The 71,305-nt window shown below is 50.7% G+C and overlaps 1 protein-coding gene across 1 annotated transcript; it reads right to left on the bottom strand.

Moving 5' to 3' along the window:
* Positions 1–19,694: 19,694 nt before the first annotated feature.
* On the bottom strand, positions 19,695–64,446 carry Arfgap3 (ARF GTPase activating protein 3). Its single transcript, XM_027954617.2, has 16 exons — positions 64,286–64,446; positions 59,457–59,575; positions 51,386–51,458; positions 48,440–48,571; positions 47,351–47,434; positions 44,538–44,625; positions 38,895–38,954; positions 37,044–37,090; positions 36,335–36,474; positions 33,029–33,157; positions 32,276–32,398; positions 27,916–28,047; positions 26,687–26,810; positions 25,675–25,765; positions 22,114–22,235; positions 19,695–20,718 (listed from the first exon to the last, which is right to left on the bottom strand). Exons 1-16 carry the CDS (start codon positions 64,352–64,354, stop codon positions 20,701–20,703), a joined length of 1,551 nt encoding a protein of 516 aa, XP_027810418.1. The 5' UTR covers positions 64,355–64,446; the 3' UTR covers positions 19,695–20,700.
* Between the last annotated feature and the right edge of the window lie 6,859 nt (positions 64,447–71,305).

The raw sequence follows: 71,305 nt of genomic DNA, 5'->3' as shown, positions 1-71,305 counted from the left end.
AAAATCAAAAGAAGAAGAGCGAAAACCAAGGAAACACTAGTGTGGAGCATGGTGTCAGGAAGAGCTATTTGAAATTAAGTTTTCTAAGGACTAAAAGATATTGGGGAAGGATTGTGGTATTGATGAACCTTAGATTTCAGTAAGATTCCGTAGTAAAATTTTATAGATAACTGATAGTAAGATTCATAGATTACCATTGAAATCATAGAGAACCTTATAGAGTTGTCCCTCTTAATCCTTGGAGATTGATTCTAGGGCCACTGAAGTTACCCAGATCCAAAGCACTCAAGTTCCTTATAGAAAAGGTATAGTATTTGCATAGAACCTTTGCACATTCTCCTGTGTACTTTTTCAAACCCAGGACCTTTGCACATGCTGGGCTAGGGCTCTACCACTGAAGTGCATTCCAGCCCTCTCTCATATACTTTAAATCATTTCTAGACTACTCACGATACTTAACACCCTGTGGATTCTGTATATTATTGAGCATAGCAGTGCATGCTGGTAATCCCAGGTACTCTGGAGTCTGAGGCAGGAGGATTGCAAGTTGGAGACCAGCCTCAGCAACTCTAACTCAGAATAAAAATAAAAAGGGTCCAGGACCAAGCAAAACAACAACAACAACAACAAAAAACAGTGCTTATAGCTGTCCCACCATGTGGAATGAGGAGGGGCAAATTCTACCTGAAGGGAAGGGTTTCCAGACAGGACTGCCCTGGAGGGCTGCAGGTGCTGCCTACCCTGGAATAGGGGAGGGAGGAGACCTGCCCTTGGACTCTCCCTGCCCCCGTCCCTGGGCAGACTGGGCAGGGCTGTGGGAGGGACGCTTGGCCTGCCCCTCCTTCCCTGAGCTCAGGACTCTGCCTCCAGCCTCAGCGGGTTGCCAGTCTGGGACAGTGGGCTCTGGGTGCCAGCGGCCAGGTTCAATGGTCCCCACGATTGGCAGCCAAACCCAGCGTGGCTGCGGAGTGCGCTGGTTCTCAGGTGTCCCCCGCTCAGGGCAGCTGGGCTGCTTCTGTGCTCCTGCGTGCCATGCCCTTCGCGGTGCTCCTGAGGCATGATGGGACGGCACAGAGATCAGGGGCTGCCCCAGCACCCACCGCGATCGCGGGTCCCTGTGGATTTGGCCTCCCTGGGATCCTGGCAGCACTGACGGGGAGCCCTGGGGGCACTGTCCCTTCTGCCTGCTGGTGTCCAGCTCCTGGTCTCTTCGGGGAGATGAGTGGGTCCCCAGTGCAGCTTGTCTTCCTGGGGCTGACTCTCCAGGTGCCTGATGGTCTCTGTCAGGGGTGGACATGGGCCAGCCAGGCCTATGGAGGGTGTAGGCCCACGGCTGATGGCCAAGGCCTCAGCCTGGTGCCCAGAGAGCCTACCCGTGGCCACCAGGCACCGTGACCCTCCTGCTCTTCTGTCAGCGGCGCTCGGCTCCGGCCATTTGTCTACACTCGGGGACGGGCCCCTTCCAGAGCCATTGTGCCCGTGCAGCGCACACCAGAGTCTCCAGGAAGTGAGACCTAGAAGGTGGCCTGCAGCGGGCACGGTGACCAGGTGGCTTTGCCCTCGCTGCTGCCTCCTGAGGTGGCCGTCTCCATTTGCAGAGGAGGAACGGAGTCCCCAGGCTCTTCCCGGGAGGAGAGGACTGTGCAAGGCGTGGGGGACGGGGTGGGGCTTTGGGGCCAGGACCCCAGCGCTCTGCGTGGAGGACAGGGGCCAGGAGGTCCTTAACCCCGGGTTGGTGCAGTGGGACCCAGACCCCGAGAGGGGCCACACCTAAGGTCAGGACACTCCCAGGCTTGGCTCCTCCCACTGAGTCCAGCCCCAGGGTCCCCAAACAAAGGGCAAGAGGCCAGCGAGGTGGAGAGAGTTCCTCCCTGCCCAGCCCAGCCGCTGACCGGCTAACTGAGCGGGGAGCTGGCCAGTCTGTGGGAGACCTGGCACTGGGCCGGCCCTCAGCAGGGCCATCGCTGTGTCCATGTCCAGCGGGAGTCAGCTGCCCCTCTGTCTCTCTCCCCAGTCCAAGCGGCCTGCAGGCGTGACTTGAAGTAAAAGAAAACCATCAGAGAGAAACACGGGGTCCCCTCCTGGAGTTCAAAACGGTTTTCTAGGAAAGTCCGACGAGGACAGGGCTGTCAGTTTGGGGAACTGAAAGGACTTTGTCCCTTGAATCACAGAAACATGCCCCAGGATCTGCGGCCCCCGGGCAGCTCGAGGGCAGGCTCCCTGGCTGAATCTGTCCCGTGGCCCTGGGGAGTGGCCGGAGGGACAGAGGCCCAGCAGGCTTCTCACCACCACCCTGTGTCCTCCCCATGCCCCCACCTCCCTGGCCCATCCCCATCAGCCTGCTCCTTGGACGTCAGCGAGTCCCTGGTGACCTGGTCAGATGCCTTCCAGGGAACCCTTGAGAAAGGGTCCCCAGGCTGGCTCTGGACAATGGAAGGGACCGTGGTAAGGGAGCCTGGAGGGCAGCCATGCCCGTCAACAGCAGAGACGGCGCTGGTCAGGCCCCGCTGACCTCAGAGAGGCAGACAGAGGGTCTGGATGGTGAGACGCCTGGTTTAGCATCTTTTAGCTGCTCATGCTCCGTACGACTGTGGGCCATCCAGACCCCAGTTTCCTCCTCTGTGAGCTGGAAAAGGTTGTCCTCCTGGTCTCAGGCTTGGGGCCACATGATGGTTACCGGGGGCCTCTCCCAGGAAGGTTCTCCTGGACCTTTGCCTCAGCTCTGAGGGTCTGTGGTTCCAGAGCCTGTGGCCTTCCCCCCAGGACACGGGGCAGCTGTCCATGTCTGCTCAGCTTCAGCCTTAATCGAATTATCTGGGCATCTGGCTCCAGTTCCGGCAGGTTCCCCTACTGTTCCACCCTCCCCCAAGGGACAAGGCAGATTAAATCCCCACTGCATGCCCGTGACGCATAGCTGGCTTCATCTCGTCCGACATGGGATCTTTCTTTTTCTTCCTTCCTTTCTTTCTTTCTTTCCTGAGTTGTCAATGGACCTACTTTTTTGTGTGGTGCTGAGAATCGAACCCAGTGCCTCACACATGCTGAGCCACAACCCTAGGCCGCCCCCCACCCCATGGGATTTTTCTAAGGGAGAGCAGAAGAGACGGACCCTGCCGTTTCCGATGTCCCTGTGGAATTCCAGGAAGACTCAGTCTACCCACTGTCCTGCAGGTCACCTGCTCCCGGGAGCCCGGGAATTTCCACGATCCTGAAATACATTGCCTGAAGCAGCCTTTGCTTCTTTGGGTGAGTCTGACTCTTCCTCTGGATTCTGAGCTACCATCCTCTGACCCATAGCAGTGAGGGACCATGTCAAGAGTCCAAAGCCCTTCCCTGGATGCAGGGGTGCTCTGAGAGCTGTAAAATTGTCAAGATTGTCACCGCCACCATCACCACCATCACCATCAACACATCACCACCATCACCACCACCACCAAACCAACACACCACCAACACCATCATCACCACCACCACCATCAACACATCACCACCATCACCACCAACAACACATCACCATCAACACATCACCACCATCACCACCAACAACACATCACCACATCACCACCATCACCAAACCAACACACCATCACCACCATCATCACCACCACCACCATCAACACATCACCACCACCACCACCACCACCATCACCACCATCAACACATCACCACCACCACCACCACCACCATCACCACCATCAACACATCACCACCACCACCACCACCACCATCATCACCATCACCATCACCACCACCACCACCACCACCATCACCACCATCACCACCATCAACACATCACCACCACTACTATAACCATCACCACCACCACTGCCACCTTCACCACCACTATCACCAGCGCCACTGCCACCACCACCATTGTGTTAGTCACCTTTCTGTCACCCTGACAAGATTCCTGGGAATAACAAAGGAGGCCAGGTCTATCTGGGCTCGTGGTCTCAGAGGTTTCAGCCTATTGTCAGCTGGCTCCACTGTTCTGGGGCCTGTGTGAGGAGAGGGCCTTGGTGGAGGGTGTGGCGGAGCAGAGCTGCTTGACTCATGGTGGCCAGGAAGGGGAGAGAGACAGAGGAAGGAAGGAAGAGAGGGAGAGAGGGCTGGGGAGGGAGAGAGGACCCACCCTTCCATGCCCGCCCCAGCCACTCACTTCCTCCAACAAGGGCCACCTCTGAAGTCTCTACCACCTCCCAACAGTGCCATCAGGTTCTGGATCCATCAACGCATTAACCCATAATGAGATCAGAGCCCTCACTCCCAAAGCCTGCCTCTGAGCATTCCTGCACTGGGGACCAAGCCTTCAACATATGAATTCTGGGGGACATTTCAGATCCAAATCAACAACCATCCACACCACCACCATCACCATTACTGTCACCATCACCACCACCACCATCATCACTACCACCACCACTACCACTACTACCACCATCATCACCACCACCACCACCATCATCACCACCATCACCATCACCACTACCACTACCACCACCACCATCACTACCACCACCACCATCATCACCATCACCATCACCATTACTGTCACCACCACCATCACCACCATCATCACTACCACTACCACCACCACCACCATCACCACCACCACTACCACTACTACCACCATCATCACCACCACCACCATCATCACCATCACCACCACCACCACTACCACTACCACCATCACTACCACCACCACCATCATCACCATCACCATCACCATTACTGTCACCACCACCATCACCACCATCATCACTACCACTACTACCACCATCATCACCACCGTCACCACCATCATCACCACCACCACCACCACCATCACCATCACCACTACCACTACCACCACCACCATCACCACTACCACTACCACCACCACCATCACCACCATCATCACTACCACTACTACCACCATCATCACCACCGTCACCACCATCATCACCACCATCACCACCATCACCACCACCACCACCACCATCATCACCATCATCACCACTACCACCACCACCACCATCATCACCACTACCACTACCACCACCACCATCACCACTACCACTACCACCACCACCATCACCACTACCACCACCACCACCATCATCACCACTACCACCACCACCACCATCATCACCATCATCATCCTTCAAAACAACTTTGTGGAAAGCCAGGTGTGGTGGTGCACACCTGTAATACCAGCTGCCCCAGAGCCTGAGGCAGACGATAACAAGCTTGAGGACCCTGTCTCCAGATAAAAAAAAATTACAAGGGTTGGGGAAGTGGCTCAGTGGTAAAGCACCCCCGGGTTCACTCCCCAGTGCTAAAGCAAAAAGCAAAAACCTTGAGGGTCCATCCGGTAAGGGTGTGGCCCAATGGGACTCCCATCAGCTGCTGGTAAGAGTGAAAATGGTCACATCTTTGGAAATCTTAGTGTGGTCTGCTAAAGACACACAGCCTCTGACCCAGTAGCTCCTTTGGGAATATAGAGCAGAAAACATACAAGCACCTCCTACCCAGGATCAGAGCAGCCACACTCATAATAACCCCCACCCAGATCCAACCTAAAGCTGGGAAATTGTGGTGCCTTCACACCACGGAATACTATACAACACTGAGCACGAGTTACTATAACGACACACCCGGCACGGATGGCAGCCATGAAGGTGACGTTGGGTGAGAAAGGCAGACGTGAAAGAGAGGCGGCCCGCTGCAGGCACTCCTGAGAGGACATCATAATGACCCCTGGGGACACGTTTCTGGCACTTGTAAGATGGCAGTTTGATTTGTGGAAATTCATCACACTCTGTGTATTTTTGAGGTTAGGAAATCTTTTAATGCAAAAACTTGCTTTAAAAAGGTGACAGTAGCAAGCTCAGTGGTAGAGCCCCTGCCGGCATGTGAGGCCCTGGTTAAACCCCAGAGTCCCAGAAACAAATACAACATTTTTTTTAAATATTCTTTACTTGTCGTTGGACACCATACCTTTATTTTACTTATTTTTATGTGGTGCTGAGGATCGAAGCCAGGGCCTCTCACATGCCCCTGAGCCCAGCCCCAGCCCACAGGAGCATCTGAATGACTACAGAGAAGGTGACAGTGATTACTTACAAGCCCACACCAAAATCTGCCCCTGGAAGCAAGCTCGTGTGGTCAGGCTCCCAGAGGCACCTGCCCGGCTCTACCAGGCCCGTGCAGCCAGAGCCCCTGCTGCCTGTCTTCGCCCCTGTTGGGGCAGTGAACCCCAACGCCACTCCTAGGCCATTGGGCTGGCCTGGGTCTGCGATGGTCAGTCTGATATGTCCCCCAGGCTGGGCCAGTGTCCCCAGGGATTTCCTCAGCCACTGAGCCAGGTGCCGCTGTGCCGGGATTGTGTAGAGGTGGTTCAGGTCAAGGACCCGGTGACTTATCCACAGCAGATTCTCCTGGTGGCGTGGGGGGCTGGAGCCCATCATTTGAGAGACCTGAGAGCCAGCCCCAGATTTCCACAGGGGGAACCCTCGCCGTGGACGGCTGCCCCACTCCCGCCCTCAGAGCTGCAGGCCTGGAGGATTGGGGGCCGCTACCAGGTTCCCCGTGTTGAGATCCTAACCCCCAAGGTGGTGGTGTCAGTGGGGAGGCCATTGAGAGGTGACGCGGTTGTGAACGGGGACAGCTCCGTGAATGGGATTAGAGCCTTCATACAAGCGGCCCAGAGAGGTGTCTGTCCCCTCTACCATGTAAGGACAGAGCAAGAGCTTGGCATCTGTGGTCCAGAAAAGCCCTCGCCAGACCCCAACCCCGCCGGTGCCTCGGTGGTAGACTCCCAGCCTCCAATGTGCCGCTGGGCGTGAGCTGACAGCCCGGGTTCTGTTTCAGCAGCCGGACGGGGGACATGGGCTTCGGAGGGTTCAGGGCAAGTCTGGGCTCAGCGCTGGTGACGTTTCGGCAGAAGGCTGTGTGGGCTGCGGCCCCAGGAGCCATGTCAGCAGCATGTCACCCTCCTGACCCGGTGTCTCTGGGAAGCGGAGCCCCAGGCCTGTCTTTCTGGTGGCCTTGGCTTTGTGGAATTTCTTGTTAAGTTCTGCCCTGGAAGTTAGATACAGTGAGGAAGGCCTTTGACCATGACTTGGCCTGGCAAATAGCACCAGGTGACAGTGCTGCTGGCGGAAACAGACGCCCTGGGCTGCTGTCCTGGTCCCCAGCGGCTGCCTCATCCTACCTGAGGCCTTGTCTTCCCACCGGGAACTCTGGCCCAGGACGGTGTCGGCCAGCAGGGCGGCACCTGCCCAGCGTGTGCCAGGAGGCCGGTCCCACCCCCAGCACCACGGGTTCCATGAACATGGAAACGGACTGCCCGGCCATTTCCAAGGGCCTCGCTGGATGTTCCAGGGCGGGCTTTGTTTTTATTGTAATAAAGCACTGGGGACTCCAGCTGCAGTCTTGCAGAAGTTCCCACGGCTTGCCGGCTTGCCCCTGCATGAACGCCCTGATGCCTGGTTATAAAACAGTCTCATGTAAACAAAATACTTGCTGTTTAAATATGGAAGTTAATCCCCATTGTGAGGCCTGAGGAGGGCGGAGCGGAATTGACTGGAATGAAGAAATGTGGCCTGTGGGAGGTGATCAGGGTCAGATGAGGCCACCAGAGTGGGGGGGCGGGCAAGGCTGGGGACGCAGCTCGGTCGGCAGAGCGCTTGCCTTGCCTGCACAAAGCCCTGGGTTCGAGCCTCAGCCCCACCGAGGGCAGTCCCATTGCCGGATCCCCGTGGCTTTAGAAGTGGTCCCTGTGTGCTCCCTGAGCGTGCTCCCTGCCTCTCGCCGCACGATGTTGCTGTCTATCTTACCGTGACCGTGACCGTCTGTGGTGTTGAGCTGTGAGCGCACAGAATGCACTGAGACCCAAACCCCCGCAGCTCAGGAGGCTGGGGCAGGAGGATCAGGAGTTCAAAGTCAGCCTCAGCAATTTAGCAAGGCCCTAAGCAACTCAGTGAGATCCTGTCTCTAAATAAACTGTTAGAAAGGGGTGGGTGTGGCTCCGTAGTTAGGCACCACTGCGTTCAATCCCTGCTGCTCCCCACCCCCTGCCAAAAAAAAAAAAAAAAAAGTCAGAAATCGGAGTCATGGCTTTTCCTGAAATAAACAGTATCAGGAAAAAAATCACATCCTTGATTTCAAAGTTTCCTCATCCAGGTGAGACCTGCACACACGTCCGCCCTGGGGAAACGGACGCAGGGGTACAAGATGACAGGTACAGACAGTGCTGAGTATGTGGGGACGCAGACACACAGGTGACGGTGGAGCCAGACAGAGACTGGCAACGAGTGTAGACCATGACCCAGTCGGATCTGGGTCTGGGAAGAGAGGGTGGAGACCCTGAGGCCCCAGAGCCCCTCCCTCCTCCCCCCACAAGGCTGTTGGAGAAGCACAGGGCACCCCTGGACGGCTCCCTTCTCACCTTTTGGCCCATCTGTGTTCTGGTCCCTGGTCACCTACGCCAGATAAGGGCGGGGGGAGGGCAGGAGAACCAAGAAAACCTAGAATGTAGGGAGGGACAGGACACCCACTTCCCGGCCCTGGGACCCCTCCTGTGTGGAGAAGGTGTCTCTGTCCTGTCCTTTTGTTCCCTATAACTTAATTCTATTTACCTTTATGCGGTGCTGAGGATGCAACCCAGGGCCCCGCACGTGCTGGGCCAGCTCTGCCGCGGAGCCCAGCCCAGCCCTGTTCCAGCCTTTAGTAAAACGTGTTTCTCCGCTTGCTCTGCGTTTCTTGGGTGTTCAGTCCTCACATCTGGGGACATGGAACTTGTGGTCACTGGTAACAACAGGTACATAGACACACAGCTAGGCGACAGATGGTAGGTAGGTAGGTAGACGATAGACAGACAGACAGACAGCGGGTTGTGGGAACTGGCTGTCTGGATCATGGAGGTCAAGAAACCCCACGGTCTTCTATTTACAAGCTGAAGAACCAGGAAATCGGTGTGGAGCGCTCAAAGGTCTGAGGACTAGAAATTCTGATGTCCGGGAGGAGTGAGAAACTCTCCACCTGGGCGTCCACCTGGGCCTCCGCAGGCTGGGCGATGCCCGCCACAGGGTTGGGAGGGATCCTCTTTACCCAGCTACTGACTCAAACACGAATTGCTTTTGAAATACCCTCAGAACTTTTCCCAGAAATAGTGGTGTTTTTTGGTCTGTTTTTGCGGCACTGGAGATGGAACCCCAGGACCTACTGAGTTCCATCCCCTGCTCTTTCTATGTTGTGTTTTGAGGCAGGGTCTTGCTAGGTCTTTGAGATTAGTCTTGCACTTGCCACCCCGCACCTCACCCTCCCTGGCAGCCTGTCTCTGGGTCACCCATCACCCATTTGTGAGAGCAGGGACCTCATCCTCCAATTAACTCCAAATCTACTAGCATATGAATTTAGGGGGTAAGTTTCCAACACATGAAATGTTCTGGGGGTTGAACCCAGGGGTGCTTTTCCACTGCACCACCTCCCCAGTTTGTCCCAGTGCGTTTTACTTTTTGAGACAGGTCTTGCAAGTGGCTGAGGCTGGCCTCCAACTTGTGATCCTCCTGCCTCTGCCTCCCCGGCTGCTGAGATCCCAGGTGTGCACCACCGTGCCCAGCCACACTCCTTGAGTGAGAGCTCCTTATCACTTCAGCCCTTGTTAGCAACAATGCATCACAGTCTCCCTTGGAAGCTGGGGCTACACAGAGCCTAGAAAGTCAGTTCCTTCCTCCTCCTCCCTCCTTGTGCCTGCCTGCTCCCGTTGCTGGGTCGGGAGTTTCAGGCCTGAGCATTTGCTGGCCTGGAGGACGTGGAGGCATCTGTGAGTTTCCTCTCTTCTCCTGCCCCTGTGCCTGTGTTTGCAACATCTTCCTGGGTTGTAGAATCCATGGCTCACTGTCCCTGGTGAATCACTCTGACCCCCGTCTCCTCCTCGCTCTGAGTTTGAGGCTATAACGCAACACCGAAATAACAAAGACAGTCAAATGTGGGCCTGGAAGCTCTCCAGGGCACATCACATGCAAATGTCTCTGCTGAGCCTCGGAGGATGCAGTGACCCTTAGGAACATGGAGGAGCGGGGTGCTGGGCCACTGCAATCCCAGTGACTCAGGAGGCTGAGGCAGGAGGATTGCGTGTTCAAGGCCAGCCTCAGTAACTCAGCGAGACGCTGTCTCAAAATAAAAAATAAAAAGGGCTGGAGGATGTGGCTCTGTGGTAAAGAAAAAAAAAAAAGAAGAAGAAAAGGGAGATTTCTATGAATTGTCACTGTCGATCTTACGTTGCATGTTTGTGAAATGTAGGTAACAAAAAGGGACCTTTCTCTGTCCTTGTTCTCCATCAACGCAGGCTTCCCAGAGAACCCTTTGGTGGACAAAGGACAACCCAGGCCCAATTGGAGAAAGAGTCCCCTGGGGTGGGGGACTTCAAGACCTGATCTGTGACGGTGTGAACCCGCAAAAGACCAGGGCTCTGTGCAGGGGTGAGCCTGCTGCAGCTCCCAGAGACCTGGGACCCCAGAGACCTGGATCTGGGTGCCCAGGTCCCCGCTCACGAGGAAGGAGCAGGAGCGCGGAGCCGGGCGAGGCGGGGCTGGGGCCGGACTCTGGGGTGTGTGAGGCCGCTCACCCTGCCCTTCTCCTTTCGTTTCTGGGAGCAGCCCTCTCGTGGGGGTACGAGGGCCTTTGTGCAGCCTCTGCGGTCACCGCCCCCATCTGGAGGCACCTCCGCCTTCTCTGTTCCCAGAGCAGAAGGAACCCTTGAAAGTCTCGGTGAGTAATTTCACGCGGAGGAGCTTCCTCTTCTCTCCACGCCCCGCCCGCCCCACCAGGGACCAGCTTGTCCTCCCTTCCACCCTCCCCCATTGTAACCCCTTGTTTTTCTGAAAACAGGTCCCTGAGGGTCTCTGCTCACCCCACACCCACCCCGGGGGACTCTGGGCGGCCCCTCAGCTGGCTTGTGCAGGGCTCCTAGGGCCCTGGACCTGCTCTGGCCTGTGGCCTCCATACCCAGGGTCAGAACCTTTTGCTACCCCTGGCTGGGAAGGCTTGAGGCTGGGCCACGGGACACCCAGGTCTTCAGAGGGACCCCGACTGGGCTCCGTTGGGGTCAATGCAGTCCCCGTTGCCTTTGACCCCAGGGCCTTCTCCGAGGCTCGCTTCCGGTGGGGGAGGCTGCCCAGGAGATCCAGCCCTGCCACCGCGGCACATGCCCACGTTGTCTCCCCCCACTGCCGGGGCCTGGTCTCCCCAACTGCGTCTCCCAGAGCCGGGCCGGGAGGTCCAGGCAGGTGGCTCCTGGGGTCAGCACACTGAGTTGTCCCTGAGAGAGGTTCAGGTGTGCACTCTGAACCCCTGGCTCAGCTGTCTGATGGTCTGAGGGTGGGGACCAGTCTCTGGGCCTGACCCTTCCTGCCCGGAGTCCCCAGGAGCCACCTGTCATACCCTGAAAGGGATTTTTTTTTATTTCTGGAGCTGGGGATGGGCCCCCGGGGTGCTCTACCAGGGGGCTATGTCCCCAGCCCTTTTTGTTCTTTGAGACTGGGTCTCACCAAGTTTCTGAGGGTCTAACTGAGTTGCCAGGGTTGGCCTCAAACTTGAAACCCACCGGCCTGAGCCTCCGAGCCGGCCGCGTCACCAGGCTGCTGACCTGTGGCTTGGTGTCCACGGACAGCCCCTCCCTCCTGCCTCCTTTTCCTTCATCAGCGAGGGAAGGTAAGGACTGGGCGGCCTGGGGGGCTCCCCATTTTCCTGGGGACGTCTCTCTGAACTGTCCCCACCTCCTGCCAGGCCAGAGTCTGAACACTGCCACCCGCCCGGGTCATGCTGGGGCTCCCTGCAGGACCTTCTCTGGCCTGAGAGACACCCACGAGTCCCAGGAGCTCTGACGCTGGCCCCTTGGGGGGCTGCTGGGCATCGGGAGCGCTGGGTGTTGGACCCCAGACCTCGCTGCGCCTGTCATTTGTGCACCAGAGCTGTGGCCTGAGGCCCCATTCTGAACCGCCCCGGGGATCCCTCTGGGGCTGGAGCCAGGGGAAGGGCACCGAGTCCCCAGGAGCCACTTTCTTTGCTTCCACTTTGGCCACCAGGGTGGCCCTAAGACACCTCCCAGTTGACCGTGGCTCCATTGGACGTCCAAAGCCGCTTGATGACATCCTGCAGCAGTTTGGGTGGCCCGTCTGTCCCAGACCCTCTCCCAGCCCCGCACATGCTGGAGCGCGCCCCATCCCTGGGAGTATGCTGTGCGCGGTGAAGTCCCCTCTCTGGTGGCTCCTCTTTCCTGCGCCTGTGCATGGAGGGCGCCCTGCATCCAGGGCCAACTCTGAGGCCAGCTGGCAGCCTCAGGACTGCGGGGAGCCCTGGGGGACTTCCAGGGCCCTTGAGGCTCCAGGCTGCTCGCTCAGGGGGTGGCTGCTGGTGATTTCTGTCTCCAGGAGAGGAAGTGCCCTCAGCCAGCTGGTCATGGCGGAGGCCAGCCCGAGGCCCAGCTCAGGCTCCCCCGCCCTGGCTGGGTGGGGCGGTTCTGGGGACACCTCAGGGCAGGCCTGAGTCACGGGCCTAAGTTGTCCCGATGACTCCTAAGACAGCTTCCTGGGTGACCTCAGCCCTGATCCTGCAGGAGGCTTCTATGCCTGCTGGGCGCCATGACACGCCACTGCCCCGGGTCTGTGTGGAGTCCTGAAGCTCAGATGTCACAGCAGCGTGGGTGTCCTTCGAGAGCTCCACGTGGGTGTGACGGGCATTCCTACTGTGGCCGCCTTTCACCCTGACCCCTCGTCTTCACGTTGCGGCTGGGCGCAGGACGTGTGGCGTGGCGTGGGGAGATCCCGCACAGGGAAGCTGGGAGGGTGTGCTTGGCTGGGTGGACTGGAATCCGTTCCTGCCCTTGGAGGTCACTGCTGGGCACCAGGTGCCACCACCTGGGCACATTTTAGGGAAATGGAGCGAGGTCCTCCAGGCTGGCCCTGGGGACGTGTGCGTGGCGGGGCAGGAGGACAGACGAGTTAGCGGGGACACCTCAGGGCCGGGCGGGAGCTGGGCGCACAGGCCCTTCAGCCAGCGGTGCCAGGAAACGCTGGACAGCAGTCTCCTCTGCCAAGGGACCAAACTACAAACTGTCAACCAGATGATCAGAGTAGAGGAAAGGCCAAGGAGGACGGCCTAGCGGGTCCACGGGCAGGTCTCTAATAGAATGTGGCGCTAACTCGTTGGATTTTATTATGCTGATGCTGTTTCCTGGCTATTTATTTATTTAATTTGGGACCAAGGATTGAACTTGGGGCCCTTAACCACTGAGCCACATCCCTAACCCTTTTTATTTTGAGTTGCTGAGGCTGGACTCAAATTTACGATCCTCATGCCTCAGCCTCCCAAGCCCCAGGGATTACAGGAATGCCCACCACGCCTGGCCTGACCTTTTATTTTGCATATTGTTATTATTCTGTGCACAAGGAGGCTTCAATCCAGGCCCCATCTGGGCCACCCCTGCACCACATCTGGGCCAGTTTGTTACATTGTGTCATTGTTGTGACTCTTTTGCCCTGCCGTTCTTTTTTTGTGGCACCCAGGACTGAATCTGGGGGTACTTTACCACTGAGCCACTCCCCCAGTCCTTTTTATATTTTTATTTTTAAATTTTGAGACAGGATCTTGCTAAGTTGCTGAGGCTGGGCTCCAACTTGTGATCCTCTTGCCTCAGCCTCCTGGTTGCTGGGATTTCAGGAGTGTGCCACCGTGCCCCGCTCAACATTCGTTTTGAAACCTGATTTCACACAGTGTTTCATTTTTTTTTTTCCCATAAAGAGGCCCCCAGAATGCTGTGCCTGGTCCCCGCTGTGCTCTGAGGTGGCCATGCTGGCCATGTTCAGGTGGGATGTCCCCCACCCTCGGGGTCATGCCCGTCCTCTTTCCATCTGTTAAAGGCCACAGAAGGGTTTGCTTTGTCTCAGTGCCGTGGGGCGTGTTTAGTGGGTGGGGGAGCTGGGAACCAGGCGTGGTGAGCCTCGCCCTCCGTGCCCTGCCAGGCTGCAGGACTCATTTTCCACCTGTCAGAGACGCTGACTCAGAAGCACCGTGCATTCCAGTTGCCTGCCTGTGGGTGTCTTCCTGTGTCTCAGTTTCCTCACTTATGAAACCTGGGTGGCACGGGGCAAGGTGGGGCACACCTGCAATCCCTGTGGCTCAGGAGGCCGAGGCCGGAGGATTGCAAGTTAGAGGCCAGCCTCAGCAACTCAGCGAGGCCCTAAGCAACTTAGCGAGACCCCATCTCAAAACAGAAAATAAAAAGGACTGGGGATGTGGCTCAGTGGTTAAGGGCCCCGGGTTCAATCCCTAGCACCATAAACAAACAAACAAACAAACAAACAAAACCCTTGATGGTGAAGTAGGGTGTCAGATGGGCGCCTCGCCACTAGCAGATTGCCTTCCTGCTGGCCCTGAGCAAAGGGGAGGTCAGGGGTCGGTGTGTCCTCTGTGTCCAGTCACCTCCTCACTCATCTTCCCTCTGGAGGCACCTGTCCCTCTGACCCGTCCCTGCAGCCCGGGGGCTTCTGTGGTCACTGGCGGAGGACCCCACGTTCCTCACTGGACTTTCAGGCCCCTACGACCTGCCCTCCAGGCCCTGCCGCCCAGGGCTCTGCTGGGAGAGGCCAGGAAAAGCCTGGAGGCCTGGCTGCCTCCACCTGGACGGGCTGTTTCCTCTCTAAGAGAGGAGGGGAGGCTGGGCAGGGCCACCCCCAAACACACTGCCCCAACCGTGGACCTGAGCAGCTCCCCTGAGGGCTCTGGCGGAGGACCACTGACTCCCCAAGACCGGCCGAGGAGCAGGGGAGGTGGGGGGCCCTGGCTGCTTCTGGGTCCGTCAGGACAGAGTCCAGGGGTGGCACTGGGACTGTCTGACAGGCGCATGCTCCTTAACCGCCAGGGACCTCAGTTCGTCTACAGGATGTGACTCGCCCTGGCTCCTCGGGATGACTGCAGGCCGCAGCCTCTGCCCTGAGCTCCCGCGGACCTCCCTGGGTGTCTCCAGCACCTGAGGCCCTGCACCCCACCCCGCATCGCCTGGAGGCACCTGAGCTCCCCGCTCCCCCCTCAGCCAAGCCCTCAACTCAGGCCGCACGGCCCCTGTCCAGCCTGCTCTCGGCCCAGGGCACTGAACCCTCCGCCCCTGACTGTCACAGTCCAGTGGGAGAAGCGGGGCGGGTGGGGTTCGGAGGTGGAGAGGTGGCGGCTGGACCTTGCAGAAGCCCATTCGAGGGCAGCTGTCCCCACAGGAACACAGATTGGGCTCGCATGGCCAGGAAGTGATGGCCCTTGCCCCGCGGGCTGTGCGTGGCGTCTGAACCTGCCGTGGGGGCAGGCCTGAGGGTCCCGCTGCTCTCTAGCACCCTCGCCTGCCCTGAGCACACAGGCAGGGCGCAGCCGACCCCAGGAGGACAGGGTGGCCCTGGGGTGGGTGTGCCTGGGGCAGGGCAGGGGGGCCCAGAGCCAGGAGCCAGCCCCAGGTCCAGGACGCAGGCAGGTCCTGGTCAGGCTGGACGCTCGCTCCCTGGTCAGCACACAGCCTGCGTGACCTGGGCCGCCTCAGTGGGGGGCATGGACCAGGCAGAGGGGGCAGAGGAGAGACGTCCGTCCAGCGTCTGTCGGGCCCTCTGTGGGAGCGCCTGTCTCATGGGCTGGGAACTAGGAACAGGGAGCCGATGGGCAGTGGAGCCCACGGGCTGCGCGAGTCCCTCAGGACGCCTGGCCGCAGTGGGAGGAGAGCCACCCTCTGTGGGCAGCCCCAGCGCCATGGTCCTCCGTGTCTGCCCCTGGGTCATGGTCACTCCAGCCGCCGGGGCAGCTCAAGCCGAGCCAGGGTGCCCAAGCCCGTCTGGCCCTGCTGCCATGTGCGAGGCTGTCCCTCCTCCACTCACCAGAGCCACCTGTTCCTCATGCTGCTGGACGTCCACGGGCATCAGGGTGGGCAGGGACAGGGTGCCGACAAACTCAGAAGCGTAGGCTGGGAAGGGGTGACTGAAAGGGGCCTGAGACCCGAGGGAGGGAGTCTGTCCCCAGGCTGCTACTGTGAACCCTGGGTTCCAGCCCAGGGTCACTGCCTCCACCCTCCCGGCTTCAGAGCTGTCTCCTGTCACCTGGTGTCACCTTCTGCAGGGGTGGGAAGGACCTGGTTCCTCATTCCAGTGCTCACTGAGGGCCTGTGATGGGCCAGGCACACCTCCAGGCACAGGTGACATCAGTGAACAAGAGACCAACAGCCCCGTCCCCAGGGTGTGGCGCGGGGGACTGAGACACAGCGGGCCTGAGCCTCTGCAGGACAGGGAGGGGCCCTCAGGCCTACCCTGAGCTCCTCCAGCACAGTTTGAGCCCAAGGCCGAGGCGGGGACTCCACGTTGTGTGCACAAGCAAACAGCCGCCATCTGCCTGGCGGCTCAGGCCCAAGCCGGTGAGTAAGTTAATCAGCAAATCAAAGGACCACCTGGAGCTGCGGGCACTGATGGGCAGCCAGGAGGGAAAACCCGGCCCTGAGCCTGGGGAACACCAGACCAGCAAATGGTGCAACCCCTCGCTGGAGCCCATGGCAGGGTACCCTGACCCTGTCACCTGGTCACTCGTCATGAGCCTTGCCCAGGAAGATCACCACAGCAACCAACCCCCGAACCTCTGTCCTTGGACTTGCTCAAGGTGAGGTGCCTGCGGCCTGTGATGACCGCACATGGCCAAGTCGTCCCCGAGTGGTACTGGGAACCCCGCCGTCTGGAGCTTGGCCCAGAACGAGCTCCGAGCTCCGCTGGCTGTCTTATCTGAGTGCCCACAGGTCTGCCTGGCCAGCCTCCTCACCCCCCTGCCCTGCCTTAACCCTTCCTAGCCTTTGTCCCTGTGTGTGTAAAATCGTGGGAAGTGTGATGTGGTGTGAGTCGAGGGTCAGATACTAGAAATTAAGATGGAATAAAGAGCCTGTGGTTCCCGGCTCACGGCTGCCAGGTGACCCTCGGGGATCCAGGGAACGGCCACTGCTGAAGGGGACAGCCTGTGAATTGACTGCTCTCCAGTGAATGCTGATCTACCTTAATGACAGCTGGGAAGCGGGAAAGGGGCAGGAGAGTTCCCAGGACTGGAGGCCTCAGGACAGGGCCCTGGAGAGTTCTAGAACTAATATGACTTGAGCCCTGAAACCAGAGAGTTGATGGGGGGGAGATGGCAGGGGTCAGCAAGGAGACCAGCTGGGCACCAGCACGGTGACCTAGGCGCCTCAGCCGGACTCTGGGTGACTAAGGGGACCTCCCAGCAGACGGCTACAATTGTGGGAGGCACGTGTCAGCAGGTCTGCAACCTGAGTATCAGGCTCCTAGCTAAAGGATGGGGTGGCTCTTGGCCAGGGGTGGTCAGTCTGTCGTGTCTGAGGGTGAGTGGGGGGCAGGGTGTGGCGCGGCGGTCCTGGGGCTGGAGCTTCACCCCTCTGGCTTTGCTGGGGTAGTGATGGGGGTCACTGTGTCCCTAGGAGCTGAGGCCTGGCCTCCTGGAGCTGTAGAGGGGCAGCTCCTCTGTCCTGAACACTGCCTTCCGTGGCACCGGAGCTCACAGGTGGCACCGGAGCTCACAGGTGGCACCTAGCTCTCTATTTACATCTGTCGATCTCCGTTCCTGGCAGCTCTCTGGGGTGATTAAAACATGCTGCACGGTAAACACGAGTCCCTTCCGGGGAAGGCTCTGAGAGCAAAGGCCTCCTCGCCTCCTCGCCCCTCCTGGCAGAGGGTCAGCAACACCACCTGGTGCTCACCACAGGCCTTCAAGAACAGAGGCTCCGCAAACACCCAACGCATCAAAGCACCACTGCCCAAGCCCGCCCCAGGGCCTTGTGCCCGGACACGTGCTCCGTCCCACCATTTTGTTTTTTAATCAAAAGATCCCACGTGTGTTTTGCTAAACAGACATTAACCAACATCCTTGATGTACGAAGCACTCCTCAGATAAAAGGAGCCGCCAAGGCCCAAGGATAAATGGGCCCAGGACAGACTCCTTCACCCCTGCTGGGGGACGGCCCACAGAAGGGCGCAGTGCAGCCAGGGGCCCACACCCCGCTGAGACGCCTGGGAATGCCCCACAAGCGGCCGCGAGGAAAGCTCCAGAAAGTCACCCCCAGGCCTGGGGTGGGCTGGCTGCTGGCCAGGAAGCCCAATGCAGGGCACAGGGCCGCTTGCCCCCCAGCCCTGAGGGCTCCCGAGAGAGAAGAGCTGCCAGCCAGGGTGGCCAACACGGGTGGAGTCTCCCATGGACACTGCTGGGACGAAGTGTCCCTCCCAGACTCATGAAGCCCGAGTCCCCCTGCGCCAGTGGAGATGGGCCTTAAGGAGATAGCTGAGGTTAAGAGAGGTCAAGGGTGGCACCTGACCAAGAGGGCTGATGCCGGGTAGGGAGAGGGGGTAATGGGAGGGGGTAGTGAGGGGGGGTAGAGAGGGGGTAATGGGAGGGGGTAGTGAGGGGGGTAGAGAGGGGGTAATGGGAGGGGGTAGTGAGGGGGGTAGAGAGGGGGGTCAGTGAGGGGGTAGTGAGGGGGGTCAGTGAGGGGGTAGTGAGGGGGGGTCAGTGAGGGGGTAGTGAGGGGGGTAGTGGGAGAGGGTCAGTGAGGGGCTAGTGAAGGGGTAGTGAGGGGGGTAGTGGGGGGGTAGTGGGGGGGATAGAGAAGGGGTAGTGAGGGGGGTCAGTGAGGGGGGGTCAGTGAGGGGAGGTAGTGAGGGGGGTCAGTGAGGGGGGTCAGTGAGGGGTAGTGAGGGGGGTCAGTGAGGGGGGTCAGTAAGGGGGTAGTGAGGGGGGTTGTGGGGGGGTAGTGGGAGGGGGTCAGTGAGGGGATAGTGTAGGGGTAGTGACGGGGGGTAGTGGGGGGGTAGTGAGGGGGGATAGAGAGGGAGGTAGTGAGAAGGGGTAGTGAGGGGGTGAGGGGGTAGTGAGGGGGGTCAGTGAGGGGTTAGTGAGGGGGGATAGAGAGGGGGTTAGTGAGAGGGGGTAGTGAGGGGGGTATAGAGGGGGTACTCGTGGGAGGGTAGTGAGGGGGGTCAGTGAGGGGGGTAGAGAGGGAGGTAGGGAGGTAGTGAGGGGGTCAGTGGGGGGTCAGTGGGGGGGGCAGTGAGGGGGGTATAGAGGGGGTACTCGTGGGAGGGTAGTGAGGGGGCAGTGAGGGGGGTAGAGAGGGAGGTAGTGAGGGGGTCAGTGAGGGGGGTAGAGAGGGGGGTAGTGAGAAGGGGTAGTGAGGGGGTTAGTGAGAGGGGGTAGTGAGGGGGGTCAGTGAGGGGGGTACTCGTGGGAGGGCAGTGAGGGGGGTAGAGAGGGAGGTAGTGAGGGGGTCAGTGAGGGATAGTGGGGGGGTAGTGAGGGAGTGCCTTTGAGGTAGCCATGCTCCACCCCAGGCCCAAATGACAAACAGGGAGGGATCCCAGAGGGGAGATGACAAAAGCGTCCTTAAGGCAGGGGCTCCCTCATGCAGGAGGCACCTCACCGGAAACCAACCCTGAGGACACGGCCCTGGACTGTGAGGAAGCACCTGTCCACTGTCAGGCTCCAGCGGACCCACACCCCTGTCCCCATCAGGACGCGTGAAGAACACCCGTTAATGGAATCCACCCACATTAAGAGCATCGCCCTGGTCTGCTGCACCACGGTCCTGACCCACAAAGACGTCAGTTAAAAACGAAGCAAAGAAAACATGGCTCACGGGATCTGCTGCGACTGTTTGTTGTATTTAGGAGTCTACAAATTTGAGCTTTTAAGAAAGATTCACAAAATATTCATTTGAAATCACATTTTTGGTTCATCAAATTTCAAATATATTTTATGGCTGAACAACATACCCCAGTGCCTCTATCACACAGCCAGATTGTCTTTATTTATTGATTCACAAACATTCTGTGACTTTTTGAAAACCAAGATTAAGACAAAAAATCATAACAAAGCTATTTCACTACGATGACTGCTGTCTGCAGTTGTGCCCCCTCGCCTTCTCCAACCGTAATTCTGCCACTGGACTGATTCATAAGCACACGCAGGGAGCTCTCGGCTTTCACTTCTCATAGATTCAAACAGCAACACCTCGTCAAAAGACCAAATTAATTCCCTTGACAATGTGGAAGCTTAGGTTTGTTAAAAGCACTACGGGGAAGTACTTTTAACTTTACAGAACATAACAAATAACTTACAAAGGGACATTATTTTGAAATCACCTCAATATATGGAAATAAAAATGAACAGTCAATCTGTCAAATCAGACGCCAGTCATTTTTGGTCTTTTGTTTTATTCTCTGCTTCCTTTTCAACGAGATGTGTGCTGTGAATTTGTTTCTCCAGGCCAATCCCGGGTCAGCGGACAGTGCGCGCCCTGCTCCCCGGAGGAAGGCTCAGTCAGGGAGAAGGGGCGGAGGGGACTGCAGCCCCACTGCTGGAACTAAAGATTCCTGGAAATCAAAGCGAGGATCCGCTGGGACGTGCCCACAGGGGCATGCGCAGGACTGGTGCAAGTGGAAATTACAATAAGGCTTCTCTCTACATCAAAAATAGGAATTTCTCAAAAAGAAATACTAAAAATCAGAAGTGTATATATACCATGTGAAAAAGTAGCAAAACAATCTTGAAAACTGGTGTGTCTGGTCTTTATCGCAGCCTGTGATGCGGTCACTGGTCCATGAGAAGAGGCAATTTCTCCAGGAAGCGCAGAGCCTGACCTGGGGATCAGGAGCCATAGCGATCCTGGGGAGAACCAAAGCCAGGGTTTGCTCGGGGCTTCCCAACAGCGCAGCGCAGCTGATGCGGCTGTTGACCCAGGGCACGAGAGGTGGGGACAGGTGTGTGTGTGTGTGTGTGTGGCATCGGAACCGACACTGCACCCCAAGCACAGGGCAAGACACAGGTTGCTGGGCCTCCCGATGCTCTCCGATGCCCAGGACATGGCGAGGGCTTTGGGAACCTGCGGGTGGACGTGCTGCAGGGTTCCTCCAGGGCCCGTGAGCGTGTGAGGCAGGGGTGTTGGGAAGGTGATGGCCACATGCTGAGCCCTCTGGGGAGGACAGAGGAACACCCGCCAGTCTGAAACCCTAAAATTTGGGGCCAGCTGCTGATGGTAGAGAAGTGACTTGCCCTCTGGGCCTCCACCTCTTCACTGTAAAACAGGGACCTGAAAAGGTGGCGATCTGTACAATGAGGCCACCACCTCCCAAATGGGGGTGCTACTCACTAGAAGGGACCCATGTAGGCTCAGCCAACCGAGGGGTGGGAAGCAGCTCTGTGGCTCTGCAGAGAGCCTGTGACAGAGACCCAGTCAGGCAAGGTGACCCCCACAGGGATCCCCACCCTACCCACCCCAGCAGCCACAGCAGCAGTCCCTGGGACTAGGAATCCCCTTGGGGGCACCAGAGACCACCTGGATTCAGCAACCTGCCAGAGCCATGCTTTTTGTTTGTTTTGTGATACCGGGGATTGAACCTGGGGTATTTTGTATTTTTTATGTTGAGACAGGGTCTCACTAAGTTGCTGAGGCTGGCCTTGAACCTGCAATCCTCCTCCCTCAGCCCCTGAGTTGCTGGGATTACAGGCGTGCACCACTGTGCCCAACCAGAGTCGTTTTATGTTAACAGAGTCCTTCTAAAATGATACAAATTAGAAGGTTCCAGAAATAAGCCTTTCACATAATCTGAGATGGCTTTACTTCAGATTCCATCTCTGCTTTATTTAAAAGATTGAAATACAATCTAAATATCCAACATGGGAATAGTAACTAAATTAGATGTTCTAAGGATATAAAATCATAGACTATATAATCCCCTTTTAATTTAATGTCTTGCACAGAAATCTGGAACTAAACTATACCAAAATATTAACAGATTTTTTTCTCTGAGCAGGGGCATTAGTGATGATTTTATAAACACTTTCTTCTTAATAATTCTCTGCTCCAAACTAGGAGAAAACTAAATAACTATCATGCCATATCCATGTCATAAGTTAGAGAATTTTAAGCCAATATAGAATTGTGACTTCTGGTTTCCTGAGGCCCTGGGTCACACTGCAGCAAACACACAAAGCAGCAACCCACCACCCACTGCCCTGCGACTGTGTGGGGAGGAGGGGTCAGAGCATGCCCTCACTGACCTGGATGGAAGTCATCACTCCGTTGGCAAACACAGACAGCTTTCCAGCCACGGACCTCACGCCCTGCTTGAACTGCGCCATGTCGGGGGCGCTGGGCAGCACGTTGGAGAGGTTGTAATTTCCTGCATACACAGGGCAGATGCCAGTTTGTCCCTCAACCACAGCCAGGACACTAGTGACTTTAGAGGACAAGGGCCGCCCCTCCCGCTTACTCCAGACAGCTATACAGGAGGGGCCCAGCAACATTCTAGCAGCTGGGAGGGGACACCTGCACTGGGCACATGCTCTGCTCTTAAGGCTGGTATGGGAAGGGAACATCACCACAGCCACCTGGCATTGGCCGTGGGACCTCAGGGTGCTGGGCAAAGGGTCCACACACGTTCCTGCAGCCAGTGGGCAGGCTCCCAGGCCAGCCAGTGGCTGGATGCTTTGTCTGCCCAGCTGCCCATCACTCATCCTGCCAATGCTCCACCATGTGCCTCGGAAAAGTGAAGAGACAGTCCTTCCCCAGAGAGCTCCTCAGTTGTCAGGGGAGACAGCGTGGGATGGTCTCGCCCCTGCTGTGAGGCACCTGGGCAGAGCGGGTGGGAGGGGGGCGCCTGGGGTCCTGGAGGAGCCCAGCGTCTTCAGGCCTCCCAGGCTCAGGCGGTAAGTGAAAGAAATGAGGTTGGCAGGAGCCGAGGTGGGTGAGTGGGCCGGGGAGCTGCAGGCCCACCTGGGGCAGGATTCTAAACAGAGGGCTGAACTGTGCGGGCAGGAGGCCATCGCAGCAGCCCCTGGCCATGGCGCAGGCTGGACCACGAGGATTTTTAATGGAACATTATGTACCAATTTCCCTGAAATCGAGACAATCAAGAGAAAAGTTTTTCCAAGATTAAAAGAACAACGAATCCAACAAGAACAAAGTGCTCTCCACAGATTGCTGCTTCTGAGAAGGGTCAGGGCTGGGATGCACTGAGTCAGTGAGGACTCTGCCTAAGGGACTCTCAGCCTCCCAGCTGAGACAAATGTCCGACAAATGCTCCGACCAACAGCCAAGCAAGACCTCAGGCCGACTGAGCACAGTGCTCCAGGGCCTCCAGCCATCAAGCCCCACAGGAGAGAGCCAAGGCCTAGACTAGAGGGGCAGGCGCTGGGATAAAGCGGTCTCCTGCACCTGGGAGAGCCAGTGCTCTAACCCTGAGCCACCCCCAGGCCCTACAACTGGTTTTCTTGAAACAAGTATTCTGAGAAGGGCGGGTGGGGCTTCCAGCTACTTTGTTCTCACATGGCTCTCAAGTTACCTGCACTCTGTCACCTGGGCCTGAGCTCCCCTCTCCCAGGCAGGGCCTAGTTCATGGCAATCCATGTCCCCATTGGCCCTGCTCCCTGGGAGTGACCACAGGCACTGCAGGAGCAGGCTGGCCAAGGGTGCTGACGCGCATTTCCCACTCAGTCCTTCCACCCCTGAAGGGGACAGCTGCCAGAAGTCTTGGTGCTCCTGGTGGGGACACAGTGGGGGAGTTACTTCACAGGCAGGAGTCTCAACTGGAACTACCTTCCCCTTCTCCCCAGGTTAAATTACGAGGCCCTCAATGCACCCAGACTCCACACACAGGGGCAAGCTCCTGAAGCTAAGGAACACAGGACCATTTCTTAAAACCAGTGTTCGCTCTGCTGAATGTTCTCTAAGTAAAAAGTCAGCGTTTCCAGAAAACCACGGAATGTGCTGGCATCCTGGGGGAACCTGGAAGTGCAGGGGGGTGGCCCAGGTCTGCATCACTTGGCTCCGAATGGGGGCAAGCCCAATAGGGACCACCCGCCTGGGCCAAGACTAGGGTGGTGGCGCCCCAGGGTGCACCTTATAATGATCTTGAATTGTTATGGACGGTTGTCTGACACAGGGTCAAAGAAATCAATGAACCTTTGTTTTCTTACAGGGACAGGATGCAGACAGGGGCTGCCTTAGTCCTCCCGCAGCAACAAGCAGACCACTGCCATTTGATCTCCAAGAGTTTAAAAACAAACAAACAAAAACCCATTTTTAGAAGTAAACCTCCCAGCAACTTGAATTAGGAAACCATCTATGGCTGGGGTGGTTCTATAACCCAGGTATCTGGCCTGAGAAGACTGGTGGTGCCAGGCCCGGAGCTGACCTGAGTGGGCCCTGGGGTGGGTCTGCTGGGAGCACTGGAAGGCGGCCTACGTGCCAGGCTGATGGAAAGAGGAAGTTGCCTGACAAAGGCCAGGATCCTGAAAGTTCAGAGCACATGGCCCAGGGCCACCCCTGCCCCAGTAGACCTGGGGCTGGGAAACGCTGGTCAGACGGAGATTGAGCAAGACCAACAGTCCCCTCGCTTGAGGTCAGAGGTGAGGCACAGGGAGCCGTGGCCCTGGCCGCCATGCCACAGTCTAGCAAAAGTCGAGGTGCAGGGCCTGCCCACTCTGGCACAGTGCCCACCTGCCCCCTGTTCACCCTGCCAGCCACTCTGCCAGCCACACACCTGGAGAGAATGCTCTTTCCTGCACAGCACATTGATCTATCTGGTGGTGCCTGCTGTACCCCAAGGCCACAGTAGGTCTCTAACATGCTCTAAGCCGCATCACAGAAGGCCCTGGACACTGGCTGTCTGTGCTATGGCCTTCTATGTCACTTCTCCATGGCTGGAAGCCACTGAGTCACTCAGCCACCCCTGCAGAGAGACCCATGACCTTCCTCTCCAGCACATCCAGCTCCCTACGGGTGCCGGGCCTGGAACACTCGCTGCCAGGGTCCCCTCCCCTCAGCTCTCTTGCTGAGGAGGGGTTCCTAAAGTGACCTCAGAGGACACTGCCCTTCCACATCAACCACACAGCCTCCCCTCACACCTGTGGTCTGGGGGGGCCCATGGCCATGCACCAGGCCCTCCTGCAGCTCGGGGTGTGGAGCAGAAGCCGGAAGGCAGGGCTCTGGGCGGTCCCCAAGTGGCTGCACTGAAGCTCACACCTGCGCTCTCAGGCCATCCCCTCCCAACCCAGCCCTGGGATGAAAGGACACCTGTCACTGGGGTCCCACCCTGAGGCAAGATGGCATAAACAGGCACTTCTTCACCTGCCGGCTTCCTGGATGTTTGACCTTCCTGGGGGATCCCTGTTCTTATGGGCTGCCACCCACCCCTGGGGGCTGAGGCCCGTGAGGCACCTGCTGTGAGTCAGACCCGACTGGGTGACACCGAACACACAGCATCCATCTAAGCTTCACTGCGACCTTGAGGCAGGACTTGTGCGTCAGCTGGCAGGAGCCCCGTGTCCCCAGGGCCAGCACCCTGTGGCGTCTGCACACCCACATGTGCCAGGAGACACCAGTTCACCACATGTGCTAGGAGACAGCCTGCCAGATGCTGTGCGCGCCGCTGCTTAAGTTTCACGATGTGGCCTCCCCAAGAGTGACTCCAGAAGAGTAGCCTCCTCCTTCCCAGCTTCACAGGACATAGGAGGCGGAGGACACTTGCTCAAGTATTTTGGGACAACAAAACCCCCAAGGAAACATGATGTGCCCGTTCGGTGGACAGAAGCCACAAGCCGTGCCCGTCAGCCTCTCACCTGCCGTCTGTTTCCTCTGCTCCTCAAACAGGTCGGCGGAACTTATGGAGGAACTGGCTGCCAGCCGCTCCAGCCGGGCCCTGCTCTCGTACTAGGAGAAAGGAGAGGGCCGTCAGACTCCCTGCAGGGAGCGCAGCAGCAGGAAAAGGCTCCCCAAGGCGCTGCTTCCCTCTAGGCTCTTTTCTCCCAGTTACTGTAACTGCCAGGCAGGGTCCTGGGGACAGCACTGGCAGCCAAATCCACTGTGACATCAAGGCCATGTGAGCGGTGCAGGGGGAGAGGCTGGATCTGTGCTGCGTTTAGCCAGCTGCCAGGTATCACGCCATTTTAGAACCGAACCTGAATGCTATCAACCTTAACTGAAAAAGGCTTTTGCAGTGCTGGGGGCCGAACCCGGGGCCTCAGGTGTGCCGGCAGGTGCTGAACCACCGAGCTACCCCCAGCCCTGCCAGGGACTTGAAAACAAAGCAGATTTTACGGGTGGGGGAACACACAGGAGGCCATTCGATTCTGAAAATGATGGTATTGCTATGAAATAAAATCTGCAGAGTGGGGTCCAAGAAGCCTCGAGAACAGGGACCTCTAAGAGTGTGGCAGACAGAGCCGCACCTCGAAACCGGCTGGCTGGGACCTTCCACCCCCACCACAGCCCCCAGTGCAGCAGGCCTCCTTGGCACGGCCCCAGAGCAACAACCCGGACATAATGCAGCCACCCACAAACCAACCCGTGTTCCCCATTTCACGATGGCTAAAGATTATCAATTCATTAGAGCTGTATCAAAAATCACCTGTCATTCACTCAGAATACTGAGGGGAAGAGAAAGGAGGCCCAGCCTCTGCCGCCCAGCACTTGTCTTGCTGAAGTGGCCGGCGATGAGCGGTCAGAAAGGCCTCGCTCCAGTCCTGGCTCGGGCACTCAGCCTGGGGCCTTGGCAGCATCCCCGCTGCCCCCACCCCCAGGCCTTCTTCCTGCCTTGTGGGGTTCCCTGTGAAGGAACTCTCTGGGCCTTACATCAGCCTGGGCTTGCCTTCCAAAGTACATGTCTGATGAAATGGCCTTGACGTTACCAAACTTCTTCTGGGCCTCATCTGTGCTCTCAGTGGGCTCATAGTCAGGCTTGCGACGAGCAGTAGCTCTGCAATCACAACAGTCAGAGGAGGTAAACCAACTTGTGAGGCAGAAATCGCCCTCATCTGTAGAGTGCACATAATAATACAGTTTATGATTTAAAAATCTAATAGCAGCAATTTTGTAAAAGAACTCAAGGTTACTTTAAAAAGCCTGAAAATTCTAATAAAAAAATCCAAACAATACAACATTTAAAGGAATTCTTGCCTAAACAGGTCTGTTGTTTCTTTTCAGTTCTGACGTGTAATTGCGCATGTCGGATATGATACTGCGTACACAGTGTGTGGTGCAGGTAGGGTGCCCACACCCCAGGTGCCTAGACCACCTCTGCTTACACACAAGGGGCCCCTGGATGGGGCAATAAATTATACGGTCCTTCGTGATCTCTAACAGCTAGAGAGTCCTGTAGCAGGTGGAAGGATAAGCAACCTTGGTGATAAAGAGGGAGACACAGCCTGATAAGTTGCAGCCAAACACACGAGGAGAGTTACGGAGGCCGGACAGGAGGGGCCACCACTGGGCCCATTCACACAGCATCCTGAGAAAGCCAAGGACAAACCAGGGTACCAAGGCTGTCTACACAGGGCAGCAGGGGCTGGGGGAGGGGGAAATGTTCCGTTCATTGCCTTCAGTGGCCACTATACAACCGTCCGTGTTTGCCCAAACCTGCACAACTGTAACCTAAAAAGATGAGAGGTGTGGTGCCTCAGGCCTGTCACCCCAGCAACTCCGGAGACTGAGGCAGGAGGATTACAACTTAGCCCACCTCGAGCAAAAAAAAAAAAAAAGGAAAAAATATCTATACATATGTACATTGTACTGTGTTTAAATAAGACTTCAAAATGGGAAAAGTGATGCACCTTGGTCCAGGCCACCCGGGGCCTTGGGCTGGGAATCCCCGGGAGGAGGCCTCCTCCTGTGTCTGACTGAGATCCACAGGTGAGTCTGTGCCTCCAATGCAGAATCACTCATTTCACATGTAAAGGAGACTTAAAAGAGACGGCTTCAGGGACAGTGCTGCGGAAGGTCTCCATGCCTCCCCTCCCCTCCCCTCGCCTGGTGTTCCCCGCTGCGCTGCGTGTCCCCATGGCAACCCCAGGCTGTGCTCATACCTGTCTGAAGAGGCTGCACCTTTCACAACCGCCTCTGAGTCCTTGCTGCTCTCTTTCTTCCAGTAGGAATCTGCACTGTCATCCCAGCTAGATAAGGAACTGCCTCTTAGCTCCATGGGGTCATCAAAGTACCTGTAGGAACAAGAGGGGACAGTGACATGGGAGGTCAGTGGGGACATCCACTCCTGTTGCAGTCTCTCATTTCCCTGCCCCAATGGCTGTGGCTGACAAACAGCAGCAGACACAAGGCGTCACTTCTAAGGCTTTCAAGCGCTGTGCTCAGCCCACCTGTCCCCTCTCTCCCTGCTACTGCAGGGACATGGCTGTGTTTTCCACATGGATAGCCTCAGGCAGGTGACCCTCCATCAGCCTGGACATTTGAGGCACCACATGGAAGATAGCTCCAGACAATCACCTGCACTGCGGCTGACTTGATGTGCCTAGAAATAAACTGATGTGACGCCCTTGAGATTTGGGGCATGTTTACATGGCAGCATGACCTGGCTTCTCCAGGCAGCACGTGACATTGCTCAGTGTTATCCTCCACTGGTCACATATTTCATTTTCTTTAAGTCTAGTTACAAGTAATGCTGCTTGGCCAGGGGAACTGACCCCACATCCCAGCACATCCCAGCACAGCGCTGCTTAGCGTAGCCCACGATGGCAGTGTCTTGTGTGGTCAGAGCAGGCAGCAAGATTTGCCTGGAATAGGACTGAGACTGGCAGGCGAGGTGGACAGGACAGACCTTGATAAACAGTGACTGTGCTATGTCAGAGTCCATGGACAGATTGGCCCCCAAGGGACTCAGGAAAGGCAGGTCCCAGGGCTCAAGGTTTGGAAGGCAGGTGAAGAGAATGTACCCTGCCTGTCCCCAGAGAGAGAATCAGGAGCACAGGAAGAAAGGCCAGTGCCAAGCTCCACCTTGAAAGGAGTTGCACAAAAGCTGGAAATGCCAGGCGCAGGGTGTGAGATGGGAAAGAGCGTGAGAGCCTGCAGGACCCACCTGCTGGGACCCAGGAAACAAGATCTGGGCGGAGGCACAGGGTGCAGGAACAAAGGCTCTTTTTTTTTTTTTTTTTAATGTTTTTTTAGTTGTAGGTGGACACAATACCTTTATTTTATTTATTCATCTTTTTATGTGGTGCTGAGGATCAAACCCAGGGCCTCACATGTGCTAGGCCAGCGCTCTACCACTGAGCGACAGCCCCAGCACCCACAAAGCTCTTTCCAGGCAGAAAAAAGCAAAAGAGGGAGGCGGGATAAGACTGCTGTTGAAGCAGGTGGTGCGACTTTGTAAGGACTGTGGAGAAGGCTTCTGCCTGCCCTGGAAAGAGGGCACTAGGAACACATCATGTGGGCTGGAGCTAAGGCTCAGTGGTAGAGCACTTGCCAGCATGCGGGGGCCTGGATTTGATCCTTAGCACCATATAAAGATAAATAAAATAAAGGTGTTGTGTCAATCTACAACTAAAATATATATGTGTATTAAAAAAGCAACAATAACAACAACAACAAAAAAAACACGTCTTGTTGCATGAGACTCCTCACTGCCGTGCCAAGGCTCTGGCTTTCAGCTCGAAGGGCCCTGTGCTCCTGCTGGTGAGCAGTTCAGCATGGCGGGCCACAGCTTGGAGGAACAGAGACAACCCATCTTCAGAGAACAGAGACCAGAACAATGAAGGGATTGGAAGTCACATCAGAGGAAGGGACCAAAGATGTGGGACACATCCTGGCCTGGAGAGAGGTCCTCCCATGTTTGACAGACTGCTTTTTAAGGGAGACAGTAAGACCAATTCAATGAGAAAATGACAAACCACTCAACAAGCACTTAGGAGGGCGGGTACTCTGCTAGGGGACCCAGGTGACTTATGGGGCCTTTCTGCCTGCCCTCATGGGGCTCAGGCCCTGGTTCAGGGAGAGGCTACTGTAAGCTCAGAAACCCAGGAAGCATGTGAGCAGTGCTTCTTCCTGAGCTGCTCCGAGACGAAGAGTCCATGGGAGGCTGGGTGGCCCTGGAAGGTGCACAGGGGCCTGAGCATGGAGGCTGGACCCTTCTGGTTCTTCACAACACTGAAATTGAGGCACTTACAATTGCAGACTTAGCATCACTCTAAGGAACTAACGCTTTCTTCACACAGCCGAAGTGCTCTTCTTAGAGCGGAGGGCACTGGGCGGTTTCTAAATGGCTGAACTATCCAGGTCAGGAGGCAAGAGAAAGCCACTGCGTGGGTCTCCTGACCAGCATGGCTCAGGCAGCAGCAGCCACGCCAGCAGCTTCTCTTCCTACCACTCATCACGAGTAGCGCTCTGTGCTCTGGCAACTCGCAGGGGACAGACAGACGTCCAGCCAGGCCTGAGCTGCCCTGGGAGGATGGGAGAGTAGGACTGTGTCTCTCCTGGGTACTCAGCAGCCTGGCTCCAGCCTCACTGGTGTTCCCTCCCTGCTCCATCTTTGGTGTCTGCCCTCACAGTGTCCTCACTCCACCCGGAGCACCCTCCCCAGAGCCCTTGCTGAGAGCCCCTGCAGGCACACTGGTAGAGGCCAGGAGCCCTTTGGCTGCACAAAGTGCTCCCTGCTCATTTTGAACTCAGTATGTAATTGCATTGTTTATGTCCTGGAAATAATGGAACTCAATAAAACTCAAAACCCAAGGATGGGCTTGATCTTATTTTTAATAGAAATGACACTCCTTTATAATTCATAATCTGCAAGTTCTAATGGCTAATGAATAATTTGGAAGCAGTAAGAGCTCTTCATGGCATTAAAATGCTGGATCTCGGAGTCCCTGTGTGCCAAAGAACCTAACTAATAGTGCCACGCTTGACTAACAGTGGTCACCTGCTCACAGAGAACTAGACAGACATTTATGTCCCTGGACAACCCGAGGGTCACAATAAACAATGCACTAGGGTCTCTCTGGTGGGAGTCCAGGTAGCCTGGTCTACAATAAAACATTGAGGGCTCCCAGGTTCAAATGGTAAATAACTGCCCCAGGGCAACAAGGGCCGACTCTTCTGTCTAGAGCCCTGAAGGTCCCCAAGGCCACCACCTGGGGCCATGAGGATCTGGGGCTCCCAGTCAGCAGGTGAGCCCACTTGGGGCCCTTCAGCTAGGCTGCTACCAGGTGACAGCAGGGTTCACCTTGAAATTTGCTCCTTACTTCCTACGCCACCATCTGAAGGCATCAGTGAGCAGTGAGATTACCACAAGGCGCGAGCAAGTCAGAGGGGCAAATGCGAGAACCTCCTCCCTGGCTGAACACCTATTCCTGAAGTGGCCAGCGCGTGCACAGCTTCCAAATCAAACTGCAAATTTAATTTCATCCTGTACAAAAGTATTTAAATGCTTTTAAAGGGCATGATTTGGATATAATCCCCAAGTAAACTGAAACCTGGTGCTTTACACAGGTCATAAAAATAGGTAAACATAAACCATGCAGGTCCCTGAAACTACTGAAAGGGAACATGGGAGGCTGTGTTTTTTGTTTTGTTTTTTTTTCAAACGGGGATTTGAAGTAGTGTTAGAGACAGCAGTCTTTCACAAGTCCTTTTCTTCACGCTTTGATAGGGAAATAAATAATTCTACCATGAGTCTAGCTAGCATGTATTTACATCCATCCTCTAGGTGACACACACACCTGTTATACAATGACATCCCTGAAGCCAGTGTCATTGCTAGACAACTCCATGCCCGCCCCAATGCTATGCAGCTTTTCCCAGCTCCTAGCCTGAGGGGGCCTTTGGTGTGGTTAGTTTAGCCCCCAGCAACAGTGATCAGCCACAGAACTGAGCCAAGCGACTCAGGCTGTTTCCCTATCACAGAGCAGCTAAGCTCACTCAGCCCTCAGAGGCCCTGGGCTGCTTGACTGCTCGGATCCCTGACTTACAACAGGAGGCTCGGCTGCCCGCACTCCCCACGGCCGCTTCACACCAGTTATGCTCATTAGTACCCACACACTCAGGCCACAGGAGCCTCCCAAAGGCATTCTGAAGCAGGAGACTCTGCTGAAGCCCAGGGCAGATGCAGGTCCACCTCTAGGGCGCCACACCCAGCAGCCATCCCTTTGACTGGGGGACTTTGCATATCTCCAATTTCATGTTTTAGATAAACACATCTATCCCCACCTCTAATTTGAACTCTTGGATGCTGATTTTATTATTGGATATTTTAATATTAGCACACACTGTCAACTTACAAATATTTCCCCAATTTTTATTCTAGAGCACAGCTTTGGCACCAGCTGGAGCTATAGAAAACAATGCAGTACATGGATTTGTACTCACTCCCACGGCCAATCAATGAATACCCGCGTGCTCGTCACCACTGTTCAAAGTGGTGGTGATTCTTACTAGATTTACCTTGAGCTGGAAGTAAAGTAAGAATCCTCGCTGTCCTCATGGTACTTTTTTCTCGGTTTTGCCAGGGTGGGAGACTCCTGCTCTATGGTCTGCATATCTGAAGTCACTGAATGAGAAATGCCACTTGAGAGAGCAGAACAGAACAGGGAAAAGTTACATGTTAGTTCATAGAGATCTGCATCTCACTAAGGGAAAAAAGCATGCTTTAAGCTATATTCCAATCAGAGACAAATTGATCAAGAGGGTTAAAAACACAGGACAAAACAATTTTTTTCGTTAAACTTTAAAATATATAAAATCTTTGTGAGATCGCTGGGCCCAATCACACCTGTAATCTCAGCAACCCTGTGCTGAGTAGGAAGATGGAAAATTTGAGGCTAATTTCAGCAACTTAGTAAGACTCTGCCTCAAAATAAAAAACAAAAAGGGCTGGAGATGTAGCTCAGTGGTAGAGCACCCCTGAGTCCAATCCTCAGTACAAAAAAGGAAATCTTTCTGTAACTAAACAAAACAACAGTCACGCCCGCCCATAGTGATGCTTGTGGCATGGGCTCTGGTGCTAGCTCAATGACAAGTCAGACCCCTTTCCTTTTTCTAATGACCATGTTTGCAATTTTTCATACAATTCTGAATCCTGGAGTAAAGCAAATACAACGAAAGAAGGGCAGAAACACCAAGAGGACACCTTCAAGGCTGAAGTGTACACAGCCCCAGGAAGCTCCATTCCTGATTAGGAAGCAGAACCACACCTACCTCCTGCAGTTCCCAAGCCCCATGCCCAGCCTCTCCGCGTCGGCTTTCCGTCTCCCACTCAGGTTCATCTTCTCATCCTTCTTCATTTGAATTTCAAGATCCTTATAGGCTAATCGTAAAGATGACACACTGCCAGAGAAAACAAATGCTCCTGAGCTGAGGGTCGACCCTGTGCTCTTACATAATATACCAGGCCAAATCAGATGACGATTGATTCATACTTCAGCTTTACACTCCTTTCCACAATTAGCGATTATGGAGGAAGATGGAATTTTTTCCTACTAGTCTTTTCTGAATAGATGCTCAGGACATTTGAATGCATTCTACAGATGCTTTTGGTCCTTGCTTTTCAAGTTTAGCTCATCTGACCTATTATTGTGTAATAACAATACAAGTCTCAATGACTTCTCTATGGGACAGTAAAAGGCAAGACTTCCTCCTCGGGTTGATATTTTATCACACTCCCCCAAAGGACATCAGAATCTGATGTCTCACTAATTAGTCAAACTAATCTGCTGTGATTTAACATTAAAATATATACAATTTTGTCTTCATAAATAAATGAAGGGGGAGATTCACAAGGATTCTTCAGTTTACAAAAGAACCCCCCGTGGGATCTCTATTAGTCAGGTATCTGAGCATTTAAAATGGGACATTCACCAGCCAATGGTCTCTTCAGCACCACTGATCGGTACTGCTCCATCAACCAAACACCTGTTACAAATAATGCACCCAAGAGGTCTGAAGAAGTAGGAAGGTCCTTGCAGTAAGAACCTCAGTTTTCATAAGAAAACTAAACCAGGCTCTGTGGTATCACTGCAGGGTTCCAACCTATCAGTGAGACAAAAACAAAGTGCCAGCACCTCAGGTGACACTCTCTTTGTGGGATTCTGAAGTTATCATCTTATAAGATCAGGAAAAGTCAGGAATTCCTTGTAAGAGAGGCATGGCAAAAACACTAGTAAAATAAATTCTGTGTAGTAACAGATCTCAACAGAATACCTAAGAAAGAGGAAAACATGTTTGCTTTGCTGTTCCTGCTGTTAATGATCAAGCAGGGTTTTGCTCTGTAATATTATTACTACAGAATAGGTCAAGTCTATTTTATTCCTTAGCAAATAAATACTATTCTTTCAAGTGTAATTTTTGGAGAAAAACAATAGACCTGTCGAGAGGGATGTGACAGGAGGTCTGCTGCCTGCTACAGCACGCACTGGACAGTGGCTGGAGGGCTGCTCTGGAAGCACCGGCAGAACCAGGAGGCCAGACTGTCCCCGATCCTCAGAGGCGCAGAGCCTCCAGGCCACACTCCGCCTCTTCTTAACCCTCCCAACAGACGGCCTCTGAGGACCACTAGAGGCTGCCAGAAGGCCAGCACTGGGATAGCTCTCAGGCCACGCAGCTCCACAGTGTGACGCTGCAAGAAAGGATGCTGCACCAGGGAACAGCTCACCCAACTGAAGTCTTGATTTGCAGACATTAAAAATTACCCAGGGGCTGGGGCTGCCTAGCACGTGCAAGGCCCTGGGCTTAATCCTCAGCATCACATAAAAATAAATAAATAAATAAAATATTGTGTCCAGCTACAACTACAAATATTTTTTTTTTTAAATTGCCCAACTAGTAGAACATTTTCGATGCTCAGGACAACACATACCCCCCCCCCCCCCCCCCCCCCGTGCTCCTGGTCAGCACAGCACTGGTTTGTGACACTGAGGCGAGACGGGTCTGACATCAGTGGCAGGCATTTGGGCACAGTGCTGCAGTGTCCCCAACAGAACTGAGAGTGGCCCACCTGGGTTCCCAAGGCAAATTCATAAAATATCCCTTCTGGGCACCTCTGCTCTCTCGATGCCTTACAGAGCCCAACGGCAGGTGCCAGGGAAGGCTGGGAGTGGCTTCTAGTAGGAACACACTTCTCGGCTGCTTTCCCTGCAGCCAGGGCATGGTCACTTCCCAGATTCCATCTCTGTTCCAAGCAGGCATCGGCCCTTCACCCTCTGGGAAGCCTTAAGGACCAACAGTCTAGACAGAGGCCACTCCCAAACACCAGCTGCAACGCACCCCTTTGTCCTGGGCCAGAAACCTAGCTTTGTATGTGGAAATGAAAGCCTGTCCAGGGTGTGTGGATCTGGCAGGAACACTCCAACACGGGGCAGCGCTGCCCCTGTGTTCTGAGTTCAACCACCCACTGCAAATGACCTGGGCTGGCCTCGGCAATCCCACTTAGCAAAGCGCTGGGAGACGACACTGGCTGAGCACCTCCTGTGTGCCAGGTGTCACTGGACGCATGTCAGTGAACATTAACTAAACTAATCCTAAAACAACCTCAAAAACACGTCTATGTATTTTCTTCATTAAATAGTCTATAGGCGTTCAAGCTAAAGCAGACAAAACACCCACAGAAATAGGAAAACCCCCAGAAAGATAAATACGAATAAAAGTAGGGGTCTGAGTGGCCTTTCGGTGCTTCCCCCCCCCCCTCACTGTGGATCTCACGTGAACCAGGTCGCCACTGGTGTATGGTGGTTGGTGACCTAGTGACTGGTCTGCGTCTCAGCACAAACTTTCAAGGTCATCCATGCTGTGGCAGGAGTCAGTGTTCTCTCCTTTCCTGACTGAACTCAACTCCACTGTGTGAATACACCACCTGTGGTCAGGCTTCTCTATTCATTAATCAGTTGAGATAAGGCTGGTTTCTGCTTTTGACAGTAAGATTAATGCTGCTGTGAACAGTCACACAGAAATTTTTGTGTGGACATGTGTTTCCATCTCTCTTAAGTACACTCAGGAACAGAATTGCTAGGTCATAAGGTAACTTTAAACAATTTGGGGGGTTACTGAGGATGGAAGCAGGCCTGATGCATGCTGCGCACGTACCCACCACTGAGCTACAGGCCTGGCCTTGTTCATTCTGCTGCCCTGGTGGATGTCAAGTGGCCCCATGTAGCTTGGGTCTGCATTTCCTTCGCACCTCTGAGGCTGAGTGTCTTTCACGTATAACACCTCTTTTTTAAAAACTCTGAGCACCGTATCTGATGGCTCATATTATATTCTCCAACGAGACGATGGTGGAGGAGCAAGGAGGTGTGTGGTCAGGCTTCCTGTGCTGTGTGCAAACACCTCTTGATGTGCCCCGTCCCCTTCTTGCTGATGCCAACAGTCCTGCCCTCACAGGCTCCATAAAACTCAAGTTGGCTTGCCCTCCACACACCCTGAGATAAGTGGCCTCTGGAAGGCAGACCCAGAGTTGTCGGAGTCAAGTTTGCACCCCCAAATGTCCCACTGTTACAAAATCTCACTTACATGGACTCTTCCTTGGGCGCCGCCCTGGCCAGGTCCTCCTGCTCCTTCATTTTGTCCACTGCTTGCGCTTGTTTTTCAATTTCAGTAAAACATGTATTTGCCAGTTTCTGGGCTCCCAAGCTTCCTTTTTTGGCTCCAAGCTGGAACACATGGAAGATTATATCCACTCGTTGGGAGGAAACTGGCAACTGTGGTTGATGCTGATGGAGGTTAGGACCTGCTAGGTACCAAGACAAGCACTGACACAGCTCTGGGAGGCTGGCGTTATCACTGCCCTGGCTTACAGAAGAGGACCCTGACGCTCATGGGAGTCCAGCAATGTGGCCAAGGTCACACAGGAAGTGGTGAGGCCAGGGTTCGAGCCCTGACACAGGCCGCCAGGGATGGCGCTCCAGCACAGCACTGTGCCAGCTCTGCAGACAGCTGCCCCTCTGCCTCACAGGGCAGCACTGAACCCAGGACAGGCAGGAGAGAATTCGGCCTAGAAGGACTCTGCTAATTGTTTTTAGTCATATCAGGGACAGAAGGAACATCAGACATTCGTTCTAAAAACTTTACTAAGTACAACATTCATCTCATTGAACAAAAGCACATGTCAAAACCATGTTCAACACATTATTGCTCAAAGTAAAAAGCAAATAAAACCATAGGACAAAGAGATTCTTTAGCTTTAGAGACAAACTACCAGGTACTTATACATAATACTCACTCCTCTTTTAGCTTGGTTTGGCTTCTTTTTTATGATAGAGGAAATCTCTGCCAAAAAAAGGGAAAATTTAAAATTCAGACCAATGGAAATCAAGCATAATTTTTCTATTTACTATGTATGTTAAAAGAAATTTAAGATGCTGTATATTACTAAAGACTATAAGATTTTCCCACTTTAGTTTGTCATCCAGAAAACTCATGCACATGAGTATAACTTAGATCGACAGAGCATAAGACAGTGTCCTCTGCCTCTCCATGCAGTGTGCAAACTCAAGAGAAAACATGAATTCTGCTGCCCACGCTGAAGACAAAGCACGAACCTGGGACCATCCCATTCAGCATTTTCCTTAGGAGTATTTAAAAATGTATGTGAGAACGAGCTCTACTGTGCTCTGCTCTTCAGAAACTTTAAAAATTATGCTATGATGATAATTTTGTGTGTGTGATGCTGGGGCTCAAACTCAGGGCCTTGCATGTGCTAGGCAAGCTCTCTACCACTGAACTCCATCTGCTCCCCAGTGAAAATTATTTTAAAGTACAAAGTTAGCCCAGCATTATGTGTACAACTAAAGCTGTCAGCAATGAGCTTTTTCACCTCAACTTATACAGATTTTTGTCATATGAGCCACTAAGAAGTATCAAGCAGTCTATTATTTCATTAGCAGTAATTTCATTGCTTCTTGGTCTTTTGGCTAAGATCAAGTGAAATAAAACATGTGCTTTTAGAAAAAAATTTTTCATTTTGTTTTGTGTTTTATAATAGCTGGAACTACAGGTGTGTACCACTGAGCCTTACAGAGAAAATTTATTTAAAAATCATTTACTGAGTAAACTTCAAAGATTATATGTTTTATTTGTATAATAATGTTTAAGATACCCAGCAAAAGTAAAATCTTAATTTTTTTTCCCTATAAAAGTGAGTATGTGCAGGCTGGGGTGTAGCTCAGTGATTGATAGAGCATTGCCTAGCATGAGTGAGATCCTGTGTTCCATCCCCAGCACCACAGAAGAAAGTATTCTATGATGGGAAAAAAGAGCAAGAAACCACAAAGAGCAAAAGATGATCATTAGTCCTAATAAGAGAACATAATTAGAAAAGACACCCATAAAAAATAAAACTTTTTTACCATTTTCTTTTTCTTTTTAGGTATTAGGGATCAAACCTGGGGCACTTAACCACTGAGCTACATCCCCAGCCCTTCTGATTTTTTATTTTGAGACAGTATCTTGCTAAGTTGCTGAGACTGGCCTCAAACTTGTGATCCTCCTGCCTCAGCCTTGAACTGCTGGGATTACTGGTGTGTGTCACCGTGCCAGGCTTCCATCACTCTTGTTTAGGTTTATACTGCCTTTGTCACATAACCCGCTTCTAACCTCTAATGAAAATGTCAGGAACATTTCTACACAGCTTACTTGTTTTCACCAAAGCAGCTATGTCCAGTGAATATGCATCGATTTCAAATGATTCCTTAATAATGAAAAGTCAGTGTTAAGTTCATCTATTATAAAATCAAAGGGGTTGTAGCTCAGTGGTTGAGTGCTTGCCTCAAATGCGTGATCCTCAGCACCACATAAATAAAATAAAGATATTGTGTTCATCTACAACTAAAAAAAAAAAAATTAAATCAAAGGGAAGAGAATTCTGAGTTCTTGAATGAACCAGAACGGTGTGGTGCTCAGCTCTGCTCATGCTGTGCATCACCACCCCACTCACGCCTGCAGCCACCCTCATCTTCGGGTTCTTCAGGCTGGCTCGCGAGGGATGGAAGTCATGACGCGTCAGCACTCGACAGCAAGACATGAGGCAGAAGGCAAAGACAGACCTGACTGTCTCGGGTTGTAAAAACATTACCTACAGCAGCCTTTGCTGGGGCATTAAGACCTTCCACGCTCGGGCCTTGCTCTGGTCCCCCTGAAAGTTTAAAACATTAACATTAATAAAGGAAATATGCTCAACAAACTTGCTTTTGCATGCGTAATAATTTAACTTGCTCAATACTGTACATCTTATTCAAGTTTGTCAAATATCATCTTTCTCTGTAGCTCCGTATTCTATTTTATCATCATAATTTTGGGGGGTGGAGCTGGTGATGGAAGCCAGGGCCTCACCCATGCCAGGCAAGTATTTCACTACTGAGCTACATTATCAGACCTTATCATAATTACACAATAATCATACACATTTACAGGATATAGTATGACATTTCAATGCATGTCTACAATGTGTAATCAGATCTATCATTTCAAACATTTAGCATTTCTTTGTACTGGGAACACTTAAAATCCTATTAACTATTTTGAAATATATAATTAATTATTGTCAATCATAGTCATTTTATTATGCTATATATGACATTAGAAATTATTCCATCTATCCAACTGTACCCCATACCCAGTAACCATTCTCTCTACATGTGTCCTCCCTCGAGTATAAGCTTTTTGATTTAAACTGAATTTTTGTTTGTTTGCTGGGGGTTGAACCCAGAGCCTCACTTGTGCTAGGCAAGTGCTCTACCACATAAGCAATTTGATTTAAAAGTCTGCCTGTGATCCCAACAACTTGGGAGGAGGCAGGAAGACCACAAGTTCAAGGCCAGACACTCTCAAAAAAAAAAAAAAAAAAGGACTGGGGATGTAGCACAGGGGTAGAGCACTGGCTTACCATGCCCAAGCCCAAGTTCAATCCTAAGTACTAGGAAAAAAAATCCACTCAAGAAGTGTATTCTTTTTTTTTTTTTTGGGTACCGGGGATTGAACTCAGGGCACTCAACCACTGAGCCACACCCCAGCCCTATTTATATTTTATTTAGAGACAGGGTCTCACTGAGTTGCTTAGCACCTAGCTTTCTAATAAGGCTGCTTTGAACTCGCGATCCTCCTGCCTCAACCACCTGAGCCACTGGGATTACAGCCATGCGCCACCATACCCAATAGAGGTGTATTCTATTTTTTTTTCTTTGTAAATATTTTCTCCCTTAGTTGTTAACAGATCTTTATTTTATTTATTTATTTATGTGTGGTGCTGAGAATCAAACCCAGTGCCTCACACGTGCAAGGCAAGTGCTCTACCACTGAGCCACAGTCCAAGCCCCAGAAGCGTATTCTTTATCCTTAGGTTTTACAGAATAAAAATGTTAGTGATCCCCTCAACTAATATTGTTCGGAATTCCACCTCATGATTTAGTGTTTCAAAGAAACATTGTGTGTGTGTGTGTGTGGTGTGTGTGTGTCACTAGGAATTGAATCCAGGGGTGCTTTAATACTGAGCCACATCCCAAGCCTTATTTATTTATTGTACTGAGGATTGAACCCAGGGTGGTTTACCACTGAGCCATATCCCCAGCCTTTTTTATGTTTTACTTTGATACAGGATCTCACTAAATTTCTTAGGGCCTCACTAAGTTCCTTAGGGACTCACTAAGTTGTCGAGGCTGGCCTTCAACCTTTTTTCTTTTTTGAGAGAGAGAGAGAGAGAGAATTTTTAATATTTATTTTTTAGTTTTCGGCAGACACAACATCTTTCTTTGTATGTGGTGCTGAGGATCAAACTCGGGCCACACGCATGCCAGGCGAGCGCGCTACCGCTTGAGCCACATCCCCAGCCCTAACTTTCTTTCTTTTTTAAAAAATATTTTTAGTTATAGATGGACACAATACCTTTATTTTATTTATTTACTTTTATGTGGTACTGAGGATCAAACCCAGTGCCTCACACGTGCTAGGCAAGTGTTCTATCACTGAGCCACAGCCTCAGCCCTGGCCTTTAACTTTGGATCCTCCTGCCTCAGCCTCTGGGCTACCTAGTGTGTGTATATATGTATGTATGTATGTATATATATATATATATATATATATATATATATAGTCTCAGTATATTGGAATATTTAACACCAGCTTCATTGATGATAGAAGTTCAAATTTCAGTTGCCAAGAAATTTACCCTGTTTTCTAGTTTACCTAAAAACTGATCCTGGTTGGGAGCTATGTTAAGACTTCATTTAAAATATATTTTTCACTGTAATTTGGTTTTACTTATTACTTTAAAAATGGCCAAATAAAATGCAGTATGTCCACACAATATTACTAGGCTACAATCAGGAACAAGGTGAGCCCCAAAACATCCGTGACAAGCATGAGCCGCCAGTCACGGGAGGCCACGTGTTGTATGATTCCACCCGTGTGAGATGTTCAGGTCAGGCCAAGCCACAGAGATGGGACGAGCCCAGCGGCTGCCAGCAGTGGAGGGAAAGGGGACATGAAAGGAGTGTGGGCTGCTGAAAATATCCTGAAATCATTTAGTGGCGAATTGTGCCACAACCTTGTGAATATACTAAAAACCACAGGAATGTACACTTTTTAAAAAGGGCGAATTTTAAAGTTTGGAATTATACGTCAGTAGAGCTATTTTTAAAATGTCAGCCCCAACACTGAACCAGAGGAAACTCTACTTGTCACTTTTGTAACTAAAACGTAAACTCTAGTTACATCGGTGTTTCAACAGGCACAGCGGGGGGAGTGGACACGCGCCTCGCTGTGACCTACTGAGTGGGGCTCTGCTCTGACACCGCAGGGGCAGCGGGGACTAAAGGACCTAAGGGGGGGGGCACTGGGTGAAGAAGCTCTTTTGTTCTCTCCTCATTTGATTGAGTGACTAAGGTCACTCAAGAGGCTGCCCCTTGCCACCTGTGGGGACAAAGATATCCCAGGTAAAGTGCCATCAAAGGTCTTCTCAATCCTCAGCAGCTTGTGTGACCTTCCCACGGGGACAGGAAGGTGCTTTCCCATATTAAAGGCCTTTCAGGGGGAGCTGTCAGTTCAGGGAGCAGGTCACAGAATGGTTCCTCGTCTGAGTTTGGTTGCTGAGGTTCCAGTTAATAAAACGAACCGAGACACTGGACCCTAGAGGCCCCCCAACACCTGCGGCCCGTAACCTTCAATCCCAAAGGGCCTTTTATGCCACTAAATTGTAATAGTGACAACAGTCAGATCATCACTTGTACTTTCAGAAAATACATGACCCACCCTCCCTCGTTCATTAGGAAAGTGTTGGAATTGTTTTTCTCTTCTCTCTTTAGGGATAAGGGGACTCAATCAACTGCTCTGATAGATCCCACATCTTAAAAAAAAAGCAGGGGAGGAGACACAGTGACATGCAAACTAAGGGACACAGTCATTTCCAGAACAGGGTGTGCTGTGCCACGAGGAGACAAAGTACAAGTATGCAGCTGGGCCGGCAGTGCCCGTGGCAGACCTGGAGCCAAAATGCCAACAAAAAGCCAACCCATGCCAATCAGGGGACAGTCCTGCACCCTACACAAAACAGAGAGCACACCCAGGAGAGACAGGAAGGGCCGGCATGGCTGCAGTTTTGTTTTGCAGGAAACAAGAAGTCAAATGGCAGACAGAGGTGTGGAAACCACTTCTGTGCAGCCTGAGAAGTCACACAAGGAATGCGGGACTAGGGGTCTAGCTCAGGGTGGTGCACCTGCCTAGCAGGCTTAGGCTCTGCTGCAATCCCCGCAGGGGCAGGGTGCAGAACACAGGCCCATAGTCCCAGCGACTTGGGAGACTGAGGCAGGAGGATCCCAAGTTCAAGGCCAGACTCAGCCACTGAGACCTTGTTTCAAAAAAATAAATAAATAAATAAAAGCCGGGGGGGGGGGGGCGGGCAGGAAGGGGACAGGGCTAGAGCTCAGTGATAGGCTGCCCCTGGGTTCAATCCTCAGGACCAGAAAACAAAAACCTAGGAAGGGGCCAGGGATATGAGGAAAAAAACCTACAGGTTGCAAATCATGCAAAAAAAGTCATGTTAGAGTTTGAGGAACAGCCTTTTACCTATATAAGAATTGCAAATATTTATCATTTGTCTATTTTTTCAGAATGGAAATGTTAAATATGCATGAAGCCAGATTTATTAATCTTTCCCTATTATGAGGTTTGAATATGCACAGAAGGGCTCCCGCTCCCAGGTCACCGGAAGCTTCTCCAGAGTTTTCTTCTAGGGCCACCATGTTTCCATTCAAATCCTTGATCCACTAGAATTTAGTTTAGTGTCAAGAGGAAAGAAGGGGCTGGGGGTCATTGGTAGAGCACTTGCCTAGCACGTGTGAGGCACTACGTTCCATCCTCAGCACCACATAAAAAAAATAAAATAAAGGTACTGTGCCCATCTACAACTAAAAAGAAAGAAAGAAAGAAAGAAGGAAGGAATTATGCTTTTCTTAATTCTTTTTTTTCCAAAATGTAGATTTGTGTTACAATTCCTCTTACTAAACAGTTCACTGTTGCCCAGAGCTGGAGGGCGTCTTCCTGACCCCTGGGCATGTCTCCTACATTGCTGAAGCCAACACTGGCCCTCTGAAGCCTGTGGTTTGAGGCCCTCTCAGACATCCCACTGTGACTCAGCACAGGCTTGGTGACTCTGTTCTCCTCACACTGCTCCAGGCTGCCTTACAATACCTTGTCCCAAAGCTCACTGCCCAGCTGTCAGAATGTTCATTCTAGTTGTTAACTGGCCTAACACTCTGGCTAACAAAAGATGCTCAATTTGGGGATGGGGACATAGCTCAGTTGATAGGAACCTTGCATCCACAAGGCCCTGGGTTCAATCCCCAGCACCACAAAAAAACCCAAAACCCAAAAAACAAAGGGCTGGGGATGTAGCTCAGTGGTTAAGCAAGCAAGCCTGGGTTCAATCTCAAAAGATGCTCAATTTTAAGAGACAGGGATGACTCCTAATATCACATAAGTGATTTTTAATATTTATTTACAATAAATATCCCACAATAAACTCACCAAATGTAAGTCATTAGGTGTCAATTATTTAGGAAATAGTTTTAAAATTAAAATCTTGTTTTCTGATTATACAAGTAGCCTGTACTCATTATAAAAGTTCAGACACTTTGGGGCTAGGGAATGTGTCTCAGTGGTAAAGCACTGGAGTAGCATGTGTGAGGCTCTGGGTTTTATCACCAGTACCACCAAAAAAAAAAAAAAAGGCACATCAATGCTGTATCAAGAAACCAAAAAAATCTTAGGGATTTCTACTCTTTAGTTAACAATGTGGTACATGCCTTCCAGATTGTCTCCTGTGTGTGTTTTTCTTGCTTTTTTTTTTTAAAAAAAATGAGATCATATTACACATTCAGAAATCTCCATGATCTATCATAATCTCTTTTTGCTAACACAGAAGGGTTCACATCTTATTTTTTTTGCAGGGTGGGGGACCTGGGATTGAACCTAGGGAGCTTCCACTGAGTCACATCCCCAGTGCTTTTGTTTTGTATTTTATGTAGAGACAGAGTCTCAGAAAGTTGCTTAGAGCCTCACTAAATTGCTGAGGCTGACTTTGAATTTGTGATCCTCCTACCTCAGCCTCCCGAGCTCCTGGGATTACAGGCATGCGTCACTGTGTCCGCTTCACACCTTAATTTTAACAGTTTGACAACATGCCAAGGAAACAGAACAGCATTATGTGACAGCTCTAGGACCCCACCTTCCTTATTTTCTGGAGTGGCTTCCGTGGCCCGTGGTCCTAAGGGAGCTGGTTCTGGCTGTGCTGATGGCTGCGTTGTGGTGCTCACCTGAAGCAAGGTGAGGAAAGTCATTAGCAAACAAAGCAAGGAGAGTGACAAGAAAGCAATCAGTGCAGGGCAAAACCCAACACGGGAACAGCCGCCTTCCGAGGGCCTGCACAGTGGAGAGGGCGATGCTAAAACACAGTCACACCTGAGCCTCTGCTGCAGGGCTCAAGCGCTCACCGTCCCACCTTTTTAAAAATAACGCGTGTATTCTGGAGGCATTTCAGATCTGCACGAAAGCTGCAAAGCTAGTGCACCGAGTTTCCATGTGCCCGCCACTCAGCCTCCTGTGACGTTAGACACCCCTGACGCACCTGTCAAAACAGGAAATGACACCATCCCTTGGATCAGCTAACCTTCAGGCTTTATCTGAATTTCACCAGGTTTTAAGCCAACGCCTCTTCTGGCCCAGGATGCCACAATAAATGTAGCTGTCCTGCTTTTTGGGCTCCTCTGGCTTGTGACAATTTCTCAGTCTTTCCATGTTTTTGATGACCTTAAAACTTTTGAAGGACATTAGTCAGGCACTTTGTGGAATGTCCCTTGGTCTGCTTCTCTGATGTTCTCTCCTGCTTAGGCTTGGATTTGGGCAAGACACCACAGAGAAGGGCTCCTCTTATCCCACGTCAATGTTACTCAACAGTGTGACACTAGACTTGACACACTATTAAGTGTCCGCCAGCTTCCTCCACCGTAAAGTCACTTTCTCCCTTTCCTGACGCCAATCTCGGGAGGTAACTCCCCAAGCCCAGGCTGTGCATAAGGGGAGGGCAGCTGAGCGCCACCTCCTGAAGGGGCAATATTCACATACATGACCTGGGATTCGATGAGGAAGACTGTCCCTTCTCCCCTATCCATTTACTTATTTCCCAATCACTTATTTAAAACAGTATGGACTTGTAAATATTTATTTTGTTCCTTGGATTACAATTCAACACCTTCCTTTTTTATTTTCTGGTCCCAGTTACTCCAGCTTTGAGCACAGGGGGTGGGGGCTCTTTCAGGTTGGTCACGGTCCTGTGGACAGCACTCCCTGACTTTCTATTTCCAACACAGGATGCTCCAGACTCTTCTGGCCCCAACAGCCTCAGCTGCCATTTCTCCACAAGTAACCTGGCTTCTTTTATGGGACAGTGGTGTTTGGAAACCAAGATCTGGACCCCAGGTGTGCTTGCTGTCTCAGGCTGCTGCTGCCCTAGGCCCTCTCTAGGACTCAGCTAGGTGACCTCTGTGTGTGCTGATCCCCGTACACACAGGTGTCTATAGTTCTCTGTCTCTGCATGTGTGTAACATACTTACATATTTTACACACACAGATCACACACTGAGGTCAACATGGATTAGATTCCAGTCTATATCCATATACATTGCCCCTATTTCTCCTCTTTCCAGCCCATCATTTCTAACACTTCTCATCTATTAATCATGGATAGTCTAGGCCTAGTTCTTTATAAAACAAAAGCAACATACCATAAGACACCACCTTATCTTTTGTTTTCTGTTTCCCTCTTTTTTGGTAACCACTGACTACACCAATGATAATGTGTGTGCAAATTATAACAGAAAAAAACACAAAGTTTGGCCACTGCTATGGCCTGCATCTTAAATGCTCCCCAAGGCCTGTGCATCAGAGCTTTGCCCTGGCCCACGGACTAGGAGGAGGTGGTGGAGCCTTTAAGAGGCGGGGCCAATGAGCTCTTTGGATCACAGCGGGGAGGTGTGCTCTTGAAGGGGACTTTGGGACCCCTTCTCTTCTCTCTCTCCTCTTCAGTCCAGCCTGGCCACAGGTGAGCAGCTTTGCTCGTCCACACACTCCCTGCCATGATGTGCTGCCACAGGCCCAAAGGAGCAGGGCAATGGAGCGTGGACCAGGACCTCCAAACCGTGAGCCCAGATGAGCGTCTTCTCTTTATCAGCTGATTCTCTCAGGTATTTGTTTCAGTGACAGAAAGTGAACAACAGGAACTTATACAGCTGTACATAACTTTAACTTGGAAATTAAACATGAACTGAAGAGCACGTAAGCAGCTGGTGCCCCCTCCCCAGCAGGAGCTGCAGGAGGGAGGGCAAGGTCAAGTGAATGCACCAAGCTTCTCCGGTGCCTAGGGCTCTGGGGGAACCTCCAGAAGTGGCCTGCTGTCAGACCTCCAAGAGGAGAACAGCGAAATGGCATCGACAGAAAGCTCACCAGGTATCAAGAACCTTTTCCTGGATTAACTTATTCATTTCCCACAATGCTCCTGAGGCATATGCTGTGCTGCGTGGCAAAACTGGGCACTAAGACCCACGTCCCCAGTGAAACCACCCTCATCTGCCAGGGGCACAGCTGAGTCGACTGCACGCGCGAGCAGTGTGTCCTAGCCTCGCTGGCAGCTTGGCACACACGGCCACCCGCGTTCCTGAGCAAGGTGAGCTGCCTCCACACTGCTCCGCACTGAGCTCCGTCCTCCGCCCACAGGCTGGGAAAGGCCTCACACTGCAGCAGCCACAGTGGACGCCCCGAGGGAAGCCACATGTGGAGGACAGCAGGGGACCCCACCAGGAGACCCCGGGCAGCCTGCCTCTGACCAGTGGAAGTCGATTTCTGTCTTATTCATGTCATGACATCTCAGGGCTTAGCCTGACACCTCAGCAGCTTAGCCTGTATCTTAATTGAAACGTGGTAAATATGCATCTTTTATAACTTCCAGGAAAAGCAGTTTAAATTCATGTGAAGCACAATACATACCTCAGGAGAGACGTGAGAGGCAAAAAAATCTTCCTCCTTTGGTGGAGGAGACAAAGGTGGAGCCACACAGCTGTCAAGCCACAGCTGGAATAGAAACAAAGCAGCCTCAGCTCGGCACCCCACACGGTGTGCAGGGCTCTCCCTCCCCTTGGACAGCTGCCTCCTGCAGACTGGACCTCCCACGAGCTGCCTGCCCAGGGCCCCAGTGTGGGCACTTCACTTCCACACTTGAGGGGCTCAAGTGTCTCAGCTCTAAGGACAGATCAAGGCCTTCAGATGGAAGTGAGGTTCCATCTACAGCCAACCCTCAGTGTTCTCGGATTCGATACCCGGGAAGGCACCCACTCACTCACAGTACTTGTGATCCCAAATCAGTGCTCATGGTATTTTTGTGTTCATTCCAGACACACACAGAGCAGCAAAAACCAAGTAGCAGAAGAAGCACGTTCGAGCCAAGGCAGATAAGGCAAGGCCCACCTCCCTGCCTCAGTGCTCGGCCTGGAAACAAGGTCCTCTTGGCAGACACTCCAGTACCACGTTTTTCACATTTTTTGGTTTTTTATTGCTAATTTCATTGTTTAAAATGGCCCCTGAGTACAGTGCTAAAGGCTGTCAAGTGTCCCTAAGCTCTGAAGGCTGTGGTGTGTCTCCGTGAGAAGATGATGTGTGAGGTAAGGTCCACTGAGCATGAGGTCCAGCCCCTGGCTGCTGGTTCAGTGTTCATGAGTTACCACATGTTATACGGGCTTCATTCATTCATTCTTTCTTTGCAGTGTTGGGGAGCAAACCCAGGGTCCTGCACATGCTAGGCAAGTGCGCTACCTCTGAGTGGCTTCCCCAGTCCCTGAGTGAGCTACCCCCAGACAGAAACACATGTTCCATTAGGGTCATGTGCTGGGTGATGAAGAAGCTCACCCTGCAGCTGCCAGGAGTGAGGCTTCAGGACTCGCTGATCCAGTATTCACTGCCAGTTTATGGAAAATAACTACCTTGAATAACGAGAGCCACTGCTTCTTATAAGAGGCTCCAGGGGAAAGCTCTACTGTGCCGGGAAAGCACCATGTCCAGGAGAGACACTCGCCTACTCACATCGGTGCCGTGTTTCCGGGTAGCCTGGGAGGCCAGAGACTTGACCCTCTCCCTGTAGAGCTGGGCTGCGCGGCTGTTGTACTTGGCATTGGTGTCGTTGGTGGCACACCCGTGTTGATGGAAAAAGGAAGACTGCAGGGAGAGCAGGCAGAGTAACAGAAATGACCGAGAGCCCTGTTCCACATGACCCGGGGTCCAAGACCAAAATACTTTGAACACCACCAACAGTTCTAAAATAAATTTCCCTTGTAAAATCCAAAGGTAACATAATGCATCAATAAAACTGGATGTGAGATGTGCTTTATAATATGAAGTCACTGGCTCTCATTTCTCCATATAACCAACTGCCATGATGGCCATTATTTAGGGGAGAGCTTTCTACTTAGGGCTTGTTTTTTTTTTTTTTTTTTTGGTATTGGGATTGAAGCCAGGGACACTCTACCACTGAGCTACACGCCCTGCCGTTTTAAACTTTTTATTTGAGACATGTTCTAAGTTCTTGAACCTGTGATCCTCTTGTCTCAGAACTATTTTTAATTCATGAGCAATCAATTCCAACTTGGACTTCATTAAATCAGAAGTCTTGACAAGTTGGTTAGGTGCTCTGCGAACCCCTACCCTGTGCAGCACCCTTTCTTCATCAGCAGAGATAACGGCACAGGTGAGGTGACAGCACAAATGTTCAAACAATTAGAAGAAACGGCCTTTACCACTTCACGAGAGTCCACACGTACAAAGGAATCACAGAACTCATGTATTAGTTAAAGCGGGTCTTCTAGAGACTGGCACAGGCCGTCCTTGCAATGACCCAATCTGATCAGGGCCAGTACTGACGGTCCACATCTCTCAGTTCCTGTCCAAAGCTGGGCATGGGCATTGTCCCATCAAATGCTCACAGTCACTCTATCACGCGGTCACCACTGCCACTACACTGGACAGGTGAGGAAACTGAGCACAGAGGGACTCAACAACGCGCCCAAGGTGACAGACAGCAAGGGCAGAGCTGGGGTTCAAAGCCAAGCAGACGGGTTCTAGGCCCAGTCAGCAGCTCTGCCGTCTCCCCTCTCCCAGACTCCCTGTCTCCGTATGTTCACTGGTGGGGGCGAGCTGCTCTCTGCACACCTGAAAGGGTGAGCTGGAGGACTGGTGACTCCAACCCTCAGCAATTTGGGCAGCACTATTGAGTCTGTGAGCATCGTGCTAATGAGAAAGGGTTTCTAACAAGGTGCTGGAGACACCTAGTGTACACATGAAGAGGCACAAAGGGAAAAAGGAATGGTTACTGCAATGGTTGTGGCTCTCCAGGGCTCGCCCCTACCTGACCAGATTGTGTCCCTTAGCACTTAATTTCCCTCATTAGGAAATATCCAATCCAAGTTAAGACAACAAAGTTAATGGAATTTTTCTGCTAAGGTGGTAATAATGAAAACGGGATGAGAAACATTGACCTAAGGAATTCTGGCATTTTATAAACTACTAATTTAGATATGAATTTAATTTTAAATATTATGCACTCTTTTAAAACTATAAATTATTTGAACTTTTTTGGGGGGGAGGTACCTAGGATTGAAATCAGGGGCATTGAGCCACACCCCCAGCCCTATTTCGTATTTTATTTAGAGACAGGGTCTTACTGAGTTGCTTAGCACCTCACTTTTTTTTTTTTTTTTTTAAATATCTTTATTTTACTTATTTGTTTTTATGTGGTGCGGAGGATCGAACCCAGGGCCTTGCACATGCTAAGCGAGCGCTGTACCACTGAGCCACAATCCCAGCCAGCACCTCACTTTGGCTGAGGCTGGCTTTGAACTCGCGATCCTCTTGCCTGAGCCTCTCAAGCTGCTGGGATTATAGGAGCATGCCATTGCACCCAGCCTTATTTGAACATTTTTAAAAGTTACTTTTATAGGGTTGGGGTTGTAGCTCAGTGGTTGAGCACTTGCCTCACATGCATGAATCACTGGGTTGGATCCTCAGTACCACATAAAAAAACTTAAAAAATAAAAACAAAAATATTGTGTGCATCTACAACTAAAAAAAAAGTTACTTTTGGGGCTGGGGTTGTGGTTCAGCGGTAGAGCGCTCACCTAGCACATGTGAGGCCCTGGGTTTGGTCCTCAGCACCACATAAAAATAAATTGTGTCTAACTATAACTAAAAAATAAATATTTTTTTAAAAGTTACTTTTATATAGAAGTTACTATTTATAAGTTAATATGTGATATCCGTCTGCTGTTATTGTTGCACAGGTTTTGCTAATACATGTACATGCTTTTGTATTGGGATTGAACCTGGGACACTTTACCACTGAGCTATATCCCTAGCCCTTTTACTTTTTGTTCTGAGAGGGCCTCCCTAAATTGCACAGGTAACCTTGAACTTGATCTTTCTGCCTCAGCCTCCCAAGTCCCTAGGGCTTACAAGCATGTGCCATAGACTGGTTGCAAAGTACAGGTTTTTTAATATGTAGATTTTATGTCTGCTATTTTATTGTCAATATACTTATTTTGGGGGGGGGAAGGGTACTAGGAATTGAACCTAGGGGCACCTTACTGCTAAGCTACATCCTCAGCCCTTTTTAATTTTGTATTTTGAAACATGGTCTCCTTGTTAAGTTGCTAAGCGCCTGGCCTCAAATTGTGATTCTCCTGCCTCAGCCTCCAGAGTCACTGGAAGTACAGTCCTGAACCACGGCTCCTGCCCCACTGTGGATGTTTAAGCTTTCAGTGTGCTCCAACTCTCTACTCATGAGAGGGGTCTTGTCTGTCGCGCATACCCAGCTCTCTGTCCAACAGCTTTCTGCTTAAATCAGATGTTCAACACATTTTTGCATAAATAAGCCCACCAGGTCTGTCTCTTAGCCCATATGGCCTCCCAAGCACACAGGAGCTGAACTTCTTTACCAGGGAATCTAAGCAAGAAGGAAAAAGACTGAAATGAACTCACGGCATTGGCATTTCCTCCAATTTGCATGCATCGCAGCTGAAACCATGACCAGTTAGAATCCAACTCTGTAGATCTAAACAAAAAATATTCCTAAATGTTAATACTTCTCATTGCTAGAATCAAATCACTAAGCTTTTTTTTTTGGGGGGGGGGGTATCAAAAACAGATGTACCTAGCCACTGAGCCACATCCCCAGCCCTTTTTTATTTTTTATTTTGAGACAGGGTCTCACTAAGTTGCTTGGGGCCTCCCTGAGTTGCTGAGCCTAGCCTCAAACTTGCAATCCTCCTGCCTCAGCCTCTTGAGCCACTGGGATTACAGGTGTGCCCCACCACAAATGGTAAATCACCGAACTTTTGAAAACAAGGTTTTCTTGGGCTTTAGGATCCTGCAGAAGTCTGTGTTAACAGGGATACATACTTTCAGGATATCAGGCCTTCTGGCCGGGACAGTTAAGCAGCCCCTGAAGCCAAGGTCTCCCTGACCCTGTGGACTGCTGTCCTCTGCACTGCCCATGGGCAGGCCAATGGCACTGACTCCTGTAGGTCATCTCCTATAGGGCACAGAGATGTGTCAGGGTCCTGGGGCTGCTGCAATTACTCCAACTGCTTGCCTCTCATCCTTAGGGGGTTATAAGCTAAAATTTCGTAACACATCTCTACCCAAAATAGATACGCCATTTGGATGTCTTCAGGTCAGCTATCTACTTGCAAACTGTGACCCTCGAAGGAGCCTGCAGGATGCGCATGCTGTGATCATCAGGTGGATGACATTACCACCCACAGGAAGGCGGGGAAAGGCAGGTTGCCAGGCTCCTGAAGTGCAAGCTGCATGCCCCCCTCCTCCCACCATGCTTGACATCTTCATCTCCAGTGTGACATCAGCTCAGAGAGGGCAAAAGCAGTAGTGTGCAGAGCACTGACGACGCAGTGTCACCAAAGGATTAATGGTAATCCATCTGGCCAGGTACCAGGTCCACAGACGTGAGCAAGAGCAAGGCAGGCCTGTCATCCCCAACACAGCCCGCCCCCCACCATCATGATGGGAGGAGGCAGAGCACGCTGCACACACTGACAGCAGGGGAGAGGACAAGCATGCCCAGATACACCAGAATCTCCTCTGGGCTACCCTCCCCTGGCTAATGCCTATGTCTGCTGGTGTCATTTAACTGTGTAAGTGTTAAACTTCAAGATACTAATACACAATGACAAGTGCACTCCATGGTCATGTATAAAACGTAGAGATCAAACCACACTTTGTAAGAGATAGGCTTCTAAAATAAAAACAAAACAAGCAAAACTCCCCTCTGTTCAGAAAGTCTGAGTTGGTAAAGGAAGAGGATCAGGCGATGCACCTTTCACCAAGTAAGCAATTAGCTCTTCTGAACCCCTCTCAGAAAGGTCTTGCTTAGGCACCACCTTTTCAGGAACATCCTCTCCCTCTGTGACCTCCCCACCTCCCCACCTCGCTCCGTATCACAGGGAAGCAGCTGACAGCACAGCCTCTGGAGAGACTGAGAGTGCCAACCTCAACTCTGCCTCTTGCTGGCCATGTGACCTTGGAGAAGCGTTCACCTCTCTGTGCCTTCTTTTCCCATCTACAAAGTAGGAATGATGACAGTGTTATTCATCCTGTTGGTGTAGAAGTGAAGTAAGCTAATATCTGAGAGTATGTGGACCTGGCCCTGATAAATAGCTTGTGCCTGGAAGTCCCTCAACGCCATTGCCATTGGTGGCTTGGACACCCTACTCCAGACGGGGCAGGCCCAAGCTTCCCCCAGTGCTCCTAGGCCAGAGGCGTCCATCACAGGTAGCTGAATATGGGCTGCATTAACGTGTGTCCTCAGGTGAGGCCCTGCCTACTCTGCCTTGCTCTGACTCTGTGACTTTAGTCCTAAGTTCTCTTTACAAAAACGAAGCCCAAGAACTCTCTATGTATTTCTTAAAAATACAGTTCTATAAAAACTAAGGATGAGGGGCTGGGGTTGTGGCTCAGCAGTAGAGCGCTCGCCTAGCACGTGTGAGGTGCTGGGTTCAATCCTCAGCACCACATAACAATAAATAAATAAATAAAATAAAGGTATTGTGTCCAACTACAACTATTAAAAAAAAAAAACAAAACAACAACTAAGAATGAATTGTTCTTGAACTGAGCTGCTGAGCTGCCAGGATTCTCTGTCAGAACACTGGACTTCTAGCTCCGAGTCTCTGGTGACGATGGCTCTGAACATGTCTACAGGAGCCTTAGGAAGAAACGTGAGCTCACAGCACCTCCTCCCACAGGAGGCCAGGACTCCCTGCAGATAATTTCTTATCTTCAATTTAGATTAGGAGATAAGTGAAAGCAGAGAGTGTAAGAAGAAAGTAAGGGGCTGGGGTGTGGCTCAAGCAGCAGCGCGCTCGCCTGGCCTGCGTGCGGCCTGGGTTCGATCCTCAGCACCACATACTAACAAAGATGTTGTGTCTGCCAAAAACTGAAAAATAAATAAAATTCTCTTAAAAAAAAAAAAGAAGAAGAAGAAAGTTAAGCAGGAAGGCAAGAAAGGCTACAGAAGTGTGTGTCCCAACGGCTCCTGTTCTCAGGTAAGCGAGAACACAGGGTCCCCAAATCCCGACAATCCTGAGTCAAAATATAACCTTAAAAACTGTACAAACCAGCTTCCCTTAAGGCTGCCAAAGTCAGCACTTTTTCTAAGTAAAGGATTTAAACAGATTTCAGAAGCTTATGAAATCAGAATGATCTTGCAAAGTCAACAGAACAGTTTTCATATAATCAAAACTTAAAAGGGAATAAAGCACACAATTAACCTAGACGTGTACTCACAGACAGGCTCAGGAATGGCTTCTGGGCACCTGGTTGTTTGTGTGAAACTGTTTCATACAGGGTCAAGAAAGTGTCCCCTTCTATACTAACACAATGAGGGTGGTCTCCAGTGTCCCCTGAGCAGGCACCTGGCTGACTGGTAGCTGGGCTGGTTTCCAGTTCTCATGGAGATCTCTGCAGTCTGCCTTCTGACATCCTCGTACTCACCCCAGCCCCTGCCCCCTCCCACAGAATCGTGTGGGGCTCCCATTTCATAAGCTCAGGAAATACTTAAAGGCAAACCTGAGAAGAAACAGCTAGAGGGAGCGGAGCAGCCTGACACTTGGGCATTCCAGAAACACAGGTGAAGAGTTCCAGCCCTCAGAGGTGGCGGGACTGGGGACACTTCAGTTGGCCCAGCTTGCCATTTCTGTACGCTTCTAACCTGCCTTCACCTGGTTTGCCGGCAAAAGCCATAGTTTATACTTTTCCTTTGTAAAATGTTGACTTGAAATTCTACTTACAAAATAACAAACTCCACTTAACACTCCTCCCATGACACACTGTGAACAGTGGCCACGCCTGGGAAATGTGTGTGTGGCTGGCAGGGCAGGAAGAAGGGAGAGGGGATCCTAGAAGAGGGACTTTTGCATCTTACTTTATATACTTCGGGGATGCTTGGGACTTTTTTCCAATGAACCAGTGTATGCAATGTTTTTTTTTTTTTTTTCATCAATAAAAATATTTAAAGAATAGCCATCCCCCAAATAAACCCCAAACCCATGCTGAGTACCTTTTCACCTTTGACTTCTCTTGTCCACATCCTAGACTATTGCCCTCTGCTTATGCACTGATTTTTAATTGCTGTTTTTGAATTGTTCATAAGCAATATGATTCATACACATGTATTTATCTGACCTTTGAAAGACTAGCGGTGAAGCCTGCACCAGCCCAAACAGATCCTGCCATCCAGCCTCCTCCAGATCCAGGCCGGTCCTTCCCTCAACAAGGAACATACCAGAAAACTGCCTGCCTTCCTGGACCAGCGTACTCTGGCAGTATGCTTTAGAGGTGAGGAAGAGGGGGGCCAGATTATAATGGGAGGGAGTGGCAGGGGGAAAGAGGGAAAGAACACCGTCAGCAGAGAAAGGGAGTGTACTAGTCACCTCTGGTCTCAAGCCCAGTCCTCACGTGCTCTGGGCACGCTGTCACCATATGTTAACTGCTATCAATCTGGGGAAAAGTACATCAAAATAAATCTAGACTGGAGGAGTAGCTCAGTCACAGAGTGCATGCTTCGCATGAGCAAGGTCCTGGGTTCAAGCCCCTGCAACTAACTAACTAACTAAATAAATAAAAATCTGGTTATATGGGCAATGAACAGTCTTTTTAACAACCAGTGCTGGCAAAACTAAATATCCATGTGCAAAAGAATGAAGTTGTACTCTTACCTCACACCATAAACAAGAAATTAACTCATCATGGATTAAAGACATAAATGTAGGACCTAAACTATGAAAATACGAAAAGAGGGAGAGCATCATGACATTGGATTTGGCAGTGGTTTCTCAGATATGGCACCAAAGGCACAGGCAAAAAGGAAAACAGATAAACCAAACTTCATGGAAACTTAAAATTTTTTTTATCAGAAGACTTGTCAACAGAATTAAAAATAAAAACAACAAAAAAGGAGAAAACACCTGGGAATCTTATGTGTGATAAGGAATTAATATCCTCCAAACATACAGAACTCCTAAAATTCAACAACAAAAAGCCAAAATAACCTGATTTTTAAAATGGGCAAAGAGTGGAGTATAGTGGTGCACAACTGTAATCCCAGTGACTCACGATGCTGAGGCAGGAGGATTTCAAGTTCAAGGCAACCCTCAGTAATTTAGCAAGATCCTCAGTAACTTAGCAAGACCCTGTCTCAAAATAATAGATAAAAAGGACTGGGATGTAGCTCAGTGGTAAAGCATCCCTGGGTTCAGTCCCCAGTACCCAAAAAAAAAAAAAAAAGTTGAATAACTTGGGTAAACATGCTTCAAAGAAGATAGACAGATAGCCAATAAGCACATGAAAAGATGTCAACATCACTAGGAAACTGCAGTGGAGAGTGGCTCAGTGGTAGAATGCTTGCATAGTACGCATGAAGTCATGGGTTCCATCTCCAGAGATGGGGAAAAAAAGAAGAAAAAGAAAGACATTGTTGGAGAGCATGCATAAAAACTGGAGCCCTTGTACATTACTGATGGGAATAGAAAGCAGAACAGCCACTGTGAAAAGCAGTATGACAGCTTCTCAAGATATTAGAAGTGGAATTACCATCAGATCCAGCAATGCCACTTCTGGGTATGTGCACAAAGGAATTCAAAACAGATTCTTTTTTTTTTTTTTTTAAGAGAGAGAGAGAGAGAATTTTTTTTTAATATTTATTTTTTAGTTTTTGGCGGACACAACATTTTTGTTTGTATGTGGTGCTGAGGATCAAACCCAGGTTGCACACATGCCAGGCGAGCGCGCTACTGCTTGAGCCACATCCCCAGCCCCTCAAAACAGATTATAATCTTATAGAGATTTTTTTTTCTTTTTAACAATAAACATTTATCATCAAAGAGATATCTGCATATGCTGTTCATGGCAGCACTGTTCACAGTAGCTGAGATGTGGAAGCAGCTCAAGGTCTATCCATGCTCGATGGACAAGCACAATGTAGTACTGAATAAGGCAGGGTAGGGAACAGCCCCGGAGTAAGGCTTCTTTAATGTAAAGGCCACTCCATGAAGTTAACCTTCCAAACCTTCCCGTCAACTCCTTTGTCCAGCTGGAAAAGGGAGACAGGACAGTGGGGCAGACCTGAGCGAAGGCTGCAGACTCGAGGGCTAACCCGCAGGCTTAACCTTTTCCAATACCTGTTTAGCACAGATTTTGACCAATAGCCTGGGTAGTGTACCAAGACCTGATCAGCACAGCTATCGCTCGGCACCCCTAGACTAGCACATTTAAGTGGCAACCCTGCAGGCCTGCTCTTGCCGGAGCTCGGTCTCTTTGCTTCTCACTTGAATGAATCCTACTCTTTTAGGCTCACCCTTCCTCAACCATGGATTTCATTCTTCAAATTCACAAGACAAGAACCAGGGAAGAGGAGACAGGCAGGTGGCTGAGGCTGGCTATTAACACTGGGGGCATGGCCCGCCATTAGCACTATAACATGCTGCTTGGTGGTAGTGGAGGAGAATCCAGCTTTGCCAGTTGCAATGCTTGGAGCTGACGCTGCAGACATCCTCTGCTTTAACAGGTGCTAACACTAACAAAGGCTCCTGGGCTGCACAGGCCTGCAACTCAAGCAGCCTCCACCCATGGACAGAAGCAGAACACTGGTTTCATCTGGAACTCTGGTTTCAGTACATACATACAATGGAATATTATTCAGCCTTAAAAAGTAAGGAAATTCTGACCTATATTCCAATATAGATTATACTGAGTGACAAAAAAGTCACAGTGACAAAAAGACAAATACTTCTGACTCCACTCATATGAGGCACTTACAGTAGTCAAAATCATAGAGGCAGAAAGTAGAATGGTGATTGCCGGGGACTAGGGGGGATGGAAATAGGGAGCTACTGTTTAATGGGTATAGAGTTATCTTTACAAGACTGAGAGTGAGGGAGACGGCTGGCAGCGTTGGTGGCACATCATAAATGTGTGTACATATCTAGGCATTTACTCACTGACTTACCTATTGATTGAGAGATGGGGTCACACTGTGTTGTCCAGGGTGGTCTTGAACTCATAGGCTCAAGTGATCCTCCCACTTCAGCTTCCTGAGTAGCCGGGACTACAGATGTGAGCTACCACAGCCGGCTCATGAACGTATTAAATAACTCATAACTGTACACTTAAAAATGGTGATAAGTTGCCTGTTATGTGTATTTTACTATAAAAAAAACCCTTTAATACATAAATAAACTTGCCATGGCAACTAAATCCCTCAATATTTACAAAAGAGACAAGAACAGGATAGTATATTCAAAATATTTTGTAACCAAAGTGTAAGAAAAAAGGAAAAAAAAAGAAGAAAATAATAGATACTCTGAAACCACAAGAATACAAAATAACTGCCTTTATAAATAATTATCCAGAATTATATAGCTATATATATTTAACCGACAGTGCTTTTACAAGCTGGTTTCTAAAATAACTCCATGCACTAGTAAGGTATTTTAATATATGAAAAAAGAATGCTATGCTGTGATTATTCCTAGGTTTTTGTGCCACCACATAAAATGTCGTTAGGAGTTATCACAGATTTTAATCCGACAGGAACACTCGCTCTGTTACAGCAATCACATCATATCAATACTCCTTAAGTCATAGTAGAGAATAAAACTGCCGTGATTCCAAGTAGCCTGCCCAGCAGGTTCTTTCCTTGGAAAAAGAGGTGACAGGGAAGTGGGTGAGCTGGTTGGCGGAGGTGACTCCTCCAGAGACCTGAGCCGTGGCTGCTCCATGGACCCTGAAGAGGGGCCTGGCAAAGGCCGCGGCCACTGACGTGCAGACCTTGCTCAGCTCCAGACCTTAAGCCTGGACAGAGGCACTTTTCCACTTTTTATTTCAATTTATTTTGCTTCATAGGGTGGCCCTTCCCGCCTCCCACTGTGGGCTCTCTGTGGAGAGGGGGCGCCTCTCTTTGGTGCACACAGAGGTCCCACAGTGGCTCCAGCCATACTGCAAGAAGTGGAAGATGACTGGCAGAGGCCGCAGCGTGGCCCACGTCCTCAGGGAGAGAGCAGAGAGGCTCATGTTATAAATATTTGAAATCGTTACTAAAGTCAAATGAAAATCACTTACTCGGACTCTGGGCTATCAGTGTCCTTGGGAGCCAAAGCCAGAAGGGGACGTGGGAAGTGGCACCCTGATATAAGGGGCCTTACCTGAACGCCCTCCTTGGTGTGTAGGAGGGACCCACAGCACTGAAGCCCTCTCCCAAGAGTGTGCACCTCCCACTAATAAAGGGACGGAAGGAAATGTTGCGTCACAGCCTCCATTTTGACTTGGTTGTCACAGTCACAGCCTCGTGTCTCTGACAAAATCTCCTCTGTAGATGATACCCGAGTTACCAGGTTACTGAGGGACATAAGACTCAATCTCTATATCTCACAATCACCCTGCCATCTTGCGTGATGTCAGAGCAAACATAATGAAAAAAGGGGGAAGACCCAACATAACAATGGAATCTCTGCCACCCAGCAAGGGAACAGTCACTTACCGAATGAAACTCAGGTGAACACCAAGTGACCGGTGTGACCCTGAGCAGTCAATGCAGAGAAACACCCCATAGGTTATGCTTGCCCAGCTGGGGTTTTTGGCACCACAATCAAAGCACACCTGAAATAAAAATGTTAAATTCAGTTATTAATTAATTTGTATTAGCCAGATGAGTCACCAGCAGGGTATAGCGCAGGACTGGCCTGAAAGTTGTGTTACCTTCACAATCTAAACTTCAGTTATTAGAGAATGTTTTATTTAGGTGTTTAAAACTCTCAAATTTCCACTCCTTTTATATTAGATCTAAGTATATTAATTATGCTATTATTATAGTTAGATGAACATACAGATCAAACTATATTATTATGTACGTGTAACACTCTGCATTGAACGTAGTGGAGAACGAGGCTTGTAGGCCATCTCAATTATTACTCCAGGAAGCCTCAACAAGGACCCTGTAATCATGTAAACGAGTCTTGCCCAGGGATGTGGACTGCTGGACATGCTCCACTCTCACCATCACTGGGCAGGGGCTGTATCTCACATGGTAGGTCCTCCATGTGTTCCTTCTCTCCTCAGCCAGGGGTAGCCAGACAGTCCCAGTGATCCCCACCCTCATGTAATCTCCACTCTCACTTTACCAAATTGATCTGTGTGACACACAGAATATGGCAGAAATGATGGCGTGTTGCTTTCAAGGTCCTTCTCTCCCACCATGAGTGGATCACTAGCTCTGGGTAAAGCAGCCCTATCTCAAGGACACTCAGATAGCCTGGTAGAGAGGCTCAGGTGCCAAGCAACTGGGGTGAAGGCTGGTTCAACAGCCGGGGGAGTAGAGACCTGCCCACACCACTTGAAGAGACGCTCAGAGGACTGAACCAGCCAGCTAAGCTGTCCCCACTCCTGGCCATCAGACCCTGTGCGAGAGAACATATGTTCAAATGTTCATTGGGGGTAATCTGACACACAGCAACAGCAACATGATAGGTGCCGAGGCACATAGGAGTTGATAGCATCACAGATTCCACCAATAAATACTCGGTTCTATTTCCTGCAAGGCCCCATGCTGGTCTTGAAAAGCTCACTGTGTAGTGAGAGAGACAAACATGACATTAAACTGCCCTGAAGTAACAGCCATTCAAGAGGGAGTCTCTCCTGTGGGGCACCAAACAGCGTGACTGACTGTTGAAAGTGCGCTGCTTCCAGAGGCTGGCTGTGACACCACATTGCTGTCAACTGATGTATGCTGTCATTTGCTATCCAGTACTATCCCCGGCACACACAAAGTGGACCCACAAAGGTGATTCAGGATGTGTCTGCCCACATGGAGCCAGGGTCCAGCAGGCAAGACAATGAGTTATACGACTGTCTTAGCAAGCAGAGCTGGAGTGCAGGAGGCTTTCTCGACAGGGTCCAGGAGGCACCTGGGATCTCCAGTACAGTGAGTGGCAAAAGCCTGCTTAGGACATGCCCTGTGGAAGGAGGGGACAGCAGAGGTTTGGTGTGTGTAGCTCTTAGCAGGAGAGTTTGAGAGTTACTTCTGAATGGTGGCAAGGATGGCTATAAGAAGATGGCAGTGGGTTCTTAGCATTGTGGCATCTGCCGCCCACCCCTCACCCAGACCTGAGGAATCACTAAACTGCAGCTGCAGGGGGCGGGGCCGTGTCTATCTTGTTCTCCTGAGCTTAGCACCAAGCTTGGCACAGAGTGGCTACTATTAAATGGACAAACACGGGGCAACAGTGTGTGAGTGAGGGCTGGGTCCTGTGGAGGTCTGAAGGCAGCTAGAGAAATAGGTCTAGCACTCTCAGTGCTGCCTTGATCTCCTCTGTGAACAGAACCCAGCGCTCCCAGAGAAGGGACTGCACTGTTCTTTTTTTATTTGTTTGGTTTTTGGTCCTGGAGATTGGATGCAGGGGCACTTTACCACTGAGCTACACTCCTAGTTCTTTTTATTTTTTATTTTGAGAAGGGTCTTGCTAAGTTACCAAGGGTTTTGCCAAATTGCTGAGAACTTGTGATCCTCCTGGCTCAGTCTCAGGAGTCGCTGGGATTATAGCATGGACCACTGCATCCAGCTAATCTTTTTTTTTAAGCTGGCCTCTCACTCTGTTGCCAGGCTGGCCTTAAACTCCCAGGCTCAAGAGATCCTCTTGCTTCAAGCTCCCGAGTGACAAGGACTATGGGCACGCACAACCATGCTGGTGCAAAGTAGATCTCTATCATATATAAGGGGAAAATATTGGATTCCATATCCTAAAAGTAAACCAAGTTGTTTAACTGCCTTTCATTAATATCTTAGAACTTTTATAAAACTCCATTTTAAAAATGCTTATTGTTGTCTGACTCTTCCACATCATTAAAATTGTTTTTCATTTTTGTTCAGGTAATGGTTTCAAGCCAATGATCAAGAAATAAAATAAACTACTGTGAAACATTACCAGAATATATTTTTGCAAATTGTTTTAAAATTTTATTATAGAACATATAAAAATTTCCAATGGTATGTTCTTCATGATAAAAAATTTAAAATAGCTGACATTTATGGGATACTAGTACATGCATGTATTGCTCCAAATGTCCCATCTCATCTAATACTTACAACAGTCCTTGAATTAGATTTAATTCATATCCTCCTTTTCAGATGAGGGAAATAAGGCACAAAGTGGTCAAGTAACCTGCCCTAGGTAACAGAGCTAGAATAACAGAGTCTAGATAATTTATAAGTCTACACAAATCCCTCAAAATTATCTCTTGGTATAATGACAGACTTCATCCTTTCCCTTTGATGAATTGAATCAAAGAGAATACATCTTGATGTGTTCTGAGATAAAGCAGATAAAAATATTTTCCACTTTGCTAACTGCAGATTCAGTCTTGTCTAGTAATGCAGTAACCATGATTACAAATAGATCAATCTGAATTTGAAAAGTAAGAAATGGGCACTGGAAAGTTCCTGGAGCCTTTCTCCTCTCATTCTCATACATCAAACAGACACTGCCCCCAATAAACTACTTCCTTCCTCATTTCTCTTAGTCTATCAAAATAAATCTCCCTTCCACAATGAAGATTTAAAATGTACTGGGCACAGTGGCGCCCGCATGTAATCCCAGCGATTTGGGAAGCTGAGACAGTAGGATTGTGAGTTCAAGGCAGTCTCAGCAACTTAGCAAGACCCTCAGCAACCTAGTGAGACCTTGATTCAAAATAAAACATAAAAAGGACTGGGTGCTGGGGCCACGCCTATAATCCCAGCAGGTCAGGAGGCTGAGGCAGGAGGATCCCGATTTCAAAGCCAGCCTCAGCAGAAGTGAGCTCTAAGAAATTCAGCAAGATCTTGTCTCTAAATAAAATACAAAATAGGCCTGGGGATGTGGTTCAGTGGTCGAGTGCCCCTCAATTTAATCTCTGGTATCCAAACCCCTCCCCCCAAAAAAGGGCTGGGGATATACTCTGGGTTCAATCCCTGGTACCAAAATAAATAAATAAATAAAAAGATATAAAACACTTAAATTTTGTAAAATTCAGAAACTTTCTATGCCATCACATTAGAGCTCATAAGCATACTTATTAACAGCTGTTCCCTTTGGGTGACAGTGGGGACCCCCAGATAGAACTGTCCCAGGAAGGGTGGGGTGACAGGACAGCCCTTTGCACTCTGCAGCTTCCACTCTCCTTGTGATCCTTAGAAGGTGTCACCTTAGCCCCATGTGTCATCATTATACCTCCAGCTAGATGCTGAAAGTTATACGAGGTGTGGGGGAGAACCCTGGAGACAAAAAAAAAGGAGTGTGTGTTGGGGGGGTTCCCTATCTCCACAGAGAGCCAAAGGGAGGAAAGAGAGTGTCTGTGGTGGGATTCCTTAGGAATGGAAAAGAGTGGGAAGCCACTGAGAGATGGCTTAGCAGCGTTACTGGAAAGGGAACCTGAGGCTGCCACTCAGGAACAAAGTGAACCAAGAGGTTCCAAGGGCTTCCCCCAATTCCCTGGAACACAGTGAAGGGGGAGCCATGCTTTCCCAGTACCCAGTTCTACCAGCTGGAGTTTCTGACCCCTGGGACCTGCTAGGTCCAGGGGCCCCTTGTGTCACTTGAGCCCTCCACTTGCAGCAGCCCTAGTATGATTAATGTATGCTCCCAGCTCTTCTCAGAGACGCCCTAGGAGCTGGCCCCAGACCTGGCAACTCATATTTGTCCACTACCCACCCCTCTGATCAAGTGTCAGGAACCCACAGATGCCCTGGCCTCTTCCTCCCAGGACCCCCAGGTGTCAGACCCAGCCCTCTGTCGATCCCTTAGGTGCTCTGGCCTCCACCTCCAAGAAGCCCCCCTTCTGGGAGCAGAAGCCTAGGTGCCCAGCCCCTGCCCTCGGTTGGAGTCCTCATGTGTTCTGGCCTCCATCCCCTAGGAACCTCCAAGTGCTCTGGTCTCTTCCTCCTAGGACCACCAGGTGCCCAGCCTCTGCCCTCTGTCGCAGCTCTCAGGTGCTGTGGCCTAGACCTCCCAGAAGCCCCCAGGTGCCTGGCCCGGGCCCCCACGTCGGAGCCCTCAGGTGCTCTGGTCTCCACCCGGCAGGACCCCCATGTGCCTGGCCCGGGCCTCCACCACCACCCCCCCCCCGCACCGCCCCCTCCCCACCCCTCCCTGGCGGGGGCTGGGAGCGGCGCGCCTCCGGACCCGGGCGAGGCCCCGCTGCCGCGGCTCCACAGTGCGACGTGTCACAGGCCGGGCCGGCTCCTCCTCCCACGGCCTTGGCCAAGGCGCCCGCAGGGGCCGCCCGCGGTATCCCGCGGGGAAGCCGGGCAGGCCCGAACACGCCAGGCGCCGTTACCTTGTTAGTGGGCACCGAGCGGAGGCGCTTGAAGATGGTCAGGATGTCCTGCTTGCTGGGGTCCCCCATCGTCACCGGAGACCCGAGGTGCAGGGGCCCCACCGACCGGGAAGGACCGACCAGGAGCGGTTGCCGCCTCCTGGAGGCTGACGGAGCCGAGGGGCGGGGCTGCGCGCGACGGAGGCCCCACCCACCTCCCCGCCCACGGCCGGAGCGCACGCGCCGCGCGCCTTCCTAGGGGCTCCCGCGGGCCCCGCCCCGCCCCCGCCCCGCCCCCGGCGCCGCACGCGCGTGCGCAGGAGGGTCGCGCGCCTTCTGCCTGCGTTCTCCCGCCTTCGGCACCCCGCGTCTGCACGCGGTGTGGCGGAACGAGGCTTTCCGGGGCTGGGGCTCTCACGCGCACGTCCCCGCATGCCCCAGCATTTCAGCTGGGTGGTCGCCGTTTCGCCTGCGGGCTGTTTACGAGGCCAAAGTCTTCTCGCGGCCTTCTCATGAGAGTGGCAGATGTAGCTCTGCAAATGGCAAAGGAGTTGGGGGAAGGGAAGGGCAGCCCTCACACCGGTTGTCGCCGTCGCCTTCTTTTTTAATTTTCCTGCTCCTGCATAAGCTAAGCTTCAAGTGGAAATCTGTGCTGGAAAATTAGTTCTTTTCAAGCCTGGTGTCACGTCAGTGAGGACGTCGTGGTCCTCCTAGAGGCCCAACGTGCACCTCCAGCCAGGAAGACCCCGGACAGAAGCTTGACTTGTAGCCTCCGCCCCGTGGGCGCCACCCCACCGTTTGCTGGCATTTTTAGCCAGAGGTTGGAACTGAGGTGGCTGGGGAGACGCTGGGAAACGCGGCCCGAGGTTGGGGCCCCTGTGGGAACTAACAGGTTTTGCCGTCAAGTACAATACCTGGGCGCCGGTCCCAGTTCATCCAGGTGCTTCCGAGCTCCGCGGTCAAGTTACTTTCCTTCTCTAAAAGCTCGTCTCCACGAGGAAGTTCCAGACAAAGCATCTGCCCAGCAGCCCCAAGAGCTGCTTCTGGGTGCAGTTGTAGAAAGGCCCTGGGGGACCCTTCCACTCCCAAAGCTGGCAATGCTGCCTGGAGACCCTGCGGGGAAGTGGCGGATTCACACGCCCAGGGCTGGACCTTTTCCAAGGAAGGAAAAATTTACCACCTTCCAGAACAGTGCATTACTTTTGCAGACAGCTCTGCTTGAAAATTATTCCTTACATTCATAGTATATAACCGAGTAGTTTGTGCCCCTTTGGTGCCAGTTTGACTCTATATAGAATGCCTGGCATGTTAATGAGGATCAGTCTTTCCTGATAGTAACGATGGTCCCATTTATTATTTGCAGCTGAGATCTTACTAAGTTATACCAGATTAGGGTGGAGTATTTGTCCATGCTCCACTCCAGAGATTCTCGAGGGTAATTTTAAAAGGGCAATGAAATGTAGACAGAATCTACATTAATAAGGAGGTAGGCAGGTGCCATTTATACAACCTTCATTTTATTTTCTCTCTGTGCTTAAATATTCATGGAACTTATTGCCACCTAATAGTATGTAGTATTTTATTTGCTTGACTGTCTGCCTCCTCTCAATGGAATATAAATTTCTTGAGGTCAAATGCTTTGTCAGCGTCTCTGTCCCCAACATTTAGAACAATGCCTTGCACACGCTGCATATTTAGTAAATATTTGTGGAATGGGCTTGTAGAAAACTATAAAATAATAATGAGAGAAGGCTAATATTCTACGAAATCATAGTAATTCTCTTGAGCCCACCAGAGAGCTGAGATTTCAAGACAACCAAGGAAGTGGAGTTTCAGAGAACTAGGCCATGAGAACTTTTCACCAGTGGCAGAGCAGAGAAGAAGGTGTCTGCCATAGAAGGTGGCATTAGGAAATAGCTAAAATTTTAACGAATTCTTAAAGGTTAGTTTGATTGATTTCCATGGAGGTTCCAAGGTAATTCAATGGAAAGGGTATAGTGTTTGTATCAATGGTACAACTGGTCATTCATATGCAAAAAATAAAATAAACCTCAACTCATTCTTCATAATCATATGAAAACTTAATTTGAAAGCCAGCTGCAGCTGTATGTACCTGTAGCCCCACCTACTTAGGAGAAAAGAAAGAAAAAAGAGGGAGAAAGGAAGGAAGAAAAAAAAGATTAACTTGAAAGGATCATAGACCTAGGTTTGGTAATATGTAGTTACCAAAATTCTGCTTCCTGTTTGCCATGTCCTGAGCTGCTTTTCTCTGCCATGTCCTTCCACCAAGATGCCTGCCTCATCTCAGGCCTAGAGTAATGGAGTTGGCCATCTATGGACTGAGACCTCTGAAACTGATAGCCCCAAATAAAACTTTTTGTCTTCTTAAAAAAAAAAGGAAGGAAGGAAGAAGAAGAGGAAGAAAATATAGGCGAAATATCGTATTTTAACATTCTCTTCTCCAGAAGAAATTGCAAAGAAAATGAAGACTAGGAGAAAACACTTGCACAACATATCTGATAAAGGACTTGTAAGCAATAGCAAAACAAATGATTTTTTTTAATCTTGTATTTTTTTGGTGGGTTTTTTTTTTTTTCTTTTTTGGAACTGGGTGTCGAACCCAGGGCTTTGCGAATACAAGGCAGACACATCGCCACTGAGCTACATCCCAGCCCCAAATGATTTTTTTTAAAAAGGGCACTTTATGGGGGGGCTGGGGTTGTGGCTCAGTGGTATAGCACTCGCCTAGCACGTGCAAGGCCCTGGGTTTGACCCTCAGCACCACACAAAAATAAATAAATAAAATAAAGTTATTGTGTCCAACTATAGTTAAAAAATAAAATATTAAAAAAGGGCACTTTACCAAAGAAGATATAGAGGTGGTAATTGGCTCATGAAAAGATATTCAACCTCATTAGTCATTAGAGAAATATAAATTAAAACAACAAGGAGATACCACTATATACCTATTATAATAGCTAAAAGTTTTAAAATTTGCAAGACCAAGTTTTGGCAAGGCTGTGGAACCATTAGAACTCTCATACATTGCGCCACATTGGAAACTCTGAGTGTCCATCACCCAGGGAGTGGATAAACACATTCTGGTATATTTACACAGACTACTAAAACATAAAGGAACCTGTGTGGGGAGAGAATAGAAGTTCATTGGATTAGACAAAGAAGAATAAAGGAAGAGAAGAGGGTAGGAATAAGAAGAACAGTAGAATGAATTGGATGTAACTTTCCTATGTTCATATGTGAATGCACGGCCGGTGAAACTCCACATTATGAACAACCACATGAATGGAATCATAAATAGGATAAGTTATACTCCATGTGTGTATGATATGCCAAAATACACTCTAATGGGGCTGGGGCTGTAGCCCAGTGGCAGAGCACTTGCCTGGCACATGGGAGGCACTGGTTTCAATCCTCAGCACCACATACAAATAAATAAAGGTATTGTGTCCATCTACAACTAAAAAATATTTTTAAAATGCAGTCTACTGTCATATATATCAAAAAACAAATAAAATTTATGAAAATAAAGAAACCTGATAGCAACATGAATACATCCCAAAAGGATTACACTATGTGAAAGAAGCCAGTCACCTAAATCTACATACTGTATCATTCCATGTACAGGACCTTCAGGAAGATCCTTGTGGGAGAAACAGCATCCACTAAATATTGCACCTTGTGGTAAGGACTATAAATGAGATTCAGAAAACCACAGGAGAGAAAGTTACTCTTTTGAGGAACTAAAGAGAACTTTTCATAGGAGGACCTGTTCTACTGGGTCTTGTCCTTCTTGTGGAGCACTTGTATTCTGACAGGTATGGAACTTTATTAAAGAGATTTTTCTCTAAGGTCAATGCCCCAGGGTGGTGCAGATGTGAGGTTTCATTGTGAATCTGGTGTCCTGAGTCCTCACTCATTTCTGCCTGGGTAAGTGGGAAGATGGGTCTTTCAAAAGTAGCAATGAATAGTAAGAATAATAGAGAAGAAAGAAAAGGCGCATGGGACGATATTTGAGAAACGAGGGATAAAAAGAACGTAAGAAGATTTTTTTGTTTTGGTTTTGATTTTTCATTTTTTTTCTTGTGTGTGACAGTGTACAACAGTGGGATTTGTTACGTATTCGTATGTGCACATGACATAACAATGTCAGCCCCTCTCCCTCTAAAAGAAAGGCTTGGCCCACTGACCACATTGCTTCCTGTGGAACTGTCCTTGCTCACCCAGGTGAGGACCTCCTGGCAGGGTCACAACCTGAGTTTATTCACAGTTCAGCCAGGGCCTGCTGAGAGCCAAATGCTTCCCTGAAGGAAAACTAGACGTGCCTAGACAGTCCCAGGATGAATCACAAGGGAGGATAAGTACAGCCTGTGTTCCTTGCCCCTGGAGGACAACGCCCATGGACTTCAGTTCTGAAAGAAAAAAATGAACACGTGTCTCTTAGACACGTCACTTCTGTGTAGGTCAGAAACATTTGAAAACCAATCAACTGAATTGGGACCAGACTCGTGACTTGTGTCAACCCGTATGTATTCAGACAGTGCACACTTGGAAATGCACAAATATCCCATTTTAAAAGATAAAATATTTACATAACACTTGATAAGAAGTAAAAGTAGAAGCTGACGCATTTCCTTCTTTAAGGGATAAATGGTTTGGAATATCTTTATTACTGTAATATTTGCAATTTCAGCAAAAATAATTGGAAAGTTAAATTAAAGCGAATGGATACACAGACCTGTACTTGAATGTGTATAACAGTTGTATTTTCAATCGGTTATGCTTTATTTGGAAACATTAAAAACAACCCAAATATCTTTCAACTGGATTAATGAATTCTGCTACATTCCTTCTGTGGAAACTCCCAAGAATAAGAAGGAGCAAAATATTGATACATTAAACTGCATGGATGAATTGCAAATGAATTATGTGAAGTGAAAGAAGATAAGACCGTCCTCAAAGGCTAACTATGATGTCATTCCACTCATATGACATTCTGGAAAAGGCAAAAGTATAAACAAAAAAGAGGTCAGTGGTTTCAAGAGACTGGGGACGTAAAGGATGGCATAGACATGGGTGGAAATAGTTCTGTATCTTAATTGTGGTGGTTACACAAGTGTGTGTTCTGTCAAAACTCGAATTCTACACTGGCACAGGAGCGTTTTATTATGTGTGAATTACCTTAGAATGAAAATAAAAATAGGAACTAAAGCAAGTGCTCGGCGATGTGGGAGTGGGGAATATCAGTGCGTTAGTGGACACGTGCTTAGGGATGCGAGAAAGGCTGGGGATGAGATTCTCCATTTGTAATACTGTCCCAATTATGTAAGACACATACAGGAGGTGACAATGACAACAAGGAAAACACATGAAAAACGGGAAAGACGACCATTGAATGTCAGCAATGTGACCTCTGGATGTCAGAATCTTGAATGACTTGACTGTGTTGCTGCTTCTTTTTATTAAATTTCCAAATTCCCTCTGAGCCTTTGTTTCTTGGGTAATGAAGAGACTCTTGATTGCTGTGTGAGAAGATCCAGAGGGCAGGAGCGGGGAGGAACGGCCAGGTGCCTTCACCTGGGAGCGGTCTTGTGCAGCCCATGATTCAGTGCATCATGCGGCCTTGGTGATCTGAAGGCCCAGGGCTCGGGCTCCCTCGATCCTCTACCTCTGGCCCGGGCACTGTTCCAGGCCTGCCTCCCGGTTCCGTTCTGCACCTGAGTTTTGGCCCACAGTCAGTTAGGTGTCCTTTCCTCAAAAAGAATGACGTTACTTATTTAGTTCACTTGTTCTTTTCTTGGTCCTTCCCACAGGATATGAAGAGGCCTAAAGTCATATAATTTGGTTTTCACAGGATGGGCCTAAACTTATTTCCTCTTTCTTTTCAGCTCAGCCTTCTGGACACTGGGGTGAAAGATGTTCTTGTCCCTGCCTCGAAAGTTTCCTCGGGGGAGAAAAACCAGCAGTGACAGGGCGTGTGGCTGTGTTGTGGTGAGGGGCTGAGGGCACAGGAGGGGCCTTTCAAGTCAGGCAGTTCAGTAAGTGTGGTAACTCCAGTTGTGGGAGGTGACATTGGGTAGGCACAGCACATGCAGGCAGAGGGCCATCTGCTGTACCGCTCAGGCAGGGGCCCTCATAGGTGAGGGCCTGGGTCTGAACCGTAGCTCTGCTGTGCAATAGCTGTCACACATTGGGCTAGTTACCTAACCTCTTGTGCCTCAGTTTCCTCACCTACAAACACGGGGATCCTAACATTCCCTAGTTCATGCTGTTGCTGCCAGGGTTAAAGGAGTTAACGAATGTTAAAGAGTTTGGAACAGGGCCTGGCGCAGAGCGAAACGCAGATGCTTACTACTGTTGTTCCCATTTTAGAGATGAGCAAACCGAGCCTTACAAAAATCAAGTGCTTTATTCAAGGTCACACAGCTAATGTCACACAATTGGATCCAAATTTGAGTGCAGGGAATATGACCTCACGGTGACGCTCATCAACAGTGACGTGGCTTTTCTGTCTTTGTAGGACTGCTCATCGTCATGAAGCTTCAGAGAAGATAAACCCTTTGTCAGTGGTGGGGACAGTGCAGACGCCTTCTGGGCTGCTCCTCACGGCTAGAGGTGCCCTTGGTGCCCAGCGGCTGGTTGGGGAGGATTGGCATCTCCACTGGGACTTGCATGTTTTGGGTATGACCGGCCTGGGGTGGTTTGTGGGGTGGAGACAGCCTCCATACACAGCGTCCTTGACCTCGGGGACCATGAGGGAAGACAGGTACAAACCACTTCTCATTTTCCAGACAAGGAAGCCAAGGGTCAGGGAGATGAAGGGGTTTGTCTGATGACATGCAGCTCATCAGTGACCCAAGAAGCCTGTTCACCCCTGGAAGACACCTTTCCCTCTACCACCTGGCCACCCCCTAATCCTTCCTGCCCTTGCTTGGGAATCAGCTCAGGCTGAGATGTCACGCTGGCCTGTGTCCCTCTCCTTGGATCCTCCTTGTCCATAATGTCCCCACCCACTTGGGCCAG

Source organism: Marmota flaviventris, chromosome 3, assembly GCF_047511675.1.
Source record: "Marmota flaviventris isolate mMarFla1 chromosome 3, mMarFla1.hap1, whole genome shotgun sequence".
NCBI classification, from domain to species: Eukaryota; Metazoa; Chordata; class Mammalia; order Rodentia; family Sciuridae; genus Marmota; species Marmota flaviventris.
The sequence above is the reverse complement of the archived record's forward strand: the minus strand, read 5'-3'. Positions and strand labels throughout refer to the sequence as shown.

What these genes read in the sequence shown, in the direction of transcription:
- Arfgap3 (XM_027954617.2), bottom strand. Translation starts at nt 64,354, where the DNA reads ATGGGGGACCCCAGCAAGCAGGACATCCTGACCATCTTCAAGCGCCTC. An exon ending in CACTCCAGAAAATAAGGAAG is followed by an intron (nt 38,955 to 44,537) that starts GTGGGGTCCTAG and finishes TTAAACTTTCAG; the next exon opens with GGGGACCAGAGCAAGGCCCG. An exon ending in GAAGGCAAGCCCAGGCTGAT is followed by an intron (nt 25,766 to 26,686) that starts GTAAGGCCCAGA and finishes CCTTTCTCCTAG; the next exon opens with TACGAGAGCAGGGCCCGGCT.